The sequence below is a fragment of the Bacillus rossius genome, chromosome 6 (assembly GCF_032445375.1).
Source record: "Bacillus rossius redtenbacheri isolate Brsri chromosome 6, Brsri_v3, whole genome shotgun sequence".
Classification (NCBI taxonomy): Eukaryota; Metazoa; Arthropoda; class Insecta; order Phasmatodea; family Bacillidae; genus Bacillus; species Bacillus rossius.
In genome coordinates, this window is record NC_086334.1 from 19,621,586 (window position 1) to 19,672,762 (window position 51,177).

The 51,177-nt window shown below is 37.2% G+C and overlaps 1 protein-coding gene across 2 annotated transcripts; it reads left to right on the top strand.

Moving 5' to 3' along the window:
* Positions 1-6,294: 6,294 nt before the first annotated feature.
* Positions 6,295-42,692, top strand: LOC134532784 (mucin-5AC). Of its 2 annotated transcripts, none has more exons than XM_063369635.1 (11): positions 6,295-6,439; positions 15,845-16,449; positions 20,282-23,820; positions 27,363-27,535; positions 29,064-29,408; positions 31,545-31,682; positions 32,222-32,343; positions 34,347-34,471; positions 35,155-35,447; positions 38,460-38,642; positions 39,096-42,692. In XM_063369635.1, the coding sequence occupies exons 2-11, from the start codon at positions 16,175-16,177 to the stop codon at positions 39,180-39,182; spliced, it is 5,280 nt and encodes a 1,759-aa protein (XP_063225705.1). In that variant the 5' UTR covers positions 6,295-6,439; positions 15,845-16,174; the 3' UTR covers positions 39,183-42,692. The 2 variants fall into 2 exon arrangements, with proteins under 2 accessions (XP_063225705.1, XP_063225706.1); XM_063369636.1 differs by lacking the exon at positions 6,295-6,439 and adding an exon at positions 6,446-6,749.
* The last annotated feature ends 8,485 nt before the right edge of the window (positions 42,693-51,177 follow it).

Here is a 51,177-nt window from a genome sequence, read left to right on the forward strand (position 1 = left end):
CTATATTCATGAAACATTTTGAGCAATTTATATAATTTGTAAATTAGATTATATTTTGTATAGAAACTGTCAGAACTCTAAATCCGAAAACAACCTCCAGCGATGGCATGCACTTGCGAACATAACATCGTGCACATGTGTTAATGTATCTCAGGTGGGACTCGCAGCAGTGGTTAACACAGAGGTGATGTATGAAATATATGTGACATCTTCGTGAAGGCATTTTGTTACTTTAGGTGCTGCAATGTGAGCGGTTAACAACCCCTGCAATCACAAACCACTAAGGCCGTGATGCATGTTGGGAATGATAGTTTTAACTCTCCAAACCCATTGCTGACGTAAGTTTATTTTGAATACAAAATAAACTTTTTTTTTAAACCCCTCCTGAAAAAATTTATGTTTCCATGGGCAAAAATCTGTAGGATTCCTTGGGATGGGGGTAAGAATAGTGTTTATCATTCTCATTTCACAGTTATGATTTTGCAAGCGCAAACAGGTCCCTGCAGATGGGGCTTGGGTACATCTGCCCCCCCCCCCCCCCCCCTTCCCTTTTCGTGGGATCTACGCCCATGCCTTATCCACCACTGACTCACAGATTAACATTGTCAGATTCCATGTATTTTGGGTTTTACTGAATGTGCAATATCATAGAGCTTTAAAAAAAGGAAACAAAAGAATTTGTCATCATGAAACAAAATAAGATAAAACGAATATTGGCTGGTGGGATGGAAACTTTTTCTGTGCTACAGTTTGGAATAGGTATGTTGAGTGGTCAAGGCAGCGAAGAGGCCTGCTAAAAGCAATATTAGATAAATACCAGTTAAATCCCACAAAGTTGGAGAACAAGAGGGAGTACTGGTGTTGGCATCTGAGTAATTCACTTGTGCCAGCGGATGACCTGAAAAGGTGTAAACACTGGAATATATTATTGGTAAGTGAGTGACGTAGGCACATCCAGCTCAAAACAGGGAAAAAAAAAAAAAAAATGGAAAATAAGGTGTGGGGGGCATTTTTCAGAATATATTCAAATAGATGGGGGATTTTTACAGAAGTCAACTTCTGTCATAGTGAGGAGGGTCCATGGGGCCATGCAACCGTGGACAATTTCAAAAGGGGGAAAAAAAAAAATTTCAAAACATTGTTTGAACAAACAGTTTGTGAAGCTAGTTACACATTTTCTTTATTTTTTCCACTTGTACAACACCACCACCACCTCTCCCCCAGGTCCCTTGACAAGCCCTTGGACGAAGGGAGCTTGCAGCAGCTAAGGACTGAACTAAGTTGTATATGAATTAGTGAATGATTGAATTTGGGCTAAAGAGGTAGCGAGAGCTCATGTATTTACTGTCACATGCCGTCTGAATTTTCATGACTTAAACTCAAGTTTATAGATACAACCCAACCTATTTTCTTTTTTCTCAGAGGAAAGCGAAACAGATGGCACTAGGGTCGTATAGAGTTAAGTCCCGAGACGGTGAGGACTGGTGAGTGCCGCAAGAGTTCCACGACGGGAAGCCTTCATTTCACAGACGAGAGAGCCACACCCGAAGTTCCCTAAAGTTCATGGTCTTTTTTTTCTTTTTTTTTCCGTTCTGTCTCATTGTATAAACCGGTGTGGGATTAAATTTTTCGGTCGATTAGGATAGGTTAGCTACATTATAAATACTTTAAAACATTGTGGATGTTTGGTTATATTAGGTAAGTATAGCTACATTAAAAATACTGTAAAATCATTTTATGGTTGCTTAGCAAATAACTTTTTAATATGTAGCTATCCAGGGCTAGGAAACCGTTTACATGATTTCACAGTATCTTTAATGTAGCTATCCTAACCAAATCAACCGTCCGCAATGTTTTAAAGTATTTATAATGTAGCTAACCTAACCTAATTGACCATTAGTTATCATGAGTTACAATGAACAAAGAAAAAAAAATGGAGATGCACGGTTTTACGTTTGGCTCTCTCGTCTGTGAAAAGAAGGCTTCCCTTCCACGACAGTGCGGCGGGAGTTCCGAGCGGATTCCGAGCGAAGGGAAGTGTGACATCGGCGAAGAGGGTGGAGAGACCCCCCCCCCCCCCCTGAGAGTGGCGCGACGCGGAGTTCGACACTGAGTGGCTCGAGACTGTGTGTGAGGACAGGCGCGAGGTAAGAGGCGAACCACTGTTGAGCCTAGCTCCAGTGAGGACTGCGAACTGCGGAACTCGACAGACGTTGAGTGACTCGAGGATAAAAAATTTTTAAGTTCCATAGATTTGAGAGCGGAGATTTTGAGGTACAATTATTTGTTGTTAATGTAAATGTTAGTAATCATAAAACTGTAATAAAACCTATTTACCCAGTTCTCACCACATTGTAAATCGTAACAGTATCATGGTCAGTTCGCTGATAATACTTTCAAGTTCGCGTCGCGGAAGGAAGGGTGGGTCGACGGGGAAGGGGAAACCGCGTAGATTGGTCAAATACGGCGTTCTCGCCAACCGAAAATGTAAACCACGCCTATCGCTGGAAAGAGGACCACGCACAGGCACCCCAGTGTCCGGCGCCGAGCGAGCGAGACTGTCTCGGGAGCGTCGTAAGGCTGCCACGGCACGCTGACTCCGCGAGCACCTCTATAGCTGCTGTACCAGGGGACACGTCACAGGCCAATGTTAAACAAAACTGTCGTCGAATATTAATATAAATAAATATGTACCATTTAGGGCCGGTTTCACCAACGTAGTTTAGGCAAATTAATCTCGATTAGTTTCAATATAAACTCGTTTAGTCGATTGTGCGTTTCACCACATGCGTAATCTCAATTTTCCAGAGTAAAGCGAGATTTTATATTAACTGGCCAAGGTCTTCCAGTTTGCGCAGATAATCTCGCTTAACGTATGTAAACAAATGGCTCGAGCAGCTTACAATGTTATATTTGAAGAAGAAGAAGATTCGGATGGAGATAAAAAGGGCCACTGCAACCAGGGCCGGCGCGTCCATATAGGCGAACTAGGCAACCGCCTAGGGCGCCAAGTAGCTGGGGGTGGCGCAGCACGACACATAACAGCTGATACAATATGTTTAACGATTATTGAAACTAGATGAAAATTGATTTTTGTAAGTTTGGAATGTTTATATTGATATAAGAAATTATTTAAAGTCCATGGTGACCTGTTTATGATTTGTAATAAGTAAAGAAGTAAAAAAAAAAACACAAGCCTGCTTACATTTGATTGTTGACAAAATATTAGGCTTACGTAATGTATTTTGAGGCAAGGAAATTTTTTTCTGGGGTGTCCGGCCCGGTTGGGGGGGGGGGGGGGCATTAAGGTGTTTCGCCTAGGGCGCCAATTTACCTTGTACCGGCCCTGACTGCAACCAAAACAATCAGCATGAATGCCATAAAATACCTTACCTGTGCATAACGTTTCAATTCGGTTGTCGGCATGTATCTTTCTCGTCAGTTTCTCCCACGACGATTTCAGCTGGTCTGGCATTCGGTGGTATTGATTGCAAATCGAATTGAATTCGGCCGCAATAATCTCCCATTATTTCGCCTTCTGCTTTGTGTGACAGCATCTGTACGACGATTTTCAATCACAGAGAAGTGTTCCGTTACCTGATCTAATAAAACTGTCTTCTATGTGGCGAAAGTTTTCGACTTCTTTGTCGCTTTTATTTAATTGCAGCTGAAACTGCACCATAGCCAATCATGTTTATATGCGATATGACAATTTCCACGGTATTACTAATTTTTCAAAAAAATAAAAACAAGTTTTTTTTTTTTTTTTTTTAGGTTGATGCGGTCACCATAAATTACGCTCGACCAAAAGCTGCATCTACAAGAGGGGAAAAAATACATATTCGGGTATCTCCGACAGATATTAGGGTATATTCGCTAGGTATAGGGTGTTTTTATGTGGAAGGCATTTATAAATCGAGTTTTGGAAATCTCGATTAATTTAAACTTATGTAACGATGGTGAAACACACGTCGGAATTAAACTTACGATTATTATTCATCTAGTTTTGTAAATCTCGTTTTGTAACAAAATTAAACCTGCTTGGTGAAACCGGCCCTTAGTGTCTGTTTTGCATTAAACCTTTAGTACGCAGTCAAGACCTCGTTTTCATTTCAATCCATTGCACTAAGAGCGACTCGCTGACATAGACGTTTCACGTTAAAACAACGGCCGTGTGTCACGACACAGCCCCGCCCAATTTTTTTTTTTTTTTAAATTCCACCCTCCCCCGAAAATAATTCCTGTATCCGCCACTGGCTCAGCTACCAAGGACTTGCTACGTGAGCAGTGGAGATGTTTAACCCCAGAGCACAATAATGTTCGACCCGCACAGCAGCACCGAAGAGCAGGTAGCCCAACCAATCAGGCGCTACAGCTATACACTTTTGGCGATCTTCCCTGGGCGACCATGATCTATAAGGCGTCCCTCCCATGTGGCGAGGTTCGTGGGTTCGATCCCAGTATTCCCAGTCCCAGGCAGAACTTAATTTATGAGTTCTTGGCTATAAGCCAAATAGTTCGGAGCCCGATGTAATAATAATTCGTCGCCCGAAACACCTGGGAAATTGTTATAGTTATTTTATTTTGATGTATTCCCCCGTAATTGAAAGAATACTAAAGGACGAAACTAGAATGAGGTAGACCAGGCTTGTACCTCGGGCGCCTCATTTGTGGAAGGGGGTGGAGGGTTGGGTTAAACTGGCAGAGTAAAATTACTATAAATGTTTACTGGAATATCGTAGTGTTAGAACACAAAAATAAGTTGGAGGGCAGATGGACTGAATTATTTGTGTTGAAATAAACATACATGCATATCGTTAAATATAAAAAAAACTGGTATTTTTCGTGTACTATCAAACTTGCAATTTATTAAAAAATGACTGAAAATAAATCTATTTATTTAACATCTACGTTGAACCAAAATTTTTGTGTTAGTGGAACTTATATTGATGTTGATATGACGTGTTGTCGGGAAAAAAAGAACAACAAAGTGCTGTTGGTTTGATAGTAAAGAGGGGCGCTAAGATGCGTTTTTGCTCCGGGTGGAAACTAGTTAATATCTCTGAGGATATTGACTGTTAGTTGAAAACATATCACCTATTGCGGCTGTTTATTGTTTATGAACACTAAGTTCTTCACTTAAAAATAAACGTGCTAGAGTATTTTGAAAATATTTTGAAATTAATTGTTAAATATTTTAGAACATTCAGTTTATTTCTTTGTTTGCCACATTCAAATAAAATGATGAAAAGTTTCACTAAGTTTTAATTAGTTTACATCACCATCGAATGAATAAACTATTGTTTTATAAACTATTTATTACGTAAATAACGCGCCAAACTCTTTTGGAGAAATTCGCGGGTTCAATCGCAGTCCCCGGTGTGACTCAGATTCCTGAGCACCGTCGGTGTTCACATGGTCCGGAGGAGCCGTCTCCTTACGCCTCTGTGTATAATAGTGTGATGTAAAAACTGCATTTACCTGTGACTTAAGTGCCACGGCGCATTTTCCAACTTCCCAACTTGGCCTGCCCGCCACGTTTCCTGAGTTTTTGTGTTAATATCACCTGTCGCTTGATTAAAAATATTAAAGATAACGTTATATTTAACATGAACAAAAACACAAAATATTGACATCACAGGAGCTTCAAAGTCACGTTTTTGCCACTAATTAAAGTAATAGATATAAAATTTGATATGACTAATTAATTATTGTAAATCCATGATTTAGACTATGCAATTGGACGGATATTGTGCACGCTGCATTTTAAAACGTTTTGCGCATGGTGTTTCTTTCTTTTTAAAAGCGAGTAGTGGTTTTTCTGACGTACACGTCACACTCTTCTTTCCTTTTACAAAAGTTCCTCTGAAAATTGAGCTGAGAAGTACTAAATATTCGATTCCGACAGGTAAAGTCAAGGACTTAATAACATAAAATATCATGACAGTGGAAGTAGTACATCTTTCCCTGTTGCTCCAGACGCTCATAAGGCAAGCTGCCGATCCATACACCTTCAGCGTTGACGTGGGGTAGATGTGGGTGGGGTGGGTTGAGTGTCTTACAGACTGATACAGCTTCCACACAAACACCTGCGAATGTTTATAGTGGATAACTGGTTAACATCACAGCATAGTTGTATTGCGCGTGTGAAATGACGTAACATTCTACCGTGGTAAGGAAAAATCAAATTGTTGAATCGTTCTCCCGCTCAACCCCTTCTCTTTTATTTGAAAAATCCCGCCAGTTCTCGTGTCAATCGATAGATGGCGCTCTCGCTTGTTGACTGTGTGCAAGATGGCGTCACGTATCGAGAGGGACGGTACTTGGTGCGGTTACATGTGGAATATTAGTGAATAGCGGCAGTTGCAGTGTTCCGGACCGACTGCATTGCAATTCAGGATTAAAATTCGGCTTCCTTTTGCCGTTAAAGCCTCCTACCGTAAGTACTTGACATATTTTGGTAGGACCCTGAGGTGGCGCATCGTCTAACGAGACGTAAGGCCCGTGCTGCAAGCCGAGGCCATATTTACTATTTTATCGGAGGATCTAACATAATAAACAAATATGCTGTTGGTGGGGGCGCGCCGTTCTGCGACATAGGGCGTGGATTGACAAAATATTCTGCAAGATTTAACCGAGTGAAATTATTGGCAGTCTGCTCACCGCACTTGTTTGTAAAATGCTAGACAAGAGAGAAGTGTCTTGTTCGTAGAAGGCGCTGCATACCATCGGCCGAGATGAATGTTCAAGTATGTACTCATGTTGTGATTGTGATTGAGATGCGTGCAGTCATATTTTCACCTGTGGCACCTGCAGTAAGCACGTCCGTTTGTTGTGATCGACCAATAAATTCCTTTCTAACATTAGGCACTGCGCGCCCGCGTATCTCCACGCACGTAGTAGTACTGTTCATGCTAGTGCGTTTTCGCAAATTCAAAATAGTTAATAACAAAGGGGATAGGACATTATGGGTCTTAATTAGACTCTTATAGTTAATTCGTTGATTATTAGTAGGTGTTAATCGTAGTCACGATGTTTTCTACATTGCAGGTATTCTGGAGAAACCATAACGTTAAGAAATTTTAATGACTGTTTACAAATAATTTGACGCAGAAATACTTTTAATGTTTTTTTTTCTTCAGAATTTTGACTACGTAATCATTTTATGTATTTTTTGTTATTGATAATTTGTCCACAACGCAATGAAAGATTATGTTCTCTCTGAAGGGTAGATAGATACCTAACAGTTCTTGAATAACCTTGAAAATAAAATAAAGCCTGTATTGATAGATCCTACTTACGTGCCGTACACCAATGATAAACGTGAACGGAATTTAATTTTTTTTATTGCGTGATAAGGACCATGCTGTTTATAGTAGATATCAGAACTTTCGGTTATAATAAATTTAATAAAACCTATGTTTTAAAAACAACTCCATACTAATTTGGTGCACACAATGTACTTTTCCATACTGTTTTATTATTATTACTTTATAATAGGTAGGTTTTAATGTTATGTAATGCAACTGCCAGTATAACAATTTTGAACATTTGTAGACATTTATAATTTACTTTTAAATTTTTTTTACAAACTGCATTTTTTGCACTAGGTATAAAAAAGGCTCATGGTTTCACAGTGATAATAATGATAGCTTGTTTTAAGTTAAGGCTCATTTACATCGATAAAAAAAAAATCGTTAAAAGGTTTGATGTAACGTACAAATAATTCTTTAAGCAATCTAAGGACATAGGTACTTACCTAGCCTTTAAAGATGCAGGCTGCAGTAAATTAAGTCTGTGATTCTGTTTACCTTTAGTGTAGGCCTACCTAGGTACTCTTTCCTACTGTTCCTTTTTCATTTTAAAACTTTTCTTTTTTCTGTGGTTCAGGTATACACACTGGCTATAAGCCTAGCTATTCCATAAACGAGTATGAAAGTAAGTACCTACTATGAAAGAAAATAGTATCCCACTTTGCTAGTTTTTTTGCTGGATGTGCTTTTTTTTTTTATCAATTAATCTTATAAAGAGATTCACCATATTTTGTGCATATTTTGTCTCTTATCAAGGTTCTTCTTTTAATTTGAGAGGGCAAGATTGCTGAGGGCCTGAAAATTCTTTATGTTAAACATTGTGACAGTTTTATGAAGAGAGTATTATTTAAAAAAAATAATATTTGATGGTAGTAGGTATGGTGTTAAAAAGTAACTTATAAAAATACTTGAATTAAGTTGGTTAGTGGAACTAGTATGAATCCCCATATAACAATATTGAATTCGTCACCAACATGGCTGCGTTCACGTCATTACCACACCTATGTTCTTACAGGACAAGTGCAGGAACAGGGGGGGGGGGGGGGGTTAAATAGTTTCGTATTTTTTTACATTGATCCTGTGGTGTATGATGCTTGCTGGTGTAATTAGTTCATAGAAAGATAGTGTACATTACAAACTCTCGAATATCACAATACAAACAATTTAATTCAGGTCTTGTCGAAATTTTTTTCATTCGTGTTTGACCTTGTATAGATTGATCCTGTGGTGTATGATGCTTGCTGTTTTAATTTAGTACATAGAAAGATTCTGTACATTGTGGACTCTCGAATTTCACAATACAAACATTACGTCAGGTCTTGCGGAAATTTTTTCATTCATGCTCGACCTACGCTCATAATTCGTCGTTACCTACATTACAAGTTTTTGTTAAGTCCAGGATCTTTCAACGTACTTAATTAAAACAGGAAGCATCATGTACCACAGGATCAATTTATACAGGTTGTTGCCATTAGGACCAAGGGATAAACTGGGATGCGTGATTGGGAACTTTTACCCATGAGTGTTTTGGGCAGGGAACATTCAAATGCTTATTTTACGCAAAATATGTTTCTTTTTGAAACTAACTTTTGGGTATCCTATTTTTTACCACACCACTATCTAGTCTAAAACACTATACCAAATGTCTATTACCTACAGGATTGTATTATGTACTACAATCTCATCCTGTTTAATATATTTTGCAACATTTGTATAAATTGTTTATTAATATTCTATTAAGGTTTAATTTCCTGGGTATCTTAAAGCATAATGTAGCCCTACAATTCTATTGTAAAATATGATTTTGAAGATGTATTATCCACTGTATTGTGTTCTATTCTTTAGTCCCACCCAGTTCAATCTATCTTGCGATCAGGGGCGCAGCCAGGGGGGGGGGGGGTTAGGGGTTATACCCCCCCCCCCCCTTAGCACCAAATCTTTAATTAATTTCTTATTCATCACTCAAACAATTTTCATATTAAAACTAATAATTTTTTTATCATTACAATATTTAAATTTAAGAACCAAAAACTGCTAAAATAGCACTAATTACACCTTAAAATACAAATTTTTCCGGGGGAGAACCCCCGGACCCCCCGCTTTAATATGGGGGGGGCCACGCTTCTTAACACCCCCCATACACAAATCCTGGCTACGCCACTGCTTGTGATACCACTTATATATAAATTGTGTATTAATATTCCACTATGATTTAAATGTCCTGGGTATCATTAAGTATACTATAGCCCTAACCTAATCTATTATAGAACATGCTACCAAAGATGTATTATTTTATCATAATGTAATTTCCTCCAGAAACAAATATTGTACAAAACAAGCATTGGAAAACTTTCCCATCCAAAACCCTGATTCCTGTGCTTGTACCATATGAAGGTACAGTTTGTAATTATTTCAGCATCGCCGTGTTGACGACTTTATCATTATCTCTGCCATATTGTAATGCAGACTTTAGAATTATTTATTTTTTATTTTTTTAAATAGCTGAACTAACCACTCCAAACCTTTTACTTTGTTTCTATTTGTTCAATGAGCATAAAACCAACCTCACCTACGAACTTTTATCTAACACAGCAAACAAATTTCATAACACTACTACAAATCACTAAAAAATGTGCAAACCATAAAATTCTACGTAAATTTTTATGGGTTTATGGCAATAATAATTTATGTCAATATTATTCTTGTATATATTAATTTTACACCAAAACGTTTCGACTTTCATCTTTAAATTCAGTCAATATAACAAACCACGAACTAACACTTTCCTCGTCACTACCAAAATCACAACTATGCATTCATTCTATACACTGTACCATAAAATTGAGTCAGTATAAAGAAACACAGAATTTAATTTCTCTAGTGTCTACTAACTCATTACCACAAATATCCAATAAATCTTCATTATGTAATAAAAATAATTTTATATTTATTTAATCACATACCTATTATCAAGATATTCCATTCCACTTATTACTTCCCTCTTATTTGTAAAAAGAAATATGCTATTTTTGCTCCAAAATACACTTTAATCATTTATGTTTATTTTCATATTGATATTCAGTCTTTCACTCTTGCTAATATTACCTTCTTTATTTTCCTTCATCACACCTATATAGTTTTTTTTTATCATTGTTCAACTTGAATGATATCATGCATTACCCCTGGTTTCTTTCCACCCAGTAAAAACTATTTGTAATGCATGGTATATATTGAACTTGACCCTTGGTTAGCTTATTTATAAGATTATTTCTGGTACTTATTTATACAATGTGTATGCTTCAATGCATTCTGTAGCCAAACTAGAAATGTTAAATTGAAATAGCTTGGTTTGGGGTTCCATCGCTATTAAGTATCCCAGATTTTCTGTAATTAGTACTAATTTAGACCTCCAGTAATGAAATCACAGCATGTTATTTATTTATTTATTTATTTATTTATTATGGTGACAGAGAAACTTTTGACTCGTCAGAAATATTGTGCATGTAGCATTGTCAGTAGCACTATATATAAAAATGGAAAAGTTAAATATGCCCTTACAGGAAAATTATTTTTTTTTTTATTTATTTATTTATTTGAATTTGTCACATGCTCATCAACAGTCGAAGACTTTAGTGATGAGCACTACATGTAATACAGGAACACAGTTATCACTACCAGTGTATGGACTCCCACCTCCGTCGGTACCATAGGAGGAAAACATCTACAGATGGCCAGCAAACGAGAGCAAGAGTACCACACACTAGCAGTGATAATAACAATACAGACAAAACACAATAACAAAGGTTCAAGAACCATTACACATAACACATAAAATATATAGGTAAAATTATATTATTAAATGTTAAGAGAGATTGAAGGAAAAATAATATAGCTATGACAGACATAAATCAGAATATATATAGTTAAACACTGTTGGAATTAAAATATATATTATTGTAATTTGTTATAAGTCTATAAATAATATCATTATTAGTAATAAGAGTACACAGAGTAGAGCGTAAGCGGGAATTGAATTGAATTTTCAAGAAGATAAGGGCATCTGAATTTATGAATGTAACAATTATGAACAAAAAGAGCATCAAGATAGGCCCTACGGTCTACCAGAGGTGTCCAATTGGGGCGTGGGAGGTTCCTTGTAATAATTAAATCTATAACTTTATTTTGAATACTTTTGATTTTTTCAGTATCTGTTAAGTTGATACCATTCCAGATAACAGAACCATATTCTAATTTTGATCTTATAAGTGCCATGTAAAGAGAGATAAGTGAGTCTGAGTTGGTTGCATAAGAAGTAATAAATTTTATAAGCGCTAGAGTTCTTCGTGCATAGGAATATATGTAATCTACATGTTTATGGAAATATAGTTTTGAATCAAGAATGATACCGAGATCCTTTGTGTAGTGGGCTTGAGAGATGATAGAATTCGCTAATTTGTATGAGTATTTAATCGGATGGTATTACCTAGTGAACGATATAACCTTGGTTTTATCTTTGTTGAGTTTGACCAAGTTTCTTAGACACCAATTATTAACTTTAATAATATCTTCTTGTAATAATTCACAATCCTCTAAGGAATAAATAATTTTATAAATTTTTAGGTCATCAGCAAAAATAATTCCAGTAGAGTAGCAAAGTACTTGTGTAATGTCATTAATAAATATATTAAAGAGAAGAGGTGAAAGAGTACCTCCCTGGGGAACACCAGAACACGCATTATACTGAGAAGATCTATGATTGTTGATCGATACAAAAAAACTTCTGTTGGATAGGTAGCTTGAGAACCAATTGATATAGTTTCCACAGAGACCAAAATGGGATAATTTAATAAGAAGTAAGGAATGGTTTACAGTATCAAAGGCTTTAGCCAAGTCGAAGTAACAGGCATCGGCCTGACCCCTATTAGTAACTATATTATATACAGGATTAAGAAAGGTAAGAAGATTAGTGGTAGTAGACATACCATACCTGAAACCATGTTGATTATTGGTGAGAGTATTACTAAGTTGAAAATTTAAAAATTTAGCTATAATTTTTTCAAAAATTTTGGAGAACCCATTAAGTAATGATATTGGCCTGTAGTTTGAGACGTCTAATTTTGAACCGTTTTTATGAATAGGAATCATTTTTGCTATTTTCCAATTATTGGGAAATATATTTGTTTTCAGACTGGTGTTAAAAATGTGATAAAGTAGAGGTACTAAAAGATGGGCACAGCCTTTAAGAATAAAATTGGGAATGCCATCAGGACCTGTGGATTTAGTTGATTTTAAGTCCTTAATTGCCCAAAGTATTAGACTTTCAGAAATTTTAGGCACAGCTATAGTCTCAACAGACATGACCGATGTAGTTATTGGGGGAGAAGTATTTGGGGTTACATATACACTAGAGAAATACTGAGCAAACACATTCGTTATCACATTCGGATCATTTGATAAATCACCATTTACTTTAAGAGAAAGTTGTTCATAATAACCATCTTTCATTAATTTAACATATCTCCAGAAACTTTTAGGGTTTTTCTTGATATTGTTGTTAGTCGATTGAGTCCAGTGTATTTTGTCGCGTTTAATTAGAGATTTCACAGATTTTCTAAAATGAGAGAACTTTGCATAGTAGAATAGATTATTGTTTCTTTTGAACAACTTGTGGAAATGTTTTTTAGATTTAAGAGCACGTATTAATTCGTTGGAAAACCAAAGAGGATATTTAGATTTTTTTTAAATAGAAAGAGGTATATAAGTATCAATTTTTTCAGAAATACAAGTTGTTAGTTGATCCACGAGATTATTAACATCAGTAGAACTATAAAAGTATGACCAGTCACAGTCATTAATAGAGTTGTAAAGACCAAGATAATTCCCTTTTTTGTAATTTCTGAACACATCAGTTTTCAATCTGTAGCATTTTAAAATTTTCTGTCTGAATTGTGACTTTAAAACACATTGTGGGGTGAGATTAAACTCTTACAACATATTACATTAAAAATAATATTACATAGTTAGTTTTAAGAGGCCCGCCTGGTGAGATGGGTTGATCAGTGTTATGCTCAGTGGTGCTTCTAGCATTATATCTCTTCTAAGCGCAATTCTGTGGACGGTCGTTTAGTCGTGCATAGGGCAGCCATGATATTTGAGGGGTAATCATATTACATGGTGGAGAAATGAAGATAAAAGTGTAATGTAAGTCCCTTGAGTGCTTTCAAGAATTTCTACAGAATGTTTTAATTCCTTAAGACTATTCTTAAAAAAATGTGTTTTAGCAATTTTAACTCTCTTAAAGTTACAGTTTTAAAACAAATTAGGTAAACTACTTATCCATTCCCACATTTTCAAATGCTTTTCATAAACAAACACCTTTGATATGTTCAGCAATTTCCGAAAAACTTTGTTTTTCCCTGATGCTCTGCACATCATTTGTGTGCCCAGCTAGGCGGGGCCGTTAATAACAAAGTTTTACATTGATGATGATCACTTAAAAATATGATTACATTCAACACAGGTTAAACAAGATATGTAGGTACCTAGGCCTTTCTATACAATGATTTTATTAATGAATAAAATGATAATGGAATATTTTATTTTTTGCCCTGATACAGTTTGTGCTTTTTATTGGGGCATTCTTATGTTCGGCACATTCTGTGGTCCAGCATTGATTGAACTGCTCACGTTTAGATTTTTTTCATGTCGATTCGGGTGTATGTTGACCTTGACCCCGATAGTTCATGTCATTGCAATTCCACCCCAATGATAAACAAAGACAAGGATCATTTATTTTTTGGAAGTGCAAGAAAGTGACAAACGTTTTACGTGCTTATGTTGTGACCAATGCATCATTCAGTCCGGTTCAATTGTAGCTGTGCCAGTGTTCGGCCTTGGCAAACAAGTACCTATGTCTTATTTTTACCACATAATGGATGATTTCTATAAAATGTAGACTACCGTTGGAAAGGGTATAAACCAGAGAATGTTTTAAAATAAAGCTAAATTAAAAATAGCATTTTAGTTTTGTATAGCGAATTTCAAAGTCCTACATTCACACATTTTTTGGACTTTAGAAGTGCATAAGTAATTTTCCTGAAACCCATTTGATCAAATAATGATGTATTTAGAATAAAAATACATCACAGAATACAACAACAGTTACTTTGTGCTATACTGCCACAAATATAAAAGTTATGATGACTGAAAGGCAAGATTTTGGGTAATCAACAAAATCTAAAAAAATTTGTATCTCTATTATCGTGATATTTAGGACATGAGGTCTAAGGGTAATCTATAGCCAATGACCTCCCCAGTTCCTCAAAAAATATTTTTTGGTCCTTTTACCAAACACCTGTATATGTTATACTTACTTGACTTAGTACCTAAAAAACTTACTAAAATAATTTAATATGATAAATTCAATCAAATTAATTTTTTTAAATAAATTATGAATACAGTAACATAACCTCACTATACAAATACATCTGAAAAAGTTTATAAACACAATTTCTATCTCTAATATTCACAAAAAATAAATGTTTTTAATGATATGGACCAGTCAGTATTTATTATCAGTCACTAAAGTATAAGATTTAAAGGTACATATTATATATAAATTTTATTTGTATGTAACCTTTTTTGTATTTAGTTTTTTTTTAGCCTGTGAAAATCTTGTTGCATTGTGTATGCACATTGTAAAAATTAACTTTCATCATTTTTCATAATGCTCCTAAAGAAGTATAACTTAAAAAAAAAAAAAAACTTAATCTTCTATCAAAATCTTCTTCAGGTGATGTCTGTGACAGTGCAGTTACCTTTGATCCTCTTGCCGGTTATCTAGTCTGCACAGAAACAAAATTACAGAATTTTAGCTGGAAAGTGTGAGAGATTAGAGGTATGTATTTATTGCAAAAAACTATTGCGACTATCTGTGTGTTGAAACACCGTAGAATCGTCCGTGGTTCATGATTGATTAAGTTACTTTCAGGTTAATGTCTACTGTTGAGATATAAATCACAGTAATTTGGTGCACGAAGATACACTTCCTGAATGGCCCGGCTACCTGAATAAGGCAATGGCTTCTCTTGCAGACTGCCGCCAATTACATGAAAGAAATGGCTGGCACAGGCATAACTTTTGCGTTATAGTGAGCATTCAGATTTTTATTTGTGAACGATACCTGCACATAAATTATTAAACTATGGACTAGATATTGCTTTTTATTGATATATGTTATTAAGTTTGCACGCGGTTGCAAGGAAACCCTTGTTATATAAATAATTTATAAAATTGTAGAAGCTTTGATCTGTTATAATATTATAGATTCAGAGTGAAATGTAACATCATGTTATAAGCACTATTGTAAGTTATGCTAAGTAAATACTGACACATTTGATAATATTTCGGGCAGTGAGTATGCATTACATTTTTTAAATTGGTAGTTGTATAATATTATGACATTCAGGATTCATTCCATTTTAAGTTTAGTTTTTTTTTGCTACCAACTAATTATTTTTTTTTTTTTGCAGGTGATGATGAAGAACTTGGACTTTAATTGTGGAGTGCTTCTTGACATTTTGGAACTTGAAGTTCTTGTGAACTTGAGTGTGGAAAATGTCGCAAATTAATTGATGTGCTGACGAGAACTGGAAGAAGCAAGTTGTGCGAGTGAAGTTCTGTGGTGATAGTGTTAGTCGCCCGGCCGAGGGGGGCGGGGGTCCATGCTCGCACCGGCGAGAACTGGTTGCGTCGCGTGAGCCGCCTGTCCGGCTGCCTCGCGCGCGCGGGAATGCGAACTGTCGTCCCCGGGGAGTAGCGGCCGCGGACAGCCCGACAGAGACCGGCACCACGGCTGGGTGATGGACCCCGTGGGGTCGTGGTCGGCGTACGCTGCGGCCGCGTCGTACAACCGCCTGGCGGGGACGGCCACCTTCCAGGCGGCGGGCGGCGCCGGCGGGGCGGGGGACTTCGTGGGCTCGCACCACCACCTCGCCGCCGCGGGCAACGCAGGGCTGGGCGGCCACCAGGGGGGCGGGGCCCCCACGCCCACCACCTCGCAGCTGCTGCTGCAGGCGGCCAGTTCCACCCCGTCGCCCTTCAACCCGGGGGGCTTCCTGTCTCCGCCGCCCGTTGGGTGAGTTCCCGGCACACTGTTAACAGCACATTTCATTCCTATTTATATTCGACAATTTTTTTTTTTAAATTTGTGCTTAACGTCTTTTCGACGGCAAGGTCTATAGGTGGCAAACGCACACACAGACTAGGGACATTGAAGGGAATCTGCCGTTGCCAGCAGTAAGGTACCAACCACCCCAGCGTTTGCCTGGAGTGGGTTTGGAAAACCACGGATGGCCAGGCCTGGATTTGAGCCAACAACCTGTGGAATGCAGTCCAGAGAATCTTAACACTGCTGCTCATAGCTTCGTGTGATATAGTTATGTGATGGTTTCTGTGATATTTTAATCTCGTTTATTTGCTTACGACCAATATTTTTTTTTCCCTCGAGAGTCAGTAATGGCAAGAGCATGGGCCTGTACCATCTAAAAGCTTTCTGACCGATTTCATCAGGTGTTCTTTAATTTGAGCTGGGTCTGTATTTGTCCTTGTCCAACATTTTAAAATGCCTAAAAGAGAAAACGAAGCCCATCCATAGTCAATTTTTCTCTCAGGCTTGTTACTTGTTTTATCACCTATAAAGTGTCTAAAACTTTAAACAATGTAGCCTTAAATTATATTGGCGTTGGTTGGTTTTATATAGGTGTTTGGGAGTATTCAAAAATGTTGAATTTGGTTAGAAATGTTTCATGTTTTATTCAACATTTATATTTGATTATAATTTTTTTAATTATTTGTTACCAGTAGATATAGGAAGTGGAACTCATTCACAAAATTTTTAAATAAAATAGTGTAACATGTATGGAGCGTAGATTTATTCAGAAATTTTGATATGAATAATTTGATATTTGATTCAAAATCAATTGGAATTTAAGAAACAGATTTCACAGAAGCTTAGTTTTTCATAGGATTACCTAGTGTGGAATTTGAAAAATTATAGTCAATCATTTCGTCCTCGAAAAACCAGGTTAAAGCTTCTTTAAATTCCTCGATATCGGGACAGTGGTCACATTCATTTAGGAAGCATGCCTGTAATGGGGGATTGCACATAACTATAACAATACATTCCATGTAACTCGGTAGAGGACTTTCAAAGCCAGGAAGTGTCACTTTATTTAACCTACCTCCTGAAAACATGACTTTTAATTCTGGTGTGCATTGCAAAACACAGACAGAATGAGTGTCATTGGCACCAGAAATAATGCAGTTCTTGGGCCTCAGTTCTGAAAACTTTGAAAAGCCAATTTTTAAATGAGGGAATTTTGATTTGAAAATATTGTAAATTTCATGCAAATTTCCTAAAATCAACATTTTTTGAACATGGATTGGCTCATTTTCAGTGTCTTTACCCATAGAGACATAATATTTTTTACAGGCATTTGCCTACTCACTAAGTCGTCATAAAATTCCGTTACCAACACACCTGTTTCGCAAGGTAGAGTTTTCCCAGGTTTTGGATCAGATGTCAACTCCCTTTTTTTTAAATGAGTTTTTTTTTTCTTTCCTCGCCATTCAGTTACTAAAACCAAATTCACATTCCATTCTTGCACAAGACCAACTGGTTGGTAAAATTGTTTAGATCTGAAGTTTTTCTCTCTTGCTTGCTGTTGCAAGTTTTTCTTTTAGCTGATTAAGAATTTCTGTCTGAGAGTTATCTGGTTATCTAGTAGATTCTTGTATTATCCTTTTCTATGTCATCAGCTTGGAAAAAAAGTATTCATTGAATCTTAATTTAATTTTGTCAAGTTGTTCTTTGCAGTAATGAATGACATTTTATTTTAACAACAGGCAATTCTCCTATTGATGTCAATGAGGCATATAAAAATATATATACCTGATTCTATATCCATATACTCAGGATCATCTTTGCTGTAGCCTGTTTTTTTTTTGTATTTACATTTTCAGCCAATGGTTCATCATGAATATTTGCATCACTTTCAAAACTTAAGTATGATTGTTTCTTACTTAACTCTAAGCGACAAGAAGTGCAAAATTTCATTCCATCTTCAATAATATCATTTAGCTTTGTCATCCATGGTGTGACATTCCTTAGGTTTCTAGTTACCCAATGCCTGTCTTTATTAAAATGATTGCAACAATATTTACCCCACGGTTTATCCATTTGTATCTTATTAACTTGCACAGAGCAGTTGTTCACTCAGAGACAACTCGCAACACAATGACTGAAGACAAAAGCTCTAGTAGGAGGAAGCTGACTGAAGGTTGCAAGTTGAGACAGGAAAGAAACATGTCCACTGCTTGAGTAATTCCTGTTAGGTTCAGTTGTTACATTTATGAAATAAACTAATATCACCCTATTTAGACTTAACTTTTGTTACGTAAATTTTAATGGTATAATGGAGAATCAATTAAGACAAGTTTAAGAAAAAAGTTATATAAATTTTTTTTATAATTAAGTCATAAATTAGCAGAATTTTCACACACATATTCATAAAAAAAATCATTTCATATGATACCATTGGAATACCATCATGAAACTTTGTACACAGCTTACTAAAGAGGTTTGGTTTCAAATATATTTTTTTCATAAAAATTAAATATTCTGATTTGGTTTTTTATGAAAAAAACCTTTTTGAGTGTTTTGGGAAAGAATATAAAGTGATGTGATAAACTCAAGTTATATGTGAAATTAAAACCTTTGTTATTTTAAAGAGAATGGTAGAAATTTGAGTTTCCGAGGACAAACAGTTTTAGAGTTACATGCTTTTAAGTATTTCAAAACGTTCCTACAAACTTATTGTTGTTTAAATTTTTCAAAAATTTATAGATCAAAAATGAAAGGTCAAAAAAAATTTAAACTTTGTATTTTTGGTCATACTGATGAGTAGAACACAATCCCCAAATATGATACATTTTGAAAAAAAATGGAAGTTTAAAATAATTATTTAATTGGTTTATTTGATATGGAATGCCCCTTTGGAGATAGAATCATTTAAAGAATTCAAACACTGCAAACATTAAACAATTTTTAAATTTAGAAATTTAATAACTCAAAAACAGTGTTCAATAGATATGAAATTTAGAATTTTTAAAATTAGCATCTAGTACTTCCAACATATAAATATTACATTGTTCTGCTGAGATATGAAAGGATGATGATGGATTTCACAGGGAATGACCTAATAACGGAAGACTGGATATGTGGTGGTGTAATTAGTACTATCATGCCATAAGAGCACATTGTGGAGAGATCCGAAGTGGGTATTGGGTTTTCTAGTAGTTTTTTTTAAACATATCCATTAAATTGTTGTTATATCAAATAAAATTGATCTTTACTGAAATTGTTTTTTTACAATTGACTCCGTAGTTTGCATAGCCTATTTGTTTAGTGATGATAATTAGTTTTAGTATGTAGCTGCATCTTTGTGGCGTATTTAGTTTTTATCATCTGAGCCAAAATCAGTATAGGTAGAGGTGTTAGTAAAATTGGGCTGGTGGTAGTAAAAATTAGAACAAGCTGATATTACTTGTTTACAACCATCATGTTTCTAGCTATCTCAAAAGTGCTATTATTAATAATGAGGGAGAGGAGCTATTTTTAATTAAAGATTTTGTAGTAAATGGTAGTTCAATAATGGATAAACAATATTCAGTATTGAAATTTCTGTTACATTAAATTTCTTAACTCGTCTTATTTACTTTTTTTTAAAGTTGTTTTAGCAATTTAGTATGTACGGGCTTGAACAGCGGTATGTGTTAACAGGTGGTCAGATTCTTTTAATTTTTTTGTGAAATCAATGATAGTTACAATGGTGTTTGTTTTGATGATTATTCTTTTTTTAACAATTTTTTTTAATGTTTGTGTAAAGTAAGTGCGTTTTTTTTAACAGGTATGATGCCATGTTCTCTCCACTTTTCCACCATGCAAGCCCTAAGCCTGCCCACTATGGCTCTTCACTGAACAGGCAGACATTAGCACAGGCTCAGGCTGTCGCTGTCGCCAACAAGCAGAGTGCTGTGGAGTCTGAGCTTACGTCACTGCGAGAGAACTACGGTTCGGCTCACCACCAGGCCGCTTCGTTCTTTGAGCACCAGGCTTCTCAGTCGCCGTCACCCTCATCTTCTTTGTCTTGGTCACACCAGGGCAATGCCCAGTTACCCAGCCCGTTTGGGATTCTGCCACATGAGACTGTGGTCACCTCGTCCCCAGGCCCAGTTACATCCAAGACAAGCGGCTCGCCGTACGAGAATTCCTTCAATGCGCACTTTGCGGCAGCACACCTCAACTCGCAACTCACTGCAGTTGCTGAGTACAAGTCTGCAGCAGCGAGCAGCTATGAGAAAAAGGCCAACAGAGCACAGTCCCCTCTCATCACGCCTTCCACCAAGTCTTCATCTGCATCAAGCATTTCTCCTGGAAATGGTGGTGCACCTTTTTTCCACCAGGTGCCCACGAGCACGTCTTTTGCAACAGATTCTCGAACAGACTGTTCCTCGCTTTCTGCAGCCAACTTCTCGGGGGGTAAGTCTCAGCACATGCCCTCTAGTCCCGACTTCCCGAGCAGTGGTGGAAACAGTAAATCTTTTAATAGCAGCTCCTCAGGTTCCGTGCATCACCAACAGCAGCAGTCGTGTATTGTGTCCACAGCATCATCCACTTCTGCATCCTCCAAGGACTATCGTATTCCACAGCCACCGTCTCGTGCCAGTACGGGAGCAGCAACATCTAACTTGTTTCTAAATGCTTCTCAGGCACCAGCCCCTACAAGGGTATCTTCACAGTCATCTGAGAAGCAATCAAGAACTCAACAGCAAAATTTTGTGCCTCCAACAAGCAAGGCTTCGCCAGCTACTCACCATAATATACAGACTAAGGCTCAAACAAAAATTTACCCTGAGCTGGGTAGCAGTTCTTCTGACAGGCGCAGTGAGAGTGCAGCCCTGGAGACTAGCCAAAGTTCACCGATCAGTTTTGCATTGATGGATGCCACGCCACATCGCCAGAGCATTAATTATGCTGGCACACCTAATGGGACTCCTGCCCCCAACTCATCTAAAATGTCAGGAAGTGCACAGCGCAGTAGCAGCCAAACGCAGCAGCCTGTTCAGCAGCAGTCGCAGCCTCAACCACAGTTCCAGCAACAGACACAACATGTTCTAGCTCAGCAGTCTGGCTACCAAGCTCGTCATTACGACTCGACCGAGTACCATCATGCGAGCGGGCGGAATAAGACGCCGACTGGTACCGAGCCTTCATCTTATCCGACTGCTGCCTCTGTACCTTCGCAGCCTCAGAATGGGCCAACTGACTGTGGGGCCGTGGTCCCTCGCCGACCAAGCCCTTTGCAAGCCCACTCCCAGGCGAGTCCACTTGGGCACGTTCCCAGCCCAGCTTATCCTATGTATAATAGCCCTATGACCTCTATGTCCTCCCCGTCTCCCCTGCAGCAGCACCCGGATGGGGGACAGTCCTCACGACATGCCCCTCCCTCCCCACTTGACGTCACGGTACCACGGCCGGCCTCTCAAGGCAACCAGGGTGTAGCTTACTCTTCGGTCATCACCCGTGCACTCACAACTGAACGGTCGAGCAGCGGGCAGCAGGATTTTGCGTCACAGAAGCAGTGCTGGGCGGAAGGCCCAGACAGGCAATCTCAACATTCACGCAAAAATTACGCTGTTGGTCCTTACGGGAGCCCAGCTGGAATGGAGCTGCAGCAGCAACCACAGCAGGTACAACAGCAACCGCAGCCACCTCAGCAGCAGAGGGCAGCTCTGAGCATATCTGAGCGCCAGCAAGCCTACTTTGACTCCAGCCCTACTCACCAGGTGACTCTGCAGGATCTGTCGAGCTGCCGTGGTGATCCCATGAGCATTGTGAAGAACCTTCAGACTCTGCAGCAGCAGGCCTGTCAGTTACAGCAGTCTCCTACTGCAGAGCCCCAGAAAGTTGTGGAAGAGGCACCCAGAGTCCCTACGTCGAAGACTGGCGGAAACAGTAAGCGAAGGAAAAGTTCGGAGAAGAATCACGTTCCAAGTGCACTCAACTCTCCTGATGCCATGCCAGAGTACTTTACCACCAGGGTGCCACCTCCTGCCCATCACAATGCCAACCAACAGGCACAACAGAATGGTGGTGGCTATTTTGACTTTGAACGTTGGAACCTACCTCCCCCACCGCCGAAGATGTTCGGGGCTGCCAACGCTCCACATCACCATGCACATCCTTCTGGGCCTCTGCACCATGTGGGAGGGCAGCCCCAGTCCCTGATGGTCCCCCATCCTCACCATCATCCTCCGCCTCCATTACCATATTTCCCCGCGTTTCCTCTGCACCACCCCACGCACCATGCAGACTTCCAGTCATCTCCCGGGCAGCCTTCTGTTGAAGTGGGTCCTCCAGTGCCATTTGACTCGCCACAGTCATCGACTGGCCCTTACCCTCAGGAACCTCCCAGAGATGATCAGCCTAAAGTAATTGTGCCAAACATAGAGGAGGAGCTGGGATTCTTGTCAGACACCGGGTCCGCCCCAGCTCCGGTCATGGAGCCGAAAAAACCTCCCACCCTTGTTCCTAGCAATGCCTCAACTGGTTTCATGGCAAGCTACATGAAATTCCTTCAGGGCGAGAGAGATACTTCACCTCCACCTCAGAATCGTGCCATCAAAAAGACTGCGTGGGTCAGAACAAAGACTTACCAACCAGAGGTACCCAAGACACAATCACCCGGTGATAGTTCAGCGACTACAACCATCGCTTCCACTACCACGGCCACTAGTGCAACTTCTGTCACCACCACCACCTCGATCACGACCCTTACACCGGCATCCAGTACATCAACCTCTGCCACATCTGACAAGGCACCCAGCACGGAACCACCTCCACCGAAGAAAGTGCCAGATCCTCCGGAAAAGACCTATGATCCACAGGACGACCCCAGGTACTTCCCATTGCCGAAGAATGATGCTTCGAGGCGTAGTTTCAGTGACTCTGATGATTCAGACACGGAGTTGGAAAAGGAGCGGCAAAGAATACAAAAGGAAAAAGAGGCAGAAGAGGCGAAGGCAGCTCAAAAAGCTGCTGCAGCTGCCATCAAAACGGTCGCTGCCAAAAAGGAGGCTTCCGGCAAGAAGGCAGACGGTTCACAGAAAAAGAGTGATGGAGGAAAAAAGGAAGCCCAGAAGAAAGATGGGGCCAACAAAAAGGGTGAATCAACTACTGCTAAGAAGATTGATGGTTCCAAGAAGGGTGAGGCATCGTCAAATAAGAAGGCAGAAGGAGGACCGAAGAAACTGGACTCTGCATCTGCCGCAGCACAGGTAGTGTCCAAAGTTGGTTTGACTGTGAACAAGAATGCACAGACAGCAGAGAAGGCGAAGAAGACACGAACTACAAAAGCTGCCAAGAAAAAGTTAGAACAAGAAGAAGGTGAGTACAGTTACTAAACATACTTACTGCTTCCAAAAAGTAACATTAAATTGATTTATAAAAATATCACATTTTAACTTGCCTTTTTCATATTTATATAAATTGTTTATTTAATCATTATCAAGATATCAATAAAATTATTATAAAATTGTAGGTAATAGCATTACAAAATTTTTGGCCCAGTTATAATAATATAATACATAAATAATGTTTAGGAATTATGGCCGTTCCAATACCCTGATGCCAATGTCTGGGTGTTTTTAATAGGTTTATTAAGGGTAAAACATGCAGAAAATTTTCAGAAGTACCGGTACTACAGCAATGGCTAGAATTGCACAAAAAATAAGTAGTTTTAGTTTTATAAAAGAAAATAATGTTAATGTTTTACCACTAAAAATATTGGTAATATACAGGTCCAGTACGAAAAGAAAGTAAATGTCTATTTGTTCCATTACTGTACTATAAAATTTCTCAGTAGCAAGGTGTTGGTGTAAGTTATTTGAACACCTTTTTCTGCCAACTGTAGTTTCTCTCATAAGTATTGATAACGTTTACATTGTGAGATTAGGAGCATAATATTGAAAATCAGCATTTGGTTTAAGAACAGCTTAATGTAAATTCTTTACATTTTGGTTTATTTAATTCTTTTAGTTTATTAATTATATATATATGTGTGTGTATATACATACATACATACATACATACATACATACATACATACATACATACATACATAGTGCTAGTAAAATAAATAATAATAATTAATTAGTGTTCAACCTATGACATGACTTGTTATTTTATGGTATGGATTTGATTTTTTAGCTTATGTCACAGAATAGCTTGTCATTCATCATTCATCATCATCATTATCCATCCATAATCAATTATCATCATAGAATCTCTGAAACCACTTACCTACATTATAAACCATTCTGTAAATATGATCTCTTTTGCTGCAGAAAAAGGGAATGTAATATTTAACCATTAGTGTTGCAGTCAGCACTGAGCAGTCATTGGTTGCTGGCAAAAATAACACAGATAAAAAACGAGAAACCTAAGATTCACACCAGTCCATTCCGAGATTGTGTTTGTGCGTGTTTGTTTTTTCTCTCTCTTCTGTTTTACCTAAAATCAATACATTAGAATTTGAATTTTTAGTTCCATTTATAGCATATGTGATGTATTTGATTAGAAGTTTGTGTTTATTGGTTGAAATATTGGTAATTTTGAAGGAAAGCCACTTCTATAAATATAAAAATTACAAAACGTTAGTATTTTACCATGCTAATAATTGGTCTGGTTAGGTGTAAATAATAAACATTTTTGATATTGTGAGGAAGAGTGGTTGGGTTATGTTTAGCTACATTAAAAAAACTTTTTATATTGTGGACAGTTGGTTAGGTCGAGTTAGCTACATTTAAAACACTGTAAAATAAATTTTAATGATTGTTTAGTATTGTTTATTGTTATTGTTTAGTATTGCAGTAAGGTAAATGCTAGGTTAGGGTAGCCACATTGTGAAAAATAGTACTTTCAAGTAAAAGTTTGGTGTAAAATATTACCTGTAACATAACTATGGTGATGTAAATTTGTTTTGTGCTTTAATAGCATAGCCAAGACTGTTTCCAGTGAGAAATTGCCCTGACTAGCCTCCCTACTGATTTATTGATGCTAGCTGCAATTTTATCTTGTGGTTCTCCAGAGATCTGAAGCTGAGACTATTCAAAAAAAGACAGGGCTGAGGCCAAGACTGCTTTTTGCCCTAATTTGTTTTCTATTTCAAATGAATATTGAAGAATATTGTATAGAATGAATGCTTGGGGGCTCTTCTGAAGTAGCACGAGCGAGCAGTGAAATTTTCAGGCTATGGGATAGACTGGTGTCAATCTTAGTCTTCCCAGAAATAACACACAAAATGTAAATATTGGTTTTTATTGATTTTACAAATGGCAGCATAAAATAAAGCCAAGTTCGACCACAGACATGTATTGCAGCATAGGAAAACATAACATTGGACTAAAGTTGCATGCTGCAAGTAAATAATATTTCATGCATTCGAGATAAGTTGAACGACACAGTTAAATAGTTAAAAAAATAATGCAAAAGTTGTTTAAATACAACTACATTAAGCCAGTCTGTATATTACTTTGCAAAATTTTTACCCTTTAAATATGGGCTGGTGAAATTATTGAACTCCATCATATATCTAGTATTTGAAAGATTTGAGATTCTAGGAAAAATATTGGAGGAAGTGTAGTGAACTCAAAAATTCAACGCTCACATTTCAGAAGCTTACTTGGTCTATGTGTGTTTTCCTTGGTATAACCCCCATACTTTTGGTATGTAACTACAGTAGAACCCTGTTATAATGTTCCTGCATATAATGTTTTCCTGCTTATAATGTCATATTTTTAAAGTCCCAATATTTCCCCCATAAGGACAATGTATTTATTTCCTGGATATAACGTTCATAAATAGTGTAATTTCCTGCTTATAATGTTTGCTTTCTAACATTTAATAAATGGGGAAAAAAATGTTTATTCCAACACTTACGATAAAAAGTTTCCTTTATGTATGTTTATGTTTACAATCACTGCCATACAATACATGAAGTTTGTTAAAATACAATTTTATGCAATATACTGAAGGTACACATGTTCATAGTTACGTGTCAGTTGGCACCCTTAGTCAACTCTTCTCTTTCTTGCCATTCCAGTGGGTATTCAGATGCACCTTTATAATCCTACGATATGTATTTAAGTTGCCAACCATTGAGCGAGGGCATAACTAAAAGTGTTTTCTATTGCTTTCAAATTTTTTTTTTTTTCATTCATACGTAGGAATCCCAAAATTAAAAATTTTCAGGTGGCAAAGGAGTAGACGTTCTCACTCTTAATGTTGTCATCATGAATCGTGAGACAATTTTACAAAAAAATGTGGCAGTGTATCTTTAAAGACAAACAAAATTTAACCAGGGAACAAGACGAAGTTGAAAAATTGTTGGCTTGTTTTAGAAAATTCATGTATCAAGTATACTATATTTGGTTTTAACATTAAAGTTGTTTACAAAGCTTGGTGAGTCATTTGGTACAAAGCTCAAACATTGTTAAGTGCTAAATTGAGATTTCCTGCTTATAACGTTTTCTTGCTTATAATGTTTTTTTCTTGTGCTCCCTTGAAAAACATTATAACAGGGTTCTACTGTACTTATGATGTGTATTTATTCTAGGAACTTAATTAGTGAAACAAACATTTGAAGGGCCGAATGTTTTAACACCAGAGCACGATAATTCTTGACTATTATTTTGTTTCTTAACCTTGAGACCTGTATTCAGATTCAAGGAGTAGATTCGAGGTACTCTTTGTGATTTGAAATGAGGATTTATGTCCTGATAATTGGGATTTGACCCATCACAAATACATAACCATCTCATCATGATCTAATCTTACGGTATTCCAAAATAATATGTAAAGTTACTTTCGCACAATCAATGCAGTGTTGAGTGTGGCATTGTTTTAATCTAGGTTTTTTAAATTTTCAGTGGATCCTTTGGCCATTCCTCCTCGGCGTGAGATGTCTCGTCGCAAGGCCAAGGAGAAAACCACCATCAAGCAATTTCTTGACAGGCAGGAATCGCTGGACGAAGATTTTGATCTTGAGGAGCCGGATCTCATGGATTCTGATTCGGATCCTGCTTGGACACCGGCTACAAAGGTACCTTTGTACATAAATAATTATTTTATTTTTACAGTAGAACCCTGTTACAATGTAGGAGTAATACCAAAGTCTTTTGTCGGAATAAGTTTTTGATACGACCAGCCATAAATGCAAGGGTTTGAAAAAACAAGGGTTGGAGTACAAAAAATAAATCATCTTAGGCACAACATCAAACACGTACAAATTATGTGTTAATCTTATAATTTTTTTCAAAAGTTTTGTCTGAAACAAATTTTGATTAGATAGACCATTGCCGCAAGGGGTTGAAAAAATTAGGGGTAGGAATAAAAAAAAATTCGTAACTCCCTTAGTAGGTACACTATCAAATCCATTCAAATTCTTTGTAAATCTTATAATTTCAATGAAAAACTTTTGTCTGAAACAATTTTTGATAAGATAAAACTTTGTTGCAAAGAGATTTAAAAAGGGTTGGAAATAAAATAATTTTCATAAAATCCCTACTTTTTACAGTATTAAATTCATCCCTTTTTATTGTGAAACCTAAAAATATTATCTACAACTTTCATCCGAAATTGTTTTTTATATGACCAACCATTACTGCAAGGCGTGAAATTAACAGGGTTTGAAAATTAAAACAAAATCATTACTTTTTTTCAAATAGATATACTATCATATCCCTTATAATGTTATAATGTATTGTATGACTCCTAAACTTCATCTAAAACTTTGGCTGAAACACTTTTTGATTAAATGAATTATTGCTGTAAAAATATAGGTTGAAATTTAAAAAAAAATTCTATACTTTCTTAGTACCAAATTTGTTTGAATTTATTTTAAATATCGTAATATGATCTTAAACCTTGGTGCAAAGAAAATTTTTGTACGACGATGTTATTAGGGCAAGGGATAAAAAATAGTGTTTGAAGGTCAATAAAATTAAATAATTACTTTTGTTGGCATATAATATGAAATTTGTTCTAAGTTATTCAATGCTGCATACTAAATTATTCAATGCTGGATACCTTGAGTTAAAAATGTTTGTAACCTTTTCGCTGCATGGAAAATGAGCAAATATTTAATCAATCATATTGTTAATATTGGAGAACATAAGTGTGTACATTAAGTTCTCAAAATGTTCCAAAAGTTTAAAGAAATTGCCAAAATATTCCCAGAAGAAATAGGTACTTCAAAATCTACCGACGCCTGTAGTCTGTGCTGAAAGGGATTATTTTTATACAATGTAGTTATCCCAGCAGTATGTCATATGTATGAAATTCTTTATAAATATTAATTCTTAAAATGATGTTATGAGCAAGTTTTAAGTTCGTCAAAGTTGTTCATAATACGTATTTGCTTAAATCTTTCCAAGCTGTTACTGATTTATATTGACTATAAATTCATTGGATTGTATAATAAAATTGGCACTAAACGTGTATGATGCGTGTTATGTAAATTAAAATGTGTACCTATGCTGACATGTTTGCTACATACTTTTTTGATTGATTACCATGAATCCACGCACGCACAAAGTGGAAACATTGCAGAGCGGTTGTTTGTGGCGCAGGACTCGTCAGACGAGGACGGAGGGGGCAGAAGGCGGTCTTCCCGCCGTAGCCGCATCATGCCCAGTCGCAGCAAGAAGCCGCGACTGCTCTCGGACGGCCAGGACGGGGAGGAGGCCCCGTCGCCGACGGCGGGGGAGAGCTCTCCCGAGCAGAAGACGCAGCCCCCGCAGCAGAACAAGCAGCAGAAGCAGCAGCCGGCAGCCGGCCGCCGGCAGAACGCCAACCATCGGACGGCGAAGGGGCGCACTCGCTCCCGCACCGCTTCGACAGCCAGCACCACCCCTCCCGCCTCCCAGCCCGCGGAGGACGCGGAGGAAAATGACCTGGACATCCTTCCTTTCAAGGTCAGGACGGTTTGTGTCGAACCCTGTGGTTGTTTTGGAATGTCGTGGAAGTTTTTTTTCCTCTGTACAGGTTGTCTGCTGAGACTCAAGTCACGCAGGTCTCCTAACAGTTACAGAAAATGTCACTTGAGCAGACTAGTAGAATCACTTTACCAACCATGTGTGTTGCATCACTACTGCCGTTACACCCCTATCGCTTCCATGTTTTAGTCACAAAATATAGCTCTACAAAAAATTATATTAGACATTCAAACCCAAGATTTTTTGTTAGGAACTCTGCTTATAAGCAGATAAGTTTCCAAAAACCATTAATTTCAAATACTTATCACTGAAAATTAAAATAAAAAACCAACAATTTAGAGAAAAGTAAAAAAAAAAAATTGCTTAAATAATTGCACTCCTTTTTGCCACACAGTAACACCAGGTTGTCTGCAGGTCACGAAAGTTGTGAAGAAGTAACAAAACTGAAGGACTGGTCACGAAATTCACGAGAAGGTTTTGGAATTAACAATAACTGTGCTAAATGTCTCAAAATTGTAACTTCAGGCATCCATGTGATTACTATCATTTCATTTTGATGCCTCACCTAAGTTGATAGTCGCATATTAAATAAATATGGGATAAATATTTGAAGTTTTTCAACCTTAATCACATGGAAATTATTTATAAAAAGGTTTCAGTTTTCTGATTTAAAATTTTTCTAGTTTCTGTGAATAGTTACCTCATATTATGTTTAATTTTACTAAAACGAACATTGCAGTATATGCACGAAGATGCCATATTTACAGGTATTTTGTATATTGCTTTAAAACTTATTTTAATAAGGCCACATTAATGCACTTTTTTTTTGTTGTAAATATCCCATTATACAATTTTATTTTATAGCATAATACATTAATGCTTAAAGGGGAGAGATATCGAAATGAACTGAAGTTTCATATTCATGTCACCAAAGTTTAAGTTCATGGCCGTATGGTTCACCATGGCAAATGGCACAAAAAATGCAAATTGTTTACAATGGAAAATCGGCCGTGAAACAAGCACACACAGTAATGTATAATAAACAATCTTAACACTATTCACTATCAACTTTTATTGTTCCTTCTAAACTTTTCTATTGCTTTTCTAATAAATGCAGCGCTGTTGCAACGTAAATTACGGTAAATGCTTTTGCATAAAGCAGGAAAGATATACATTAGTACTATAGAGAAGATGATGGTACAAGTAAAAAAAAGATATGTTAATCATGGGAATTCATAAATTCCGGGTGCGTAAAAATGAGGTTCTGTTGTATTTATGAATAATCACCCTGAGATACAAATAGTTGTCATAAAAATTTATTAGATTGTCCTTAAATTCATGCTTTTTGTTTAAACAGTTTTTTAATACATTGTTTAAAATACACATTAAAAAAAAATTAATTTAACGAGGAAAATAAGTATAATTTTTTTCTCAGTGAGAAACAAATGCTATGGATAATCTTCAACTATTCCAGCAAAAACATGGCAAAACGTTATAAATAGAAGAATAATTTTTTTTTTTTTTTTTTGGAAGCTGGATATAGAATTAGATGTATACATTGTGATAACTTACAATTTGCATTTTTTTGTTTTGCGCTTGATAATATTAAATATTGTTAACTTGGGCTTTACAGTTGAATTTTGGTTTTGTTTTGCGAAAACAAACAGTTCCGCTGTTTTATCGCTATTTGGGTTAATTTTGGTTTTGTTTCATGATATTGCAATTCGTGAAATTTCTGTGCCCCTAATTATTTTGTTTTTCTGTAATGCTGTTACTTTTGTTGAAATTAAAAAGCTTTAGATTACCACATTGATTTCTATTTTGGTGGGAAATAATCTTAATATGCATGTTATGTTATAGCTGTTTACTGTTTGACTTGAAAGATTTTATAAATCCATCTTGTCACAGGTAAGATAAGCTTGAGCACGGGTTGGTTTTAATTCACAAATATTAAATTTTGACATTATTTCAGTTCCAGGAATTTTCTCGTTTGTTTGGTTCAGTGTAATTGGAGACTAGAAAACTGATGTTTAATTTGCTTCAATTTTTTTTTCCTCATAGTTTTGAACATATTGTTATTTGGTTGTACTAACAGTGGGGTTGTGATATCTGTAGGCTGGTGAGTTTGTGGTCATGAAGAGTGATTTGGGAGATGAGTACCCTCCTATCTGGAGGATTGACGGCAAGACACTTCTGCAGAAGTACGAGCCCTTCGACCATGATGGGGAGACCCTGTACCGCAACATTTCCACTGTGAGTTTTCTCTTGTGCACGTCATCTCTTTGGACAGGCATGACCGTACTTTATTATCTTACAATATCTCCTATGTAAAATTTTAATATATTTTTATACAGTTGATTTTCAAAACAGTGGCTTGTTAAGTAAGTCAGCTATGCAAAAATTTATCCACTAAATTTATTTTAAATTATTTAGCCTTTGGTAAAGTATTTTGTTTTTTAAAATCAACGAAATCTTACATATAAGTGGTTGAGGTAGTTTGGAGCAGGCAGTGAGTAGTCATTACCAAGGTTTTGTTTTATTATGTTTTAATGCAAAGTTTTCCTGTTTCCCCCCCTCAACATTTTTGAAACTTTTTGAAAAAGTAAATTAAAAATTATGTATTATAAAATAATAAAACATATGACAAATGAATAAAAAAAAGTTTAGTTTCAAAAAGTGAGTCTAATATTTCTTCACTTCATTTAGAAAAGTTACTATCAAGAAACATCTTGGTAAAACCATTACAATAACTGAACACTTTTAACTGGTATAATGATTGTATTGTGTTACAGTACTCGGGGTGGAGTCCACAGAACCGCACCATCTACCAGCAAGTACCTGTCAAATACCGGATACAGAACAGATTGGAGACAATAGTGGAGTTTCTGAAGAACGAGATGTCGTTAGATGACCAGTGAGTTTACTTTCCATTATGACTTGAATCTGTGGCAGACATAATTTATTTGTGTGTGTGTGTGTGTGTGTGTGTGTGTGGGGGGGGGGGGGGTTAAAGTTTTATGGAATACCTCCCAGTTAAAAAGAAAGTCTGATATTTAGAAAAATATTTCATCCTTAAAAGGCCCTTTTAATGCATTTTTGATGTCTTTAAATGTCATAAAAACTAGGTAGGCCTGTGTGAATATCAGTATTTTAGTTCAAATCAAATACTAATACATATACCAAATTACTTTTGAATACGAATATCGAATTTGAATAGAAATAATTATAATTATAATTGAAATCCTACTAATTTTTTTTTCCATATCCTAAAACAACTTCTGGAAAATCAGACAAATAATACTTAGTAAAAGGTTTGTTAGTTTATTAAATAAAAAATTGTGTTTTTTAATTAAGCAGAATTAAAACATTAAAAGTAATAAAACCAATGCCATTGATATACAGTGAAACCTCTATTTAACAAATCTCAAGGGACCAAAATTTGTAGTGTTTGTTGTAAAGGGGTTTGTTAAATGGAGGTTTCGCACGATATATTTCTAGTCACCATAAAGCTTCACATAAATGGCTAGAACTGTCTTTCTGACTGTTTAATACGATATGAGGAATTAAACATGAAAAAGTACATAGAATACACTTGTTTAATGGCCAACCATTTGATGCTTGGAAATTATCAATTCCCATCCCCAGTGCTTCCTGGCATGCCTTTGTTGATGATTGATGCCCTAGCCTCCATTAACAAGTCAAAAAGTATCTTGTCCAAATCATCATTTTTACATACTTTCACACGTTTTTGATTTGTCCCTACCAGAGAAGCGTTGTTTTCGATCTGTTCCCGGTTGGATAATATGGTCGAAAGTGTAGACGCCGGGATGGCGAAACGTTTAGCTATATCACTTTTTTTTCCACTTTCATCAACTGCATTTAAAATTTCTAATTTTATTTTAACGTTAATCTGTCGCCGCTTTTTAGGATTAGAATTCATTTACAGTAGTAACGTGTTGATTTCCGTAACTACGTGTGGAAATAAATAAACAACAGTGAAAACTGAAAAAACGGAAATTGTACTCCACCATAGTTAAAAATATTTGCGTGTGCGCATCTTTAACCATAGAAACGCAAAATACACTAGTTGTTCGTCTTGCCAGAGCGATGGTACGAGAGGTTTCCGCCACTAGCGCTAAATGTACCCGCCATTTTGAACAAAGTGTGGCATGTATACACGATGTGTGTTATCCATGATGCTTTGTTTATTTATTGCCTTCCGCAATGTTGCTTATTATTTTAAGGTTATACGCACGTATTTTTAAGCAGTGAATGCAAAAAAAAATAGTGGATGTCTTGTAGGAGATGTTTATTTTTGCGTGTTTTTCAATAGCGGCAGTTCGTTGTAAAGGGAATTTCGCTATTTCGGAACAAATAAAATTCGGTATTAGAGGTTAAAACAGCATTGATCTTATGGCGGTTCGGCGGGACCAAAATTTTATTTCGTTGTATGGGGTTTTTCGTTAAATAGAATATTCGTTAATGGAGGTTTTACTGTATACTGTTTTAAAAATTAAATGTACCTAAAATAAAACCATAAAATCTTGTCTACACATGCAGGCAAATAAACTAAACTAGAGAAAGTGAAGTGCATCCATAACTAAATCTGTTACAGCAATAAAAATCACACAAATAAAACTGATCTGTCTTTAGTAACCATAAAGACCATAACTTTTTCCACTTGTGCTATATTTTATCTCGTACTGATATGTATACTTAATACATGATATGTATCATAGGGCATTTCATCACAAAGCTTTGTAGTGACTGCTTATTTGATGACCAGGACATTGTATCTTAATTGAAGAAGAGTTACGTCAAGTAATGTGAAATGGTCACATCAATTGGATTGGATGAAATAAATGTGTGAAAGCTCTTGAGTCTTGAGTGTTAAAACGGTCATGTTTGTGCTTGCAGAGAACTAATTGACAAGTCCATGAATGAGACAGCCAAGTATCAGGACAACTTTGAGGTGTACATCCAAACCCTCATATCGCAAGCCCTTGACTCCAACTTCCTCATGGAAATTTTCCAGGAAAAAGGTACAGAAATAAATTAAAATCTGTGGTATGATTATGCTTGTTTTTGCTGTATAGTTGGTTAATGCTACAGGTTGGATTATTTTCAAGTCAATTAATCAGAACTAAGATTTTGAGTTTTTATTAAAACAACAAATAAAATTAAGATAACTTTAATGTCGGTGCTGACATCAGCTACATATGCATGTTGAAGAGTGGGTTTGTTTTGTTATTACGATGGTAGCAATTTTAATTATAAGAAGTTTCATAATTTTTTTTGAAAGAGCAGATGGTATACCAGGTGAAACAAACAAATCGCCATAAGAATCCACGCCTGTTGCTGGTTCAACGGCGGAATTAGCATCAGGAGAGGAGGGATGACGCATTCGCAGAGCGCCGAAGTAGAGAGGGTAGCAGGTTATTCGAGTACAGATTCGACTATTTCGAAAAAATGGTGCAACGTGTTAACTTCGTGATGCCATTTCGTATTTTGTTCGGCAAAAGTTTTCGTGTAAAAAAAAATTACGAAACTTACTTTTGGAATGTCCCTCGTGAAAGCAAAGGGTGTTTGCATTTTTTTTTATCGTCGGCCTCGGCCTGCAGAGTTAAACAGCTCACAGGCTTATTTTGAGCTCACAGCGAAGGCCATGTCTGTGTAGCGTGCCACCTTCTGTGCTTTCCTAACGGGGCGGGTGCCGGCTGCGCAGATGACTACTTCCTGTCGAACGTGAAGATGGTGGACGACGTGACGGAGGAGCGGAAGCGCCGCCTGCTGCAGCTGGCGCAGTGGAGGCCCGACTCGGGCCTGCAGGAGAGCGTCGCCACCTGGCCGTGCTTCAACGTGCTGTCGGAGCTGCCGGCGGACGAGCGGGGCGGCCGCCTGGCCTGCGTGGCCTGCGCGCGCTCCCCGGGCGCCGTGCGCGTGCAGGCGTACGGCCAGCCCTACAACGCCACCACCCTCGAGGGCTGCCAGCCCGACCCCAGGGTCGCCAGCCAGAAGGTACAGTAAAACCTTTTTGTTACGACCCCATTTATTGCGACCACCTCTCTATTACAACCAGATTTCGAGGAACCGTGAAAAAATTGCCGAAAATCCGAAGAAAATCGGACAGAAAATAAATTTTTTTGTTGTGAGCAGCGTGTTACTGCGTTTCTCTTGCCGAGTGCTGTACTGCCCTAGGCAGTGCATATCTAAAAATAGATACCACTTCCTGTCGACCGCTGTCAGCGCTTGACAACCCCCATTCCACGTCCCTTTGCCGGCAGGGTGCAGATAAAGGTTTTTGTGGCAACGTGTTTATAGTCGGCCGCTCGCTCGCCCTTGCTCACCCTCTCCCCGTACTGTGCGCTGCGGCCGATCTCGGATGCTGCTTGTACTTGTTAACAATCACGTTATCTGCTTCATTTTAACGAGAGTAAAAATATATTAAAACTGTCAGCAAATTGATTAAAGCTTTGTGTGTCCGCAAAACAGGGCACAACACTGGCCCGCCAGTTGTTGTCATTCAAAATGTGGCTAAAGAACTTGCATGGATCAGGCTGAAAACATCCGGCAATATGTGTAGGTTATAAGGAATCTTGTTATGAATTGAGATGTTATGTTTTTCGAGTAGATATACACAGCGACCGACTGGATGCACTCCCGCCTCGACTTGTTTTAACTGCCGCAGCGATGTTTATTTTGACAGCTCAAGCAATTATCTTTTCCCGTGGGTTGACAGAAAAAGGTCGCTTCACCCAGCATATATAATAAAAGGCTACGCCACTTATTCCCCACGCAGGAAACACACTGGCTGCTGTCTGTCTCCCCCACATTTATCTTTCTTCTAACATTCCACGTATAACCTCTCGCGCGAGCAATAACGAAGCGACCACGCATTGGGCCGTTTTATGCTTTGTTTGGTGACAGCAACTTGATTTTATTCAGTATATTCCTTTTCATAGGACCCTTGCTATTAAAATACATTTATATTTAAGTTTGAAAGCTTGTAAATTCCTTGCCAGAGATGACTGAACTCGAACTTGGTGTGAAAAGTGACATATTTTGACATACTTTTTTGGGCGTGTTTTGGTGGGGAGGGAGGGGTCCGAAAATATTTACAACGATCTTACCCCTCCCTCATAATAGCCCAATTTTACGGGATTAGGGAGGGTGAAAAGAGCATTTTCTCACGGAAGGTTTTTCAAAGGGGAGCGAAGTTGGGGTGTTATAAGGGAGGACACTAGATGGTTTGTGTCTCTGGGAGGGATGAGCTAGCCTTGAAGAATGTTACATAGAGGAGGGAGAGGTGAGCTTATGCATCATGAAGCCGCTGCCGCCAGCCAGCCGGGCGAGCTTCGTGTGCGCCCACTCGCGTTGCAGAACCTACCGCTGCCATATTTTTAAAGGAAATGTCCCATTATTTTTTTGTTATTCTTACATGAACATTATTGGAAGTATTAAAGCCAACACAAAAATACGCTGTGTGTTAAAATTAACAGATTTTAATGATCTTTCATTTAGTTTTTTTTTTTTAATTTTTTTCTGATTTTCACATTTTGGTCAAAATGTCCAATTTTTTGACGGTTCCCGAGAATGTTTTCGTAAAATCACTGCTTCATTAAATCTGGGGCTCGTGACATCGGGGTTATAGTGTATTTAACTACGGCAAGCAGAAAACGTACATGTAAACTAACCAGTAAAAATAAACTATCTTTTGACATATTTTCTTTAGAGGTGGCCTGTAGGGCGACGGACTTGTCATGAAGGTTGAAGTGGGTTCAAAGCAAAGCCGTCTAGCATGTGAGTGACAGCATCCTGCCATTGTACGGCTGGTTTCTTAGCAAGTAGCGGTTTGTTCCCGCTGGTATAGTGTGTGTATTAGGGGTGTATCCATTACAATTAACCATTCATTCATTTGAATCTTTCAATATAACTACAGTAGACTCCCATGGATAACTGAAAAACATGGTTAAATCAATTTATTAAAATTTATTTTTTTTAATCCCGAATATTTAAACAAGCACTGTTAACACCTGTCCCTCAAAGTCACACCCTAATAATTCCAGTAAAACAGAGTGATATCAAAACATTGCTAGTACCATATTTTTTTTTTTTCCATAAGAGAGTATTTTAATCAAAATAATTTGTTTTCAAAATGGGCAAGTGTGATTGCTGACCACTATTTTAATCAAGACGCTACTCCTGTTAAAATTAATTTTAATATGTATCTAAATACATTTAATCTACATTTAAATAAATGTTGAAAAACATTTAGAGATTAAACAACCTAAAATTAAGTTAAATAAATTCATGTACAGCATTAGAACAGTTAATCCGTAAATAAAAAAACATTTACTGCCTAATATCTGTAGGAATGTGTATTTACATTTTACATTCAGAATTTTAATGGAAGTATTGAAACTTAATAGTATTCTTGTGCCAAGAATAGTGCTAAAAAAAAAACCAGTAGAAGTCTACAACGGTACTGAAAATTTTATATTATTTTTAGAAAACTAAGGTAATTTATAATTTGGAATGATTATGCAAGTCAGGGAAAAAATAATAGAAATTTTACATATGGTTGTAAGATTTGTTTTTAAGTTTAGTGCGAGGCTTATTACATATAATCAAATATTTTTGGTTGTGGTCTTAAGTATCACGGGTGTGAGTCTTATTCAATAGCGCGGCATAGGTAATTCGATAGGAGACCCACTTTTCTGTAAAAAAATTAATTAAAAACTCCAAATAGCATATTTTTTTTTACGTTGTGACATATTTAGCAATAATTTTCTAAGAGGGTGTTGTGATACAAGTGGTGAGGTTAGGTTGCATATTAAAAATACTGTTATATTGTGAAAATGGTCAGGTTAGCTATATAAAAAATCCTGAAATATTGTTTGAACAATTGGTTTGGAATAACTACTGATATAATGTAGCTAACTGAAACTAACCATTACGTATTACTATTTTGTAGTGAACTTGGTGCAGATGGATGTGCAGTCATGTGCGGGGGTGCTCTGTTTGTGGCAGGACTTCCTGGTTTGCAACGAGTGTGCGAGCCGTGTGAAGTTGTACAACAAGGTTGCCCATCAGAAGTACCTGATGTACATAGAGTGTGCCAAGCGGGTGGCGGAGAAGAGGTCCTTGGACCCCAAGAAGGACACCACTGTCATACTGAACGAGCTGCTAGCCGACGAAGCGTGGCTCAACCAGGTGGGTGTCGTGTTTCGCAAACACTGAATCTGCTTGGGTTCAGTTTATGTTGGCTGTGGCAGCAAAAATCATCTCTTTTCTTTCTCTTCCTTCTTTTTCTCTTTTTTTTTAATAAATAAAAGCATTGAATGACCATTGTAGATGCTGTTACATTTGCAGTAAGGAATAGCTTATCTAGCAGCTTTTCTACATTGGAAACAAGTGAAGAAATCAAGAAATAATGTCTGTAATGTTATATGTAATAATAAATTGTATGCTGTGTTAGTGTGCTACTTCATGAATCCATTGCTTTAGCACCTAAATAATCACGACCGTACTCATTATTGAGGATTTGACTTTGTAGCTAACTGAGAATCAGTTTGGTACTCCTTAGGCGTAGGTCATCGAATTGTAGTGCTAATGGTGTAGTATGCTGTAGTCAACGACTCTGACTGTGTGGGAATTTTTTTTCAGTTGTTTAAATGCGTGAGGACGTCGTGGGCAGAGATCGACAAGCTGGGACAAGTGTCGTCGAAGTCAGACGAGGCAGCCTCCACGTAGTGGACCCTGCCACGTCACTGTAGATATACAAGTAGTGCTGTAAACTAACCAAAACACTATCACCGCAATGTCACATCTGTATTCTGATGCAGAAACTACTACTTCGATGCAGCCAGCAGTGTATAAATGGTAAACGTGTATCTTGCGTGGATTGTAAATACGTTTAAGTGATGAACTTGTGGTGCATTGCCTTCACAAGCAGTGAGTGAGTGTTATAATTTTTTTTGCCCTGGCCTTTGAGCAAGAGACATTGAAGTAGGATGCCTGCTCAGGGAGGTAGCTAATTTCTTTATATAAACTATCTTTACATGAATTTTTCCTTCAAAAGATAATTGTTTTGTGTAAAGCAGATATTATATTATATATGCAGAGTTTATTCCCCCTAAAGAGCGTAATTATGGCATCGTCTTGTTACATTTTACAGGCGTTTTCAAAATAAACAAGAAGAGAGAACTTCTCTTCAATGAAAACTGAAATAAAATACTCTATTGGTAAATATTAGTGTTTTTATGCTGTGGTTTTAGAGCACCTTTTAACGGTACCAGTTATTTCCTGCATGAACAAATTATTATTATTTTTTTTTTGCATTTACATCAAAAAAATTTAGGGATGGGGCAGATCCTATTTTTACCGAACCCAAATTTTAACTCTTAATTAGGGATCTGCATGTATTAAAAAAAATAATATTAGATGCTTGTGAATAATTTACTATTTGATTCAACATTTAAAATTAAAGAGTTATAAAATTGTGACCAATAGAGAGGCTTGCAGTATGTGAGACTCAAAAAGAAATTATTTTAAATAAATGTTACTCATATGTATGAGACTAAGATGATTTATTCAGAAGTTTTAATTTGTTTCCTGCAACATTATTCACACATATTTTTATATCCTACAAATAATCAGTGATTTGATTTTAAATTATTAAGAATACCATATTCTATGTATAAAAACAGGTCAACAAATGAACTTTCAAATTTTAAATTTACTTGTTTAAAAAAATGCATTGCCAGGTTTATTTTGAATTTCCTTTATTTTACACATCTTTATTATGGTTCCGTCCATTTATTTTTCATTTTACTGTTTTTATATTTTGGTAGAGATTCATTATTGATGTGGGTTTATTTACCAAAAGTAAAATAATTTTTCTGCAATTAGGGATGCATGAGTGCTCGAAATTTCAAGTAGTCTAGTTTTAATTACTCGACTTCAGCCTAATTTTTAAGCTTAAAAAATTTAAGTTCCCCTTGGTCTAGGGAAATAATAAAACATGAAACATCATTAATATAAAGCTGGAATAATATATTAACAGTCTTATTTTGTATACTATCGTTAAACATAAGTTTTGATAAAAAAAAATTAATTCAACTATTTCTTGATTTTTCTACGACCATAAAATAGTGTCTTTTGTCAGTATTATTACAGTTTTAGTCAATTGACAGAAAAAAATGCTAAAAACAAATTATTATTTCACAGGAGAAACTATTTGTGTCACTATTAACAACAAGGCATTCCACAGAAGGATGTGCATTGCTGAAAAGAGCCAAACTTTTTGAAATTAAATAATATAAACAAAATGTAAGAACCGGTTGATACCAAGATGGCGTTTTTCAATTACATATCCATAGAAATTAAATAATAAAAAAAAGGAAGTTATCAGAAATACCCCAGGAAAATGTATTTCCACGATTCACATTCCAAATTTTACCTTACAAAATACAATTTATTCCAATATATTAAACAAATTTTTCATTCATAAAATTTTCATTACAAAGTTGTGTCTGAAACTTGCATTATGTTGTGCATCTGGCAACACAGCTCACAGAAACAAGGACAGCACTAATGGTAGCAGTTGTACATTGGAAAGCGAAAGTAAAAATGTCCATTTAAATGCACACTGCAAATTAAGGGTGAGATAACCTTCAGCAATGGTGGCTGATTTTACATAATCTTACATAATTTTACATAATCTTCTACTGTATTTATGATTTTCATCTTTGTTTGGACGTATTTGCGGTCAAGTAGTGCATTGTCGTAATAATTTTTTTTTACGTTTACCTGTACTACAAACAAAAAAAATGTAATTCTTATGCTAGCACCATACTTAAACTTTTGTAGATTTTGCTGCAGTAACAACTGTTTCTTAAAATAGCCTTCAAATATCATTTAAAATAAATAAATGTACAAAATAAAGTCAATTTTACCATCCACCTAGCTGAAAATAATAATGGAGCACGTGAAGTGAAGACAAATGAACACGAGTGATGAATAGGGAAACATGGATGAATCACTGTAGTTACAGCATAAACACAATATTTACCTTAAAAGAACTATAATGTTGAAGCAACATAGTTACTACAGAAGCACAATAACTACCACAGATGCACAATAGTTACTTACTGCTACTTCACCTACTGAGCATTAAGTACAATATTATCGTACATACACCCTGAACAACAAACTTGAATACTCAAAATATTAATAAAATGATGGTGTCTGTGTAAAAATTTGTGTTCATTTTAATGTTCCAAATTAACATCCTAAATTTAAACTCTTAAACTACAATGCAACTGGACAAACATATTTTAGTTTCCTTGTGCTTCATTAGAAAGAGTTACTTCCATTTTTTTATTAATATTTATTAACAGATACTAGTTGATTACAAATTTTTTGTAAGAAAAATTCAAGTAGCTTAATTACATGGAATTATATATGTAGTTGTAATTTTTTTTGTAAATCTAAATATTGTGGAGATTGTTGGCTATAATGTAGTTAGCACTATGATAGTGATTCAAAAACCATCAGATACTATGTGCAGTGTGTACATTTTTGCTACTATTTCCCATTAGAAAATACAAAAAAAAAAGTATTGCTGACTACTAAATTTTTTGCACTACGCGATTCAACATTAAAGTACGCTACTCGTGCACTCCAAACCACAAGTTTAAAATTTTTTTATTATTATTTTTCATTAGAATTTAGTACATTTGAAAATAATTATAAGTTAACAGTCTGTCAGGATCATGCAAATCATAAACTTTCTTGTACAAACATAACTTCAATATCATGTGATCTAAATATTTTATTATGAACAAATCTTATTATTAATCCTATGTTGAATCTTGGAATCCTGAGATCCTAAGGAGTCTATGGTTGGTTGAATCTAAAATTGACTGCCCCATCCCTGGAAAAAAAATTTTTTTTAGTAGGGATTTTTTATTTTTTTTAATCTATTACATTTGTGTAATGCAGCAGTAAAATTCTTTTTAATGTGTATTCGAAAGAAGAAACGGAAGCTTTTATGCCTGTGTGTGTCTTTTTTTTTATGTCTTTGCTTACCCTTCCATTCACATTCCTTCTCTTTGTTATTGTGATGATTTTTTTTTTTACTTTAAAGACTAATGAGTTCGTTTTACCTACCAGTTAGAATATTTTGTAAGTTATAATATGTGCCTATGATTGAAATAAAATACATATTTATGTTGAAGTAAATTGCATTGAAACTTGAAAGTTATGGAAGGTAAAGAACTTTTATTAGTCTGACATCATGAAGAGTCAAGCAGAAAGTACGATGGTGAAGGTGGTGATACTTCAATGAAAGCTCAGACAAAAATTCCCATCAAAAATATAATAATTAGGTAGCGAACATTATTTAGATTAATCGCATGAGGTTAAAGTGTTTGTGTGTCCATAATTGACACTTTGTACATTTTCCCTGGTTAAAAAGCCAAAATGTTTTGAGAATCAGCTTCACAGAGTTTTGAAGAAACTTAGGTCTGAATGGTTCCCAAAATTGAGCTTTTGAATTTCTCACTAAGAAAATTTATTTGTGGGTGGGTTCTAAAAAGTGGGGGATTTAGAAGCAAAAGGCTATTTTTCACATAGATAAACAAAAAAATATATTGTTATTGCATAAACCAATTTAATTTTCTTAAGTCTCGGCCAGATCAGATTTGCAGGGAATAGATGGGAAATCTCCACTACACATCACACATTCCCACTACTTCTACCAAGGACCAGTTACCGAGGACATATGGCTTCTTCTGTCCCTACCTACCCCACCGAGCCCTGATTGGTGAACTCCTCTGCGGACTTGAAACATTTTTGAATGAAAGGACGCATCTCCGCATGTGGAGTAAGGGCTGGAAAAAATCTGCATCTATTTTCCCCAAAATGACCATATATATTTTGTAAATTAGCATCTGTCATAGTGAAATTAGCATTTTTAATGCAACTATATTAAAAATTTACATGTACATACCACATGTATGTAAACTAAATATTCATATACATAAATACCTACAAATAGTAGCGCTGTATGCCTTTCTGGATCAAAACCACCCAAAAAATTTATTAAATGCTTATTTTACTGGTAAAATTGGTAGTTCATTATGCTAGCAAACATGATGTCGCATGTTTAATTCGAAAAATAATACACAAACTAAATTAATTGGGTGGGGCTTATATTTTTAAGTTTTTGCGGATACATGTAACATGGCTGCATCATAGAGATGGCAGTATCACAAATCATGCTGGTCATGATAACTAGTGTAGAGAATTATTATCAGAAAATCACTGCATTAGGCTATGTATCCTCACTGAACTGCTGTGGTAGGTACATATTTTAACAGTAGACGTGCACCTGAAAGAATCTCACCCAATTGATGCAGTGTGTGTAACTTTCAGATTGTCTCGGAATCTTTTCTAGAATAAATAATTGAATGACTACGTACAGGATATCTCATCCGAGAAGTGTCCTTTGGGTGCAAAGTGACCTCATTGGCAAACAAACTTTTGCCGTGGTGTGTTTCCCGAGAGAGGAGACAGCGAACAGCGGGGCTGACACAAGTGGACCACGTCGCGGGAACGAACTGTGAGTTGGTTGGGGGGGGGGGGGGGGGGAGGATGTCATCCCCCAAACACTTGCAGGTTTTAATTGAGTTCGCGAGCTCGCTCGCCATCCCCCCCCAGAGCCCAGAGAGGACACGAGATGGTCGCGAGAGCTGTGTACACGAGGAAGTGGACGGACAATGGCGAGGGAAACTGCAATTAGCGGCGCCCGGCCAGGCCGCAGCGCCCGCGGGCGTCGGGGCGGCACACTTCAAAGACGACCCCCCCCCCCTCCCCCACCCCTCCTCGCTCTCAGCGAGGGGCGCCGCTGGCAAAGGAACACTCCGAGGTACCGCTACGACGACCTCCGTCTTCACCGCGGTCACAGCCGCCCGCGCGTCCTCCCACATACCGTCCGCTGATTGGTCACTAGGTACTCGCCAGAGACGCGTAACTTGCTAACTTCGGCAACGAGCAGTTTCGCGTGTTCTCTCGTTGCAATTACACTGGGACACGAAACTTGGCGTTTAAAATAATGCCGAGCGTGATAAATATGTACGTGGACGGTGTTTTCAACTGCATTTCTTTGAAGCGAATCACACGCAGTTTCCGCACCCGCCGCTGGAATTCGCTGCCGGAGCAGCTACGTCACTTTTATCTCATTTTACTAGCAGACAGAATAAGCGATGAATATTAAAAAAAAAAAAAAAAAAAAAAACTAAATTCCGACTTTTGGCCTGATTTTCGACAAGGTATCTGATTAAAATACTGCCCATCTTGTGTAAAAATTCGTTAGACAGTTAATACCAAAAAGTTTCCCTTCTGCTTTGTAAATTTTAGTTCGCGCCATCCTTCATTGCACATTTTCGTTCCATTCCCGTAATGACTCCCACCAAATGCCGCATGCCGAGAGTTACGCTGTTACACATCGTCATCGTCGAGAACCATCAATAGGTCGTCCACCGGGTCTCCTCGGGTCAGGCCAGGGACACTCAGCTCCTGGTTTGGAATTTGGTTTTGCTGTTTCTGAAAGGTGGGTATTAACAAGTTGTGGGAAACTCAGAAAGGCGACAGGGATCGGATGCAATTAGGCAAAAATATATGATTATGACACTTTACAATATTATCAGATGACGTGTATCTTTCATCGGGTGGTAAAATTTGTTTCGAAGCATAAAAGTGAAACACCGAGGGCAAATGTATTGCAAAATCCGTATAAACTGTTCTAGGCTGTTCGTTCTTATAACTTTCGTTTCGTGCAGTTCAGATAGTTTAAAGTCGCCATCTTCCTCGATACTGTATTTTTTTCGCACTAAATATTCTTCGTAATTTCATCTTACAGTTATTTCATAAACGTTTAAAAAACTTTTCATAGGTACGTGGTTTAAATAGTTCACAATGTTTTGCACAAATTTATTATTTTTTATTTAAATTAGTTTTACTCGTGTGGCAAATATCTGCTCTCGTTGTAGATGAGTCACACGGATTCGAACGTTCGAGAAACTTGCCTGGTACTCGTAGTGACCCGTAAATAAAAAAAAAGTTTATAATGTGTGGTGCGTGCGCACATATATATATATATATATATATGTGTGTGTGTGTGCTTAGTATATAAATCCCGAATTATATTTTGTTTTACAAAATTTATTCTATTTTCTGTTCTCTCCACTGGCAGCCCGATTTATAAGACGTAGGCCTATTCACGTCAAAAATAACGGCATGGAAATGTTACAGCTTACAGTGCAACTTACCCACCAAGCAAAGAACAATACAAACAACAAGCTTGGACAATACGGCGATGAATAGACGAACCCAGCGATGAAACTAAAAAGATATTCTTGGTATCACAATGACGACGGTGCAGATGAACACAGTGAGCTTGTTATGACAAAACAGTTGCGACGTTTAGGCAACTGATATCAATCAGTTCTCGTCATATTACGCGCGATTGCTTATATAAATATTCCTTTGTTATTATTTTGGTGTAAACTATTAGTATGGAGTTATTACTTAGTTGTAATTGACCTTTTGATGCATTTTAGAAGACGCATTAAAAACACAATAATGCAGGATTTAAATAAAAAATTATTTTAACATCCATCTGCAATAAATATGTTTTAAAAAACATCGGATTGTTGCTATGAGCGTGATACAAGTGAATTGTGAAATCATCCGGATTGAAATGTAGCAAAACATAATTTACGAAATTACAAATAAACCAATTAGGTTGCGACACGAGAGGTCACGATCTTACTCTCTGCACGGCGGCACCACGCCATAAAAAGAGTTCTTGCAAGCCTTGATCCCTTCTTTGCTAATGACCCCTTATCTCCTCCGTGACCTGTGCCGTGTTGGGTTCGAACTACCTCGTACAAATAGATAAAGGTGAGCTCGTACCCTTTTAGGTTATGTTTCGATCAGGCCCAGGTTGCTTTCGCTGTAGCACGTAAATATCACAGACAAGGGCGTATCCAGATCAAAACAGAAAAGGGGAGTGGAGAATTTTTCGGGAGAGATGTAATACTATGAGCGATCCTAAAAGTTGTGGTTCTTACGACTTCTCATAGACGCAGTTTCTCTATTTCATAATTAAGTAGTTTGTTTCATTAGGTTGAAATATCAACAACCGAGTTAATTATTTTTTCTGAAATGATTGTATTCTTTTTTTGTTATTTTTTTCTCCTTTACCCTTGGAATACTTATAACCCCCCTTTTTTTCTCCTAAACTCTCCTTTTTCCGCTCAATACTAGATACGCATTGGCGCACACGTACAACACAGAAGTCTAAGCTACACTCGCAGACAAAACAATGGTTCGAAACATTCCAACTGTTTTCCCCGTCATTTACTTCAGTCGAAATTATCAGTTTCAAACTTTTGCATTTTTTCAACTAAGTATAATCATACGAAGCAGTTGTTGACCTAAAATCAAGAATTTAATTTCTTAGTTATTTTTTAACAACTAGAACATTTTTGATCGCTACGAGCGTGCGACGAACTTTAGGTATGTTCGCGTACAGGACCGTTGCCGGGATTTTGTGAAGGAGGGAGTCTTGTATAACCATTAGCCTATATAAGTTTTTATGAGTAATTTTTCTTTATAATTGAATTTAAAAAAAATCGATTGTCACACTAAATTTTCTCGGAATAGTATATGCTTACTCAGAAATTTAAGATATGGTTTTGCTTGTGAAAAGAAAATTGAATATTTTCATACTGTGGCTTTTATTTAATTGTTTTAAAGGTTTTTTGTAGTATAACGTGTGAAAACCGTCATTAAATATATAGGCTACTTGGAAAAAAAAACAATTTCTGCCGCTTCTGTGTATGAGGCATGTAGGACTGTAATGAGGATTAACTACATTATTGTAGCCTACTAAGGGTTACAATATCCTTTCACAGTAATATATCTGTATTCTTATGTATGTAAGTAAGTTTCTCTCTTTTTTGACGTGACAACGTCTAATAAAGCGAAGAACGCCGGCTGCACGCACGAAAAAGTGTCCCGTAACGTACATTGTCCCGTTACGCTCATTGTACGCTTGCGCAGCATATATCTCTCTTCCACTCGATTGGAATAACCATCGATTTGACTTTTTCGAGGTACATTAAACTTGAAACATACTTCCATTCGTTTCCTACTTTTCCTATCATCGTCCTATCATTAACAGAATAACACAGATTGGAAGAAGTTAAATAGCAAACATGTATAAAAGTTATAGTTAAAATTATCTGTTCGTTTTAAAGTAATAAACATATTTGAATTAATGAGTGCAAATAAAAGAAAATTTATCAATTGAATTGTAGATTTAATTTCACTCCTTCTTTGTATCCATACAAAATAGTGACAATTCAATAAAAATGATTCAATTTTATTCATAAAAGTATGCAATCATTTCATCAATGTTTTGTTATGACGTTGTCACTTTAAACTGTCGTCCGTAAACCGACTTTACAGACAACCAATTTTTTTTTTAAATTCGCGGAACCCTCGGACCTCCCACCTGGCTACGTCACGGTCTGCTGGCTGCTCGGGGGTCAATGAATCGCAAGGCTTCCCCGCCAGACATGCCTTGGGCAGCGCGGCTGCACGCACGGTCGTCCGTCATGTCAGAGAGACACAGAGAGAGAGAGAGAGAGAGAGAGAGAGAGAGATGTACAATGGGAAGACACGGAGGCTCGCTACTTAGCGGGACGTGTCTGGCCGCTGACTGGCAACCGACTACACGCCTCGGACATGCCCTGGCCGTCTCTTGTGCGTCATTGTTCGGTCATTGTCTTTCCATCTCTCCGTCCGGGCGGTTGTCAGGTAGCGCGCTTTACACGCCTTCTCGCACACCACACTCGTGTCGTGTAACGGCCGCCGAGTACACTAGCGACTAGTGTATCACATAGTGCCATATAGGGACTTTCTTTTCTGACGTGACAACGTCTAATAAATCGCTGCACGCACGAAAAAGTCTCCCGTTACGCACATTGTCCCGTTGTGCTGTGTCCCGTTACGCTCATCGTACGCTTGCGCCGCATCTATCTCTCTTCCACTCGATTGGAAAAACCATCGATTTGACTTTTTCGAGGCACATTAAACTTGAAACACTCTCATTCGTTTCCTACTCTTCCTATCATCGTCCTATCCTTAACAGAATAACACAGATTGGAAGAAGTTAAATAGCAAACATGTATAAAAGTTATAGTTAAAATTATCTCTTCGTTAAGTAATAAACATATTTGAATTAATGAGTGCGAATAAAAGTAAATTTATCAATTAAATTGTAGATTTCATTTCACTCCTTATTTGTATGAATACAAAATAGTGATAATTCAATAAAAATGATTCAATTTTGTTCATAAAAGTATGCAACCATTTCATCAATGTTTTGTTATGACGTCACGTTGAACTACCGTCCATAAACCGACTTTACAGACAACCAATTTTTTTTGGTAGGTACTAGTCCAATGAAAAGAAACAGAAAATTATCCACAGCAGATTTTGAAAAAGGAAATTCAACGTTTGATTCCATCCGCATATTAATTCTAATCCTCTTCATGAACATCGATATTTGGAATCACTTTTTTTTTTGGTGGTTAGGACACTGGGTCTGAGATCCGAGAATTGTTTAAGTTAGTTCCATCATTAAGATTCTATTTATCGTAAAATTTTAAATTACTAGCAAATAAAAAAGGGCGGTTGTCTGTAAAGTCGGTTTACGGACGATAATTTTACGCGATAGCATCATAAGAAAACATCGATGGAAAATTGCATACATTTTAATTTTCAAATATAATTTACAGTTTTTGCAAAATTAATTTAAATAATTTGTTTAAATATAATCACGAACAATTAGTTATATACATAAACTGACATAAATCAATGTCAATAAATTGTTAATTTTAAATGACGAAATTGGACAGATAATGCAAAATTTTTTTTAAATTGCTGCTTTTAAAATACCCGCCTTAACCTGTTTGATATTATAGAAGATTTTTCTCGCACGGTGGTTGGCCGGTTCTTGCACGCTAGGCTCAGGCGGAACGTGTCAATGAGTCATGCTTTTTAGTGCGTGCAGCCGGCGTTCATCGATTTATAAGACGTTATCGCGTCAAAAAACGCTAACTATTATCGTCATTTGCATCTTGTCTATAAAACTTTGTCTTAGAATTTAAAGAGATATGTTGAGGATATGGGGTACAGATCGGTAACGGATAGGACACCAAAAATCCGTTCCCTAAAAATGAGGGACCCGCCGTGTCCTATCGTGCACTAGGAATACGGTTGGGTAGATGTGTAGCTTATTCAACAGCCAAACCCTTAATTTCTGTGTCTTGGAATACCGGACGGAGAACTTCAACTAGAAACTCCGATTCCCTCGCGAGTTCAGGAATGAAACCTTCTCCCGGCATTGCTAGATCCAGGAGCGAGGGAGGAGGGAGGGGGCCGATGGAAATGCGCGGCACGTCACGCGATGAAGAGTGCCCCGTGCACTCGACGCGAACGACGGACCGTAAAAGGAGCGGCCATCAAGTGCACCCTGCCTGCCCCGCGCAGTAACGGCCGAGGGAGGAATCCGCCAATAACGTTTACTCCTGGCAGCTCGGCGGAGCTTCCCGGCGGCGACAGTCCCAGCGGCGAGCGGCGGAACACTCTCGGGAATACTTCTTTTCACAGGCGAGACAGCCGAACGCCCGATTGTGCATCTTCGGGTTTTTTCTTTTTTGTTCATTGTAAATAAATATGGCGGTGTTGATAAAAAGGATACTAACGGCCAATTAGGTTAGGTTAGCTACATTATAAATACTTTAAAACATTGCGGACGGTTGATTTGGTTAGGATAGCTACATTAAAGATACGGAGAAAAAAAAAAGCATGAACTTCGGGGAACTTCGGGTTTTGGCCTCTCTCGTCTGTGAAAAGAAGGCTTCTCAACACACTCCGTGCTGCAAAACCGTTGGCAGGCAAGGACACGTGATCACAGTGGCGTACCGCAGGGAAGGGGTGAATGGAGGACCCCCCCTCCCCCACCCCGAAAACCTAAACAATCTAAAATTCCAACAAGAGGCGCAAATATGAAGTAGGGTTCGCAAGGGAGCCCGCGGAAATTTCCTGCGGGAAGGGGGGGGGGGGGGGCGACCCGAGAGTTTTGCACGTGGGGTTAACTAATCCGTCATCTCTGGATACGGTGCTTGTGTGTTGTACACTGCCCATATTTTGGCCTACATGCATGCAATAAGCAGAATATATCGAGTTTTCCATAAGACATAGGTTTGACATCAAACCCGTTCCACAGTCACGATTTGCAAGTGCAGGCGGGACCCTCAGCCCCCCCCCCCTCCCACCCCCCGAGATCAACGCCCATTCTTCCCACCGACAAAAGGAAATAAATTGAAAGGAAACAGCAGGTTGTATGTAGCGCTGCAGGTTCTGCTGTCATAGTTTTATTTTCATCGAGTGATCTATATTTGAGATTATTTACGTATTTTTCATACAGCTTTAACATAAATGTACCTAAATAATTATTTCAATTGGTGTTTGTAACCTTCACTTTCCTCCCTGATATTTTAATAAATTATTTTTAGTGGGCAAAGCTACACATATATTAATTGTATCTTTGTTAATATCGGTTGCAAAATAAATTTTCTCAAAATTAAATATTTATTTTCCCACGAAT

Excerpts from the sequence above, each read along its gene's own strand:
- LOC134532784 (XM_063369635.1), top strand. The coding sequence starts at position 16,175 with ATGGACCCCGTGGGGTCGTGGTCGGCGTACGCTGCGGCCGCGTCGTAC. Across the intron at positions 23,821-27,362 it reads AAAGTTAGAACAAGAAGAAG|TGGATCCTTTGGCCATTCCT; the intron begins GTGAGTACAGTT and ends TTAAATTTTCAG. Across the intron at positions 34,472-35,154 it reads GGAAATTTTCCAGGAAAAAG|ATGACTACTTCCTGTCGAAC; the intron begins GTACAGAAATAA and ends CCGGCTGCGCAG.